We start from the raw sequence: 72,089 nt of genomic DNA, 5'->3' as shown, positions 1-72,089 counted from the left end.
CAATCATGTGCTTCGATGGGACATTGCATGCCCCTTTCTTCTGGTCCTAGTCCACCTCCTTGATAGTTCCATTTTTCAGTGATGAGCTTGTGTTGTTGGGGATACTTCTGGCTGAAGTGATCAAGGCGTGCTTGATTTCTTGGAGGTGCATCCTTATGTAGCCAATTGTTGATATCTGGAGTGAGCTCCTCATGAAGAGGGGTTTTTGAGGACACAAAGGTGGTTGGGCCAAACTGTTTGTATCAAGGAGGTGGAATCTCCTTAGCTTTATGATATGTTGGTCGTCTATGGGTATGTGGATCAAGTGGGATTGCTCCGACAGCAAATGCATCTGATAGACTATATTCTCCACATCCTTTGTTGTTGATCTTTACAGTAGATAGGGTGGAGGCAAGGATGGTTTTTGCGTCATTACAAGTGTGGGATGAGCTGGTGATGGCTGTGTCGATGTCTATTCTAGGGCAATGGTTTGTATATGAAGCTTCAACCGCATTGCAGTAAGCAAAGGGTTCTGGATCGGCATGGATGGTTACCTCAGTGCCTTGATGTGGAAATTTGATGCACTGATGGTAGGTGGATGGAACGGCCTTCATAGCATGAATCCATGGGCAACCGAGGAGGATGTTAAATGGTAGGTTTAGATCAACAACATGGCAAACTATCTCTTGAATGACTGGCCCAACCTTGATTGGTAGCAAAATAGTCCCTTCTGTGGTCCTTTCCAAGTTGTCATAAGCTTTGATGGTGATAACCTCACTGATCATATCTGCCTCAGTATACCCAGCTTTTTTTATGAATTTTAGGGTGCAAATGTTCAAGGCTGATCCATTATCTATCATTACTCTTTTCACGGCAAAATTGGATACCATGATGGCTATGCGAAGCGGAAGGGTGTGATCTAGCTCAACCGCGAGTATGTCGATGGGTTTGAAAGATAGGGCACATGAGGATGAAAGGTGTCCAACAAGATTACAAAAATTAGTAGCATTGATATCAGAAGGGACATGGGATTCTATGAGATCACTATCAAGGATGTCTTTGTACACAGGACTAGTGCAGAGAAGGTCTAAAATGGATATTTGGGCTGGCATGTTCCCAAGGTGTTCCAAGATATTGTACCAGCTTTTTGATGGAGCTGATGGTGTTGATGAAACTGGTGGGCCTGCGATGTTAAATCGTGCTCTTCGAGTGGTGACCGCACACTCATTGTTTGGTCCTCAGATATTGATAACATTGACAGAAGGCTCTTTCTCAGATATACAACCTATAAGGCTACCATAGTCTATATAGGATGAAGTGTGGTCATTATTCTTCCCATGCTGTTGGTTTGGCTGGCGGTTGTTGGTGTTGTTTTGGATAGGTGCTTTTCCAGGATTTTGGTTGTTGTGTGGAGGAAAAGCATTTTGATAAATCTGTAAGCCTGCATTGGGAGAGGTTTGGGCACCAACAGTGATTTCCTTCTGATCAATGAGGTCTTGCACATAGTCTTTCAGTTTCATGCATCTGAGGGTGGTGTGACCATTTACCCTATGGAACTTGCAATACTCATTGTCCTTGTACCATGCAGCTTTGGATTGGCTTGGATCAATTTGCTGGGTAGGAGGAAATTTGATGAGGTTTTCCTTAGCCAATTTCTCAAAAATAACATCCAATGGCTCACCAAGGGGTGTATAGTTTCTAGGTGCAGGTTGGAATCTGGGCTTTTGCCCTGCAGCTACATTGATGGCATTAGCTTGATTGTTAGACCCTTGAAAGTTGGGTCTTGTATTGTGGTTTTGATAGCTTTGGTTATTTCGTTGTTGGTAATTGGTAGCTTGTTGGTTGTTTGTTTGATATGGTGGGTTAGACTGGTTTTGAGAAGGACCAATGATATTCACATGTCTGGTGTCAGTAACCCCATCTGTTGCAACATGCTTGTTTTTGTTCCAATACCTAGACTTGTCATTGGAATGTGATTGATTTTGGTTGGCCTCTTTGTAAATCTTTACCACACCATCTTTGATGAGTCCTTGCTCAAGGATCATTCCTTTCTCTTTGATATCCTTATAGGTCTGCAAACAGTTCATGGTCATGTGGTGAGCCAAGCTGGGATGTGCATTATCAATAAACATTTTCACCACATGGCATTTTGGCAAGGTGCAGGATATGCGAGTGGTAAGGGTTTGCCATCTTTGCAGGTATTCGGCAAGGCTTTCTCCACCTTTTTGCTTGGTGTGGACAAGATCAACTATTGATAGCTCTATTTCAACAAGATGGGCATATTGGGCTACAAATGCCTCAGATAATTCAGCAAAGTTTTTAATTGTGCCATAGGGGATTCTATAAAACCATTCAAGAGCTGGTCCAGCCAAGCTTTTGGGAAAAAGGCGCAAGAGGAAGACATCATTGTATGCCACGTCCTGGCAATGCATGTAAAATTCTTTGATATGTGTGACAGGGTCTCCTTTTCCTCTGAATTTGTCAAATTTAGGTACCTCAAAGTGTTCGGGAAATGGTGTCGTGGTAATGGCTCTGTCAAATGGGTAAGGACACACATTCTCAAACTTGAATGTCTTTGGATCATTCCCTTCTTGGATGGCTTTCAGAGCTGTCTTCATTTGCTCCCACTCTGAATTGATAGGTGATGGTTGGGGTGCCCCTAATGTAGGAGTGCCTTGAGGTAGGTATGTGCTGGATGGGGCCACTGAATATGGATGGCTGTGAGGGATTTTCTGATAGGGATTGTACATTGTTTGGGAAGCTACATGGTGGATGACGGGTTGTTGAGGGGGAGGCGGCGCATATTGCTGCATGTGTTGCGAGGCTTGCTGTTGATATGGGATTTGAGGTTGGGATTGAGGAACATAAGCTGGCTGTGGGGTAAATGGATTGCTTTGTGGAGGTAAGGTATAAGATGGTTGTGAGGCTTGGGGAAAGGATCGGAGGGCTTGTGGGGTTTGACCAATATATGTGGGTTGTGCCCCCATTTGGGATGGCATCTGCAAATAATTGGTGGTTGGCTGGGGTGGTGGATTACCTCCTAGAAGTGGCATTGAAAAGTAGTTGGTAATTGGAGGTAATGGATTAGTTGGTGGTGGAGGTGGTGGGAATTGAAAGCTTGGGAATGGAACTGATGGGGTTTGATAGCTTTGTGGCTGGATTTGGAAGCTTTGTAGAGTGGTGGTGGGAGCTAGGGTCACTTGGGAGCTTGGTAGAAGATTGGCAGTAGCTTGTGGGTTTTGATAGCTTTGTGGAGTGAAGGTAGTAGCTTGTGGATTTGTGGCTGGTGGTATTGAGCTCCTGAGACCTAATGGAAATGATGGGATTGTGCTTTGGGCTGTGGTGAACAAGCTGGGGGTGATGAAAGGTTGATTACTTGGCCCCATGGGTGGCATCCCTGTTGTATATTGCTGAGGTTGGCCAAAGATGCTAGCACTAATTTGGGAGATGGGTGGATTTGCAAGGCTAGGTGTGGGAGCAGCAGCAATAGTGAAGGGGGTGAACGGTGAGATGTTTTGGGTAAAGGGGGTTTGGAGTGGAGAGGTATGAACCAAGGATGGAGTGGTGGTGGTTGGGTTGGCTTGTGGCATGGAGATTTCAACTTGGGTGGATGATGGTATGTTTGGGTCTGTTGGGTCATATGGATTGGCTGGAGGCTCTTCTTTTGGAATATATTGAGGATAATTTGGATCATAAGAGCCTATGGGTGGTGGTAGCTGCCCAAACAATGGGTGAGATGGATCTGATAATGGAGGGGGTCTTCCAAAGTCAAAGGTTCCTACATTGTCCCTTCGAAAATTAGCCATGATTGTCTCTTTGTTTTTGTCTATAATGGCGTTTACCAATACTGCATTTCCTGGTTGGTTCATGAAAGCTTCAATGTCAGTAGGTGATGGCATAGCTTGCTCTGGGCTGAAGGATGGCTGAGTGCTCAAGGGGGGTGAGGCTGTTCGATCCAAATGATAGGGCTCCATTGTTTCTTTCTTCTTGGCTAAGCGAGTGACGGGTGGCATGAAAAATGCTCCTAGGGATGAGATGCAATAATGCTGATGGATGCAAAAGGGGGAAGGCTTTTCTATGCAAATGATTTCCTAGGTTGAGGCAAAGCTATATGACAAAACCTAAGGAGGATCAGGTTGGGGATTCTAACTTCAAAGATATGTTGTCAAAGCACAAAAGGTCTGCTTTCCTATGTGCAAGCTTGGTGGTGATTGTGTCAACTTAAGGATAGACTGATGATCCTTTAGGAAGAACACAAGATTGACCACTTGCAAATCCCAACCTTTAGCTCAAGGTGATTAGCGATAACAAGTGACAAAGCTAGATTACTTTAGACAAAGCTCTGTCAAAGGGATAACCTTGGTGAGATTGGTGGATTTGGAAGATTTTAGGAATGGAAAACTTTTAGCAAGGTGACAACAATTTTGAAAGCTTAGATGTGCAGATTTTTGATTACTAGCTAGATGGTATGATTCTAAATGAGATGGATGAGCTAATAATGCTTAAGGGGATAAGCTAAGATGGCTGGCTTTTCTACAAAGATGACTCTAGAGTGAAGCTTATCCAAGAAGATGTGGAGAAACAAGGGTGTCTAATCATAGAAATCATGCCTAGTTGGTAAGGCATAAGCAGGATTAACTCCTGGATGTTGGCTAAATTTGATGGTGCGCTCTAACCAGGCCTCTTGAAGTGCTTCGTCGGTAGCTTTGTCCTCTACTTTGTGGAGTTTGGAAATTCGTGAGCTTGGTGTTATTTCTTTTCTCTTGGCTGAAAGTTCTTGGTATGCTAGAGATGGCTTGAGTTTGACCTTGTGAAACTTCTGTTTGGGTTTGGGTTGTTCTGACATAAATTCCTGAATTTGCTTGGCTTTGGGAAAAAACTCAGTTGTTTTGCTTCAACTTGTTCAACTTCCAAAATAGGCAATGACTACGCTAAGTGTGCCCTAAGCTAGGATTGACCAAGTTTGGAAAACATTCATTCAACAAGTAAAATAAAAACAAGCAATAGATAGGAACACCCAGATAGAAGTTTGTGGTTCTCAGAATGTGATACTTACGCCAAGGAGTGTGTATGTTCTACAAATGTTTTGATCAGTCACTCCAAACACATTAACATCCTAGATGGTTTTCTGCAAGGCTGACAATTGGTTTAGCTAGGGAGTCCTCGATATACGCAAGGTACGTGAGGCCCAAATCTGTAGATGAGACCAAAAGGATGTCACACAGCCGAGAGGAGTGGTAACCCACTTCTCCTCTTTCACTTCTCAAGGGTATAAAGTTCCTTGAGGCTTAGCCCGAATGACAAAATCTTGATCCCAAGAGAGGTGTCTTTTGATTCACCTCCCGATTCTTATACTCCGCCGGAGCACTGGAGTTGAGGTCGTCCAAGGGGTGATGAAATCCCCAAGCAGGCCTCCTAAAAAGAAACAAGGTTTTGGATCCTAATCTTATGCACCCAAGATGGCCTCGAAAGACGACAAGGGGAGAGAAGACTCGGATGACCTTGGGCTAAAAAAACACGCTTGTTCTTTTACCAACTGACTCTTATGTGTGCTAATCTAGACTTTGCAAGCACTCATGTTTAAGAGACAATGTTCAATTCTAACTTGAAGCGCCAACAAAAGTAAATCGATCGAAGAATGCAAACAATAAGAAGAGTTAAGGTCAACAAAAGCAAACTCGCACGCCCGGAGGCCCTCCACGTCAAGTATCGATTAATTTTCTTTAAGGCATTCAAGATTGAGTGTGAGTTTGTTTTAAGCCCAAAACAAATGTGTGTGAGATTCGATTTCAAGCGCGCGCCCGGAGGCTCTCCACGTCAGTTGTTGTTCAATTTTAGTGCCCAAACTTGAAGTGTGATCGATTTAATCTAGAGTTTTGGCCATTTAAGAATTTTGATAAAGTTAAAGAAAACGTTCAAAGACCAAGTGAGTGAGTTAGATTGTGGAACATTTAACACCTTTTTCAAGTAGACCCATCCCCATAAATGGCGCTGAGATTGCAACCAATGGTTAATATTTGATGGGTGATTAGAAAAGAGGTGAGTCCAAGGAACTACTCAAATTGATTTTTGTAAATTTGTATTTTAACTTAACAAAGTTTCTTAAATGTCCAAAAATCAAACTTTACCTAGATTGCATGTGAAAAAAAGATTTGTAATGGTTAATTGATCCTTGGCATTCAAGATTGGATTTTTTGTTTTAAGCATGCATTCCAAAGAAAGTTGATTTTAATCCATGACATTCAAGAGTGTGTTTTTGAGCAACATTCATTCAATGAAAAATGTGTTTAACCATTCAAGTTCATTTTTTTTTTTAGCACCATGCATTCAAAGACAAATGGTTAAACATTCAAGTTCATTTTTTAGCAACATGAAAACCTACAAGAAACATGGTTAGTGGTTCCATATGTGCTCCAACCTACAATGAGACAAAAAAAAAGCAATTTAGTTAGTTAGCCAAAATCCTCAAAAATGAGAGCTTAACTATGGGAAAAATTTTTTTAACTTTTTTTGTTGTTTTTTCTACGTGCAAAAATGCTTAAAATGGTCTAAATCCTATGGAACATAAGCAAGAAGAGAAGACAGTTTGTCAAAATATGAAGACGTTGAAATACAGAGACGCCAAAATACGAAGACGACAAAACAGATTTGCAGCACAGAACACAGGTGAGACGCCGATTTGCGCAGATGCGGATTTTCGCAGACATGGATTTTCGAAGATGTCGATTTGCGCAGACGCGGATTTTTGCAGACGTCAATTTTTGCAGATAGAACAGGTTGCAGACGCCAAAACTGTGCCAAAAAAGCTGAAAAATACGAATTTTTTTATAGATGGTATTTCTTCTTCCTAAGTGCGTTCTTTAACCTACAAAAACAAGTAAAACACCCTCACAACACACTCAAACAACAAAAAACATTAGATGGTTAGAAAAATGACATATAGATGAAAATAGATGATTAAATGACCCATAGTGGGGTCCCACCGGGCGTGCCAAAATGTAGAACCAGAATCAGTATGCAAAGAACATTAACAAATAAAGTAAACATTCACAAACCAAGAACTAAATTCACATATATGCTTAGACAAAGGAAGAAAACAAGAAGTGCAAACCTCACAAGAAAAAGCACTCCATGCTTTCTTAATTCTGTAGATGTGTCCTTTTGTTGTGGATGTATGCTCAAGATGCTCAAAAGCTGCTTCAATGGAGATGGGTAATGGCAAATTGGTAGCTTTGTGAGCTCTCAATTTGGCATTATAAGGGTATGGTTGATGGCTTTGGTTCTCAAAATAGCATGGTAACTTTAGCTCAAAGATTGTTGATGAAATGGCTTGGGAGGGGATTCAATTTATAGGCTAAGGGGTAGAGGGATGGAGGGCTTAGATGCAAGGATGGATGAAGGCTTAAGGAGGGCTAGGATGCACTCAAAGGAGAGCACATGGATTGTGCTTGTTTAGCACCAATGGGAAGGTGACACTTGTCACAAGGAGGATGAGTGTGAGAGGGTAGGGTAAAGGGTTGGTTAAAGTCATGATGAGTGGGGTTGAGTATGTAAGAGGGATGTAAGAGGAATGAGTGTGGAAGAGGGAAGAGTGTGTAAGATGGATGTAAGAGTCATGAGTGGGCTTGTAAGAGTCTTTATGTTTTGTAAGAGCAGTCATGACTTAGTGGTTGGGTTTTTTTGAGGGGAGACTTTGGTTTGGATTAGGAAAGTCTTAAACTTGTTTAAGGAATGTGACAACATTAGGGGGTGGATTAGGCTTGGGTTTAGGATTAGATTAGGGATGTTAGAGATATGCAAGTGGATGGCATTAATGAGGGTGGGTGAGTTAGTGGCTAAGCTTGGTTAGTATGGGTGGATGGGGTGGATTAGGCTAAATGGAGGATTAGAGATAGGTTAGGGGTTTTTGAATTTGAGGATTTCATTTATCAAATAGATTTATTTAATAAATGGGGATTTTTGGAATTTAGATAGAAGAATAGGATTTAATTGATAAATAATAGATTATTTGATTTATCAATTAGGACTATAGATGATTAATTAAATTAATCAACTAGGGGATGACAAAGGATTAATTAAATAGAAATTTAATTAATAATGCCCTTTTAGATAACTAAATAGGATTACCAAAATAGTGTAATCAAATTTAGGTGTCTACAATTATTAGACTCTATCTTTTCTTCATTTGACTCAGGAGGTACAACATATTTTCTTCTCTTCTTTTTCTCTTTAGGCCCTCCTTGCTCTGTGGTTTTTTTCTTCCCCTATTCCTTTGCCACTTGAGTTTTTGCCCTTGTATCTACCCTTGTAGTTGGCTTGGCTGGGCTTGACTTTGTTGCTTTCTTCTTCCCCTTGGGCTGTGCTGCTGGGTATTTTTGTGCTTTTCTCTTCTTTGGCTCAACCTTGGGTGCTTCCTACTCAGCACCTTCCCCTTCTTCTACATCCTCCCCCATTCCTTGGGTTAAAGTAAGTGTTTCCTATTCTTGTTCCTCTTCATCATCTTCTACTTCTTCACCTTCTTCTTCCTATTCTATTGTCCCCTCACCAAATTTGACCTTTAACTTCTTCACAAGTTTTTCTTTCTTCTTTAGTTTGGAGGTAGTTTTTAACTCCATATCCACTTTTGATATTACCACATCATAGGTTCCAAAATGTGGTGCACTCTTGTCCACTTCCTTAGCTATTAAGGTAGTTATAGCTATTGATGCCTCATCTATATTTATTTCATAGCCATCTAACTCTTGGTATGGCAGCTTGTATATAGGTGTAGTTAATATCTACAAGAAAGCATACATCATTTACATGTTTTCCTACTAATGAAACTAGTATTCTTAGCCTTTGCTTCATGGTTTTCTTGAAGTCTTCAAAATAGGTAGTCATGAGGGTCTCAAAATTAGCTCTCATCTATTCTATATGTTCATTAACTTGAGCTATGATAGACCTATTTGCTTTTCATACAACTTTACCAAAAGAAGGAAACTCTTTTTGTACATAGATTGAATATACAAATCAAAATAGCACCAAACTTGCATTGGGCTCCCTTGGTTCTTTTTATTTCTGCTAAATTCTCAATAATTTGTTGCTATTGCAATTTTGCAAAATCATAAGTATGATCCTTTTTCATCAATTTGTAACCCACATCCATTGCAATGCATGGCACACTATTAAGTCTACTATATTGGTAGAATTTGTGTGCAATAATTATAACAACAAAGTCAACAAGAGGCTCTTGGATGGTGTCTATTGTCATTCCTCTCTTGTTCCACTTGGCACCAATATTTTTCTCAATTGTCTCCTTAGAATCACTCCTAAGGGTCTTTGGCTGATCTAGGGTTGGGTAACCTATCAGTCTATGTACAATTCTCTTTGTGATTTTCACTAGACCATCCTCCAACCATAAGCTTCTATCATGTATTCTACTAAGCACTAGCCCGATCCATTTAGTTTTGAATACTGTGGGGAATTCTAGGGCACACGTCAAACCCTTCTTTTCAATAATTTGATACTCTTCTTCTAACACTCCATTTTCACACAATCTCTCATAAGCTTCCCTCATGTGCATGTCTCCTATGGCTCCAATCTTGCAATTGTAACATCTCCTAACATCTTGAACCATAACTACCTTAGGGAGTATGACAGATAGGGCTCTAGCTGGGTCATTCGTATACACCACTTCAGGGATTGGCTAGAAATTAGGTTGTTTCACTTCATTAGACACTAGATGGACCTCAAATGATTCCTTCTCCTATGTTTTCCTAGAGCTAGAAGCCATTTGTGTGATCTAAGGTTTGAATACAAAGAAAATGTGAAACTACATAACTTGACTCAAATTTAAATACCTCAAAATCGATAAAATCATCCTAAAATGCCTTTGAAATCTACTTAAACACTAAATTCTCTGCTTTGAAGTCATTCCACACTCCTTTTTTGTCTTTTCTCTTCATTTGCAATGAAGAAAAATGATTGAAAATATGATAATATACCTTATTTTCATAGCATTTAATGCTTAGTGCATTTACAGCTATCCACTCAGCTTCTTAAGGATTTTTGCATTACTCAACTTCCACTATCTTTTCATTACTCAGCTTCCACACGAGTATCCTTTACTTGGCTTCAACTAAAATTTCTCTTTACTCAGCTTCTTCTACAAACTCAAATCCAACTAATCATTTTGCTTCTACTATTTTTAACAGTCAACTCGACATGCACTAGGATTTTATTCAGCATTTGAAGGAAACTTTTTCTAACTCGGCAACACTAATGAAAACTTGAAGTTTTAACTTTGCATCTCTATTCATGTTGATCTATTCTTTTTAGTTTTTTCTTGTTTAGGAACTGATGTATGATAAAGCTTTGTAATTCAGTCCCTCATGCCTTCTTGTACTTAGTTTGATGGAGTGTGATCACTTGACCTTTAAGGTGAAGCGATCCCTTCATTTGATGTGCTATTTCCATCTTTCTTCTTCCATGTCTTATTCATTTCTCCTGTGATGTGTTCAACATCTATCTTCTCTTTAAATTTTTCGTTCATTGAGTTGGGTGTCTTTGACCTTGTTGGGCAATTCCTGTTGATATGACCAGTCTTCAAGCAACTGAAACATGTGGTTTGACTCAACCATCTGTTGTAATTCCCTCTAAAATGTGCTCTTATGCAATTTTTACGAATGTTTTCATATTCTTGATAGTAATGACAGCTACACCTAGTGTTGTAGTCCCAATTGTAGTGATGTCCATGGTTATTTCCTCTTGTTGGCTGATTAGGTGTCCACGTAGGCTTTGATCTGCACCAAAAATCTCTATGTCCATACTTCTTGCAATTGTAGTAGTGACCCTCAAATCTTGGTGTTTTGATAGTCCTAGTCTTGCAGCTATGTGCTTGATGTCCTTGCTTTTTACACTTATGATAGTGACTCACATTCTTATGTTTGTCATGCTGATGAGAATTCTTACTCTTGCATACATTAGAGGTATGCCCTTTTTTACCACAAAAATGACAAGTAGGTTTAGTTTTCTTACCTTTGTTACTCCTTTCTTCTACTATCTTGGATGACTCTCCTTGTTTAGTGCTAGTGTAATCAAGTCCTAGAGTATCATTGCTAGCCCTTGGTGATTTCAATAGCTACTCAAAGTACTTGATGGCCTCATTAGGTTTATTGAAGCTCTTGGAAATCTCCTTCTCTTTTTTCAAGTCATTTTGTAGTTGTTCATTTTGCATCTTCAGTGTAGAGATCTCAATGTCCTTGACATTTAGTTCATGATGTGCATTCATCATTAGACTTAGGATGTCTAGTTGCATGTTTGAAATTCGTGCAAGTTCAATTGATTTTTATTCCAGTCTATTGGCAAGGTTTCTTTTATCTTCTTCTAGCATAGCCTTATCTTAAATGGCTCTTTTCTTTTTTTTAGTCACCTCACAAAGCATCATGGCTTGTGACTCTTGTTCAAGCTCGAGTGTTCTAATTACTTCTACTTGAGCTTTATTTTTCTCCATCAGGTCTACTATTGCTACATTAAACTCTTTGGAATCTCCATTTGAAAATAGTTTTGAGGTGTCAATCTCCTTGTATTGTGTTTCATTCTTAGCTATGGCAATCTCTCTTCTTTTTAAGGATTTTCTTAGTTCCTCTCTAGCTTCTTCCAAAACATGTAAAGTAAGTTGTATATCAATTGCCTGATTCTCTATGATCTTCCCAAGTTTTTAGACTTCCATTTCTAGATCTTTTCTCCAAGTTGTAAGGCTCCTCCTTGTGAGAACTTGGCTCTAATCCCAATTGTTGGAATTTACAATTTGGAATAACTTCTGAGAAGGGGGGGGGGGGTGTGAATCAGAAGTAACTAACTTTAACCTTTTGAAAAATTTTTAACTGAAAACATTCATGTGTATCTAATTTATTTAATAAATATGAAAGTAAAAACATGCAGTAAAATAGATAACACAAGATTTGGTAACCCAAAAACCCTCCAAAATGAGAAGGTAAAATTGGGTTGGGGATGACACCCACAAAGTATCACTACAACAATATGTAACTATTTAAGGTTACAAAGTTTGATGACTTCCAATGGTTTTCCTTGTGAAAGGCCTATCCTATTAAAGACTTTACACCCTATTAAAAGTGACCTGGTTAAAGGATTTACAAACACTCACTTGGGATGTTACCTTGTTAAAGGGTTTATCACCTTGTTTAAAGGCTTACAACATGGCTATTAAACCAACCTACCATCATAGGATTTTCATTCCTAATACAATTGCAAGAGATTATTAGAGAGTCTTGACCTGATGACTTGCAATCCTTAATTGTTGATTTTAGATCCTTGTTCTGGCCTATTTGTTCTAATCCTTGCTTGATCTGATATGTCACTCTTCACAACTCTGATACTCTATTCTTCAATCAACTAATTCTACAATGTGATTCTGCTCTTTCTAAGTCTTTACACCCCTCTGCACTTCACTATAATTGACACATACACTTCTCATATTCACATACATAATGGGGTTTCATCCTCCCTTTAAAAGCTTCAAATAATTAGGGTTAGGTATGAATCTATGATCAATATTCATTCTTCATTTCCTGCTTAATTCTTGCACTTTTCCTATTGGTTGCATGCCTTCTCCATTTTTCTTATTGGTTGCATGCTGATTACATAGGTAATGCAAAAGATTTAATCTTATCTTCAAGATTGTTCAAGATTCATCTTGAGTCAATTTAAAAAGATGGTTTACATCTAAGTTTGTGAAGATACAAACTCATATGTTGATTCTGTGTTGCTCGACACTTACTAATTATTGATGCTCAAAACATATAGGAATTTTGTCTCACTCAACTATTATAGTAATTATGTTTTTCTTAGGATCTATACTCTACTTGGCACCTATAGTGACTTGACATTACTTATCACTTGACACTTGAACTTTTCTAGGCATCTAAAGTTCACTCAATTCCTAGAGTTCACTCGACACCTATTGAATTCTCTAGATTGACACACACTGTAGCTTGGCTTTTGTATTATACTCGACATCATCTTGAGAATTGGTTAAGTGTGTTGACACTCAATTGTCAAAACCAATCTAAGACCAACAACATAGCACTACAACAAGTTGCATTAACAACCAAGGTTGAGGTTGTTAAGAAGGTACTTGAGAATATATTCTCATTGTACACAAAGCTATGCAATCCTACACTTTCACCCAAGAAACTAGAAGTCACATTCTGAGGTTAGAGAGAAAAATCTCTGCATTAGGTGCAATCCTACCTACAAATCTAGCTCAGAGTGAGAAGCATTTTAGATTATTTCTTCAAACAAAAAGTTAGTCAATTTTCTTAATAGTAGATGAGGCTAATATTAGAGCCAAACTGACAAGCATTCAGGCTACCCTCACTCGACATATAGAGACAATGCACAAAGAGCTTGGCTATGCTGAAACACTATTGAAGAAAGACCCCAAATTTTCTACTTTAGATGGTCTAGTACACCTTGCTATTGAGCTTGCAATCCAAATTAAGTCATTGGATGTTGCATGTGATAACTAGGATGCAACTCTAAGGATAATAATGGATGTCCATAAATAATTTTTGGACAAACATGCCATAAGTGTATAACCCATTTGACATAAGTGTCAAAAATGGGGAGACATAAAAAGGGGGACACATAAGAAAGGGGGAGAAATAAGAAAGGGGGAGCATAGCCACCAAGGAGAATAAGAACAAAGGGAGAAATATACATTTTTGGGGAGGAAGCAGCAAATAGATACATATATCAGCTAAGAGAGAGCATATCAAATGAAAGAGTATTATTATCACAACACATTGAAGTCAAAGTATTTTAGTAGAGACATATTTACTTAGAAAGGAGCACAGATTTTGGATACAAAATAGACACATGAACTCAGGGGGAGTTATAAAATTTTTAGGAATACAAGTTAGTGCATATTTTTGAAATTTTGAATTCTTGTATATAAGCCAAGTCATGGATATGTTATGCTCAAGATATTAAGGATAATATTGTATATTCAAGTGTTTTTGACACTCATGTACTAGAGGGAGATTGTTGATCTTAGATTGGTTTTGAAAAGTGAATGTCAACACACTTAAGCCATTTACTTAGTTTATGTTGAACTAGTAATACATGTCAAGCACAACATGTAAATATTAGACCATGTCGAGTTGCAATGAGTGCCGAGTCACTCAAGTGCTGAGTAGATGGACCACACCGAGTGATTTAGGAGCTAAGTAAATAGTGGATCTCAAGTATTGCAGGTGTCGAGTCACAACATAAATAACAATGCATACCAAGCATCAAAGACTTCATATGTCAAGTGAAACAATTTTGACATATTTGTTTGCAATGGCACAAACAACTATGTAAACCTTTTTTGAGCTAACTTAAGATTATATTTTGATATTATGGAGATAAGGACGAATCTATATTTCGATTCCCTATGCAATTACATGAAACCAATCAGAAAAAGGGAAGGTTTAAGTGTTAAAATGGATGAATCTTAGTCATAGATTCATACCTAAACCTATGCCACCTAAGTCTTTTTAAGGAGGATGAAGCCCTAAAATCTTTATGATAGAGGACAGTGAATGTGGAAGGAATTGAAGGTGTGAACAAGATAGTTTGCATGGAGAGCATTCAAGGTGACTTAGAAGTTATGAAGAAAGAGTGAATTGCATAATCAGTTAGAGAAGAATAGAGGATAAAGAAAAGGATAAAACATTGAGACATCTGATCATGAAAGATCAATAAGATATTGTTTAGAGGTGATCTGTTGTCAGGCAAGCAAGTGCCAATTGTAGGATCTTTGTTGAGACATTTTAATAGGTGATTTTAGTTAAATCTCTCAATAGAGTAGTCCTAACAGGCTATATGAAATCCTTTAACAAGGTGATTACTTAGTTATAACTTGAAGTCCTCTAACTAGGCACACTTTTAATAGGTTGTTGAAATCCTCTAACAAGGTGAGACCTAATAGCCTTTGTAAGCCTTTATTAGGGAAGACCTTTCACAAGGTAGATCATGTTTCATAGTGAAAACATTGTAACCTTCATTAGATACACTTTATTGCTACAATAGTGAAGATTTGTGGGTGTCATCCCCACCTTAATTTTACCTTCTCACTTGGAAGGTTTCTAGGAAATATATCTGGTGTTATGTGTATGAATGCTTACATGGTTATATGATTTAGATGCATATGATTTACATGTTATTTCAGCTTACTTATTGAATGCATGTGATGAATTTATGGTGAAATTTTTATGGGTCCAAGTTTAAACTAATGATTCACTTCCTCTCTTAGAAGTTTACTCTTTTCTCCTTGTAATTCCAACACGTCTCATGTGCTCTATCATTGTTTGATGAAGAGGACTTGGAAACCAACTATCACTGTTCTCTTGCTATATCCCATGTCTTGCTTCAAGGTTGTGGAGTCTAGCAAGAGTAAAAGGAGGACTTGTAATATGGTGAGGAGCCCATACATCATAGTTCCTATAGTCATCATCATGATTGGGAGGCCAAAGATGTCCACTTCCAAATAGATCCACACCACTATGACTACCATCTTGCTATAGTCCAAACCATGAGCAAGGCTATTATATCCATCACAATCCACATTTAACTATGCACTTGAATGGTCATTACTACCATGAAGTCTAGTAGGAGAATGATGCTTTGTCTACTATAGTGATGATAGAGGTTTTGTATGAAATAGATGAACTTCATCTCTAGTTGGATTGACTTGTGAGGGAAGATGTGAGGTGTCTTCAAAGAATTCTTTAGGCTACAAATGATTAAAATCCATGCTAGTAGAAATAGAGGATGAAAATAGAGTAGGATTTAGAGCTAAAATAGAGGTAGGAGTAGAAACCATAGGCTGAGACTGTGAGTTTAATGAAGAATTATTCTCATTAAACATAGACATAGGATCAAAATCTTCAATAAATATTTCTTGTGGTGATGATTAAAGAGCCAAAAACTTTGTCTCATTAAAGACCACATCTCTACTCCATACAATCTTCTTTGCAATAGGATCCCATAATCAAAATCCAAACTGATATTCACGATAGCTCATGTAGATACACTACTATAATTTTGAATCTAGCTTTCTCCTTTTTTCTTTAGGAACATGAACACATTCTTGACACCCAAATACTCAAAAATGTGAGTAGCAAATCCTTCTACCCAACCATTCCTCTTTTAGAATTCCAAAGTCCAAATGAGATGAAGGACTTTGATTATTTAAGTACACTCCTATATTGTAGGCCTCTACCCAGAATTCTTTGCCTAAATTGGCATTAGATTGCATGCATCAAACTCTCTCAACTATAATTTGATTTAGTCTTTCCATTACCCCATTTTCTTGAGGGGTGAATGGAACAAATTTCACCCATCAAATAACTTGATTTGCAAAAAAGTTTTCAAACTTCGACGAATAAAATTCACCTCTATTATATAATTTTAAACATTTGATTTTGTGCCCACTTTGATTTTCAACAAGAGCTTTAAATTTTTTTAATTTTGAGATAACTTCAAACTTTCTAGACATCATATAGACCCTAACCTTTCTAGAAAAATCATCATGAAAGGAAGCAAAGAAATGTGTGCCTCCATGCGAGGTTATCTTTGTTAGATCAAAGACTTTTGAGTGCACTAAATCCAATGGTGTTGTCTTCTTGTCATGGCCATTCTTCAAAAAAAATGACATGTTTTTGTTTCCCATGAAGATAGTGCTCACAGAATTCTAAATCTGCTAATTGGAGACCTAAAAGTTAATCTTGATTAAGCATAACCTCTAGTCCCTTTTTACTCACATGGCCTAATATTTGATGCCAAAGTGTGGCATTTCTGTCCACAACAATCATTTTAGCTCCCACCTCATCACTAGTTTCCACAACATATAGGCTGCCAACTTCATCCCCTTTAGCAATAACCATGGAACCCTTGGTAATTTTCCACATGTCTATGAGAAGTGTAAGAAAACCTTGATCATCTAATGGACTAACAGAAATCAAATTTCTTTTCAACTTGGGAACATGCCTAATATCTTGAAGCAATAATTGAGCACCTCCTTCCATTGATAACAAAAAAACATTTTTCCTACAATTTCAAAATCCTTGTTATCACCCAAATAATCATTCCCAAATTTACCTTCCTTGTAGTTTGTGAAGGCTTCATTGCAAGAAGATGCATGAAATGAATCCCCAGAGTCAATTACCCATGAATTTGAAGTTGTATCACTTGTTGCAAGAACCAAAACACCATCACCCTGATCATGAATGATTTTTGCTCCACTTTTCAAAACATTTTCTTGAGCTCTTTTATATTTTCTATAGTCCTTTTTAACATGACCATCCTTTCCACAAAACCAATGAATGCTTTGTCTACCTCAAGACTATGATCTTCTACCTGATTGTGACCTTCAATTGTTGTTATTTCAACCTCTATGTTAATTTCTTCATCTATTATCCGTACTAACCATCATTAGTGCATTGTCAGGTGAAGACTCTTTATTAGTTCTCCTCATGTATTCATTAAGCAACATAGAAGCCACCTCATCATAAACTAGCTTGTTCTTGCTAGTAATAGAAGTGTTGACTGGTATTACCACACCATCCCAACAATCCAGTAAGGAACAAAATAAGATGACTACCTTACTTTTGGCATCTTGAGGCATACCAATGGAGTGTGCCTAACATAAAAGATTATTTAACTCATTTATGTGATTCAACATCATTGTTTTGTCCTTCATCTTCAACTTGTAAAGCTTCTTCATGATAAGAATTTTGTTTGTAGTAGATGTCATTTCATACATACCTTGAAGTAGAGGAATTATATTGATGAAATACAATAAGTTTACAAATAGATGCCATCAACATTTATAGATAAAAAATGATCAGTTGAAGAGACACAATATGAATGGAGGGAAAACACCCATGTGACTGTTGACCTTCAATATTCAACATGTCATTCCTAGGTTCTAAATCATTTGTCATTGTATTTGATTAGAGTAGACTTAATTCTTTGAACAATCTGTTTATTTGACATAGGTTTGGAATTATTTTCTAGTCGATGTTCTCAAGTTATTACCAAATTTCTATAGTTGTGGCTGAGCTTATTTGTGGCTTTCAAGGGTATCATTCTCATGAAAAATAAATTCATTCTATTATGGATAAATTAGCTAATTTATTAATATTTGACACTACATTTCTAAACATTCTTATGATTAAAACTAGGAAAAATAAATTTATTTTTGATAAACTCTATTGTTGATAAATTGGTTAATATATTAATATCTGATACTACATTTATTCTAAACATTTTTGTGATTAAAAATAGGAAAAATAAATTCATTTTTAATAAAATCTACCTTTGATAAATTGGTTAATATATTAATATTTGATACTACATTTATTCTAAACATTTGTATGATTAAAAATAGGAAAAATAAATTCATTTTTAATAAAATCTACCTTAGATAAATTGGTTAATATATTAATATGTGATACTACTATGATTAAAACTAAGATTTTTAATTTTTTTTTGATAAACTCTATCTTAGATAAATTGGTTAATTTATTAATATTTGGTACTACATTTCTTTTAAAACTTGTATGTTTTAAATGTTGATCTTAATTTTAATGTACATGAGGATAATTATATTTTAAATGTCAATTTCTAGCTAATGTTGTCTCCTAACTATGTTGTTTATACTTTCTCATGTTGTCTTGTCCTTTGTCATTTTTCATGATATTTCTTTTGATTTAATTAGTATTCCCACCCATGTCCTAACATATCCCTTTATCTTTCCTTGGTTGTTGAGCCTTGTCCCCTTAGGTTTTCATCCATAGTTAACATGTGAATCTCACATTTTCCTTTTGAATACATGCACTTTTCTAATAGAGAATCCACAAGAATCAGGCTTAAAATTTATTGAAGCTTGTTACTTATATTATAACTCCCAACTAAATGATCATAATGTTGAGATATAGGACTCACTTTCCTATGCATGCTAAATAGGAATCTTAGGCCTATTTCTCTTTTATCACATTGAGAAGGGAGTAATCCGCTTGGCTTAAGATAGTAGGCACAAATTAGATTCAATGTTACCTTGTAATGATTTGATAATTATATTTCAATTATGAAAGAGGAATGTAGAAGCAAAGTTAAATTATGATATAAAGTGAGGAATTTTTGTATACATAAATGAAAAAATTAAATATATAGACAATAATAGTAGATGTGAAGATAAAAGGCTAAGAGGAACTTGGTAGTGAAATTGGGTTAAAATCATAGGAATGATAGTGAGTGGTAAAGCTTTGTCCTAGTTTATTTGGATCGACAAAAAAGAGGATCTACAACTCTTTGCTTTCTCAAATTGAGTATGAATCTATGTCTTTGTAGGTTGATACTTGCACACAAGAAGAAATATAAGTGTTTTCCTACGTTGAATCTCAATTTTGGAATTAACCTTAAAATTAAAATAATTTGAAATGGAAATGAAAGCATATTGCTATGTAGAAAATGTTGAATCTAAAAATTGCATGCTCAGACCTTCTCATGTGTTCTTTATGTCGACATCCTCATGAAGATGTTCATGTTGAATTTTAGGGTTGACTTTATGAATAATTGGTTATGAATAACACCATGAATGTTATAAGTCTAAATGTTGCCCCTTTTCCTTACTGCCTTAGATGATGCTTGATCACTTTCCCTAGAAGTTCTCTTAAATTTGGATTTAATATCTTATGGATCAATTGAATTCTAGTTGGTGTCATATAAGGGGGATAATATTTCTTTTACACTAGTCTTGAGATTTTTTGGTTTGTAATTTCAAACCAAACCAACATGGGAAAAGTTTTTCCACTCCCACAAGCTAGCCATTAGACCATTTATATTTGGGTTGGGATTATCAAGACAATATTACCACATGCAACCATATTCTAGGTAAAGGTCAACCCACATCATCTTGACCTTCCATTTATGGTGGAGTAAATAATCTAATGTGAAAAATAAAGAGAAAATAAAATATTTATACAAGTAAGAGTAGAATCAAGAATTTTTTGGCATAGCGGGTTGATAATTATAAAGTGAGGCATAATTGAGTATAGAATTGTATGAGGACAAAATTTACAATGCTTTTAAACCCCCACTTTATCAAGAATGCTAACCTGCATTCATATTCATTGTAAAGGGAACATGGCATTAAAAGAGAGAAAAACTCAAGGGCCCCAAGTTACTTGGGATCATATCAATCTAATAACCAATCCAAAGGAGAAACACAAGTAGAATGAGAGAAATACATGATTACACTGACCTAGTGAGACTATTAGGTTGTTGTGAATCATGTAGGGAATTGGTACAACTGAGGATTAAATAGTATAAAAGTTGTCTTATGCTAGTCAACTCATCTTGAAAATGATCAATGCAAACCATAAGAAAATAAAGTGCATTATTTACAAGAAAATCTACCAACAAAATGTTAGAAATACAAAGAGAAAGTTCCATAAGTAACCTAAAGAAATTGACAACAAAAATTGATGTGCTATGTGATACACTACCCCTATATTAAAGTAATTGTGTATGCCTTACCTAGAGAAATAACTTTAAGTTAGCATAAATACATCCAAAAGATAAGTATGTTTCCAATTTGATGTTCCCTTAAGCAAAGACAATATCAAGGACATTAGAGCACAAGAGAAAAAAGACATCGCATAAGGGATCAACTAATAGGGGTTAGTATGTTCATTTGATAACTTTTGCATATTAAGTATAATTGGATTGGATTGACCACATCCTTCATAGGTAGTTGAAATTCAATCGTAATTGAATAAGAGAACACAATATGAACAAAAAGAGTATATTTGGGTCAACATGGTAGAGACCATAATGAGATGGATCTCAATGCTTTATATTTTTTGTCAATAGAAAAAATATAAACACATTTACAACAATAACACATGTTTAAAATAATATAAATACAACATAAGATGAATTGAGATACAAATAAAGGAATATCATGATAGTTTTGATACCTTTATTACCTTGTCCCAACAATGAAACAAGGGTCATCCAATGAGAGCTCAATATAAAACAAAGATATATCAAGAAGAACATCACTAGGGAAGCACATTATATAGAAGATAACACACAAAAGAGTCCACTATGCAAGTGAGGCTAGTTAAGATATCATTTTCTTCACAATCTTGTTTAACATCACTTAGGGATGATGAACTAGATTAAAGAGGATAATAAATAATAAAAATAAATGAGCTACTACAAGCTCCAAAAAAGGACCATGTTTCAACAATGAGTTGTGCATTACTTGTCAATAAGAGATGAGATTTCTGCTTTTTAAAATCTCAAAGAACACTCATGATTGTTTTCAATAACCTCATGTATATCATTATTTTAATTAAAAATAACATTATTCTCATCAACATTATTAGCATCAATATCTCTATCATGTATTTAATTATCTATATTAATCACAATAGGATCTTAGTTTGAATTTAGAATAATAAAATTTCTTAGACAATTTTAAGATTTTATTTCTCCTATGGGCTTGTGAAATATTGATCAAATCTGATTAAATCATCTTTTCATATATTAGGAGAGTAAATATTTTTGGAATCAAGTTCATGTTGGAATTTAAAAATGGGAAGATTTACTTCTGAGAGGGGGGGAGGTGAATCAAAAGTAACTAACTTTAACCTTTTCAAATTTCTTTAACTAAAACCATTCACATGCATCCAATCTATCCAATGAACATGAAAGTAAAGACATGCATGAAAATGGACAACACACAAATTTGGTAACCCAGAAACCCTCCAAAATGAGAAGGTAAAACTGGGGTGGGGATGACACCCACAAAATATCATTGTAACAATGTGTAATTGTTCAAGGCTACAATGTTTGACCACTTCCAATGGTTTTCCCTATGAAAGGCCTATCTTGTTAAAGATTTTACACTCTGTCAAAAGTGACTTGGTTAAATGATTTCACTACCCTGCTAAAAGTAGGCTTGGTTAAAGGACTTTTGTACATTCACTTAAAATGCCACCCTGTTAAAGGATATACAAATGGCTACTAGGCCAACCTAAGTCCATAGGATTTCCATACCTAATACAATTGCTAGAGAGTATTAGTAGACCTTTGACCTGATAGCTTTGCAATCTTCAATTGCTAATTTCAGATCCTTGTTCTTCTCTTGCTGATCTTATCCTTGCTTGATATGATATGCCACTCTATGAGATTATGATGCTCTATTCTTCAATAACTAGATTCTGCAATGTCATTCTATTCTTCACTAAGTCTCTTACCCCTCTGAATTTCACTATAGTTCACCCATACACTTCTCTCATCCACACATTCAATGGGGTTTCATCCTCCTTTTAAAGATTTCAAAGACTTAGGATTAGGTATGAATCTATGATCAATATTAAATCTTTATTTCCCACTCATTCCTTGAACTTTTCATATTTTTTTCCATGCCTTCTCCATTTTTCTTATTGCCTACATGTTGATTGCATAGGTAATATGAAAGATTTGTTCTTATCTTCAGGATCCTTTGATATTCATACCATGTTGGCTCCAAAAATGGTTTACATCTCATTTTGTCAAGGCACAAACTCAATGCTAATTTTGTGTTACTCGACACATACTAGTTGTTGATGCTCGACACATATAGAAAAGCTAGCTCACTCAGCTCCTATAACAATTCTATTTCACTTGACATCTATAATGACTCTATTTCACTTGGCATCTATGGTTTTCTCGGCACTTGAACTTTACTCAGCACCTGAAGATTGCTCGGCACCTAAAGTTCACTCGGCACCTATTGAATTCTCTAGCTCAACATACATTTTAGCTTGGCTTCTATATTATACTTGACATTGTCTTGAGAATTTGGTTAAGTGTGTTGACACTCAAATGTCAAAACCAATTTGAGACTAACAATCTCCCCTTTTGACACGAGTGGCAAAAACACTTAACTAAACATTATAAATCTGATCTATATGAGTATACTACATATTTTGTTTAGCATATGTACAAGACTTCAAAAACTTATTCAAAATTTTATATACCTCAAAATATTGTAAATCCCCCTAAGTAGTTGTGCCATTTCCATTCTTGTAACCAAAATTCTTGTGTTGAATATATCTGATACCTTTTGCCTTATCTTCCTTTATTGTATCTATGTAGCCTATTTTTGCTTGCAGTTTGAATGTGAATATCTCCCCCTTTTATTAGATGCAATAAATAATGAATGAATATTCTTATTCTGCCCCTTATTACTTCTCCTTATTTTTTCTCCCCCTTTATGACACTTATGTCAAAGGGTCCTAGGGATGAATAGAATACTTTGCAAAAAATGTTTTATTTACCTTCATAATAATTTTGAGAGAAGCATCCCAATTGTCTAAAGCTATCTCTAATGACTTGTGCTAGATGGCTATCTCTGCTATAAGATGAACAAGCCCTTCTAAAGTAGAAAGATTTGGGTCTTTCTTTAGTACATTCTTCATAAGCCTACTCCTTGTGAAGTACTTCCAAATGTGGAGTTATGGAGGATTGAATTTGCATCAGTTTGGCCTTAATGTTGGCCTTCTCTACTATCAACACAATTAATTCCTTCTATGTGTGAAGCGCTGTTGCAAAATGCTTCTCACTCTAATCTAGTTCTATTGGTAATTGTGTGTTAGAAATATTTACATTTCACTCCAAGCTCATTATTCTTTGGCTCATTTCTTGTGTGAAATAGGATGAATCACATAACTTATTGCACAATGAGAATACATTCTCAAGTACCTTTTTCACTTTTTCAATTTTCTTCGCCAATTTAACTTGTGAAAGTTTAATTTCACTTGATATCTTTTCATTTACTTTCATCTGAAATTTCTTTTCTAACCATTCCAATAATTTGACATTGGTTTCAAGGTCCTCATTCTATACCTAGTCCACAATACTAGATAATTTCTCAATTATGGGCTAAGTTTCGTTAGGTACTTGCAAGCTAAAGGCATCAAGAAATATGTCTTTGATCTCCACTAATGCTTGCTTTTGCCTATACTCATTTTTGAGTATCTCTTGCTTCTTTCTCCTTTCTAGTGCCTCTTGCACTTCATTTATCTATTGTAGGTTCATTGTCCTTGAGCAATAGCTTGGTATGACTATCTCTTCATCAAGTGCAGGATCTCCATAGTGAAGTACCCTTGCAACCTTGGTAGTGCTTGGGCCTGGTGCTGATATTTGCAATGGTATTGCATCAATACTCGACTTCTTCTGAGGAGTCCTTGAGTTAGGCAAGTTTACAAATGTTTGTATTGCCTCCTGCTCCTTAGGGATTTTCTCCACTTCTTTCTCCTCTCCTCTACTGCCTTGATCAATGATGACAACTTGAGGAGGTGCATCTTGGGTTTGTCCTATGGGAACATCTTGTCCTATTTGTTCCTTTGGTTGCTCCTTGGCAGTAGTTGTCACCATTGTTGTAGAATCAACCTTAGCAATTTTTTCATGTACCTCTTGCTCTTTGGGTTGATCTATTGTAGCTATGGGAGGTTGTGTAGATTGTTCTTGTGTGGTTTCCTTCTCCCTTATTATTTCTACTTCAACTTTCTATAGCTCATCAACACTCACTAATAGTGGGTTTGTGCAAAGTTGTGCTTGTAGTGTTGATTAGTGAAGGATCTTCTTGAGATCCTCTACAGTTAAAGGATTGATGTTCTGAGTTGAAGTGTCAAAAACATCATTTACAATGACTGTAACTATAGGTTTTGTATGTGGAGGACTTGGAAGTGGCATTTGGGTGTCTTGGACACTATGTTCAATTTTTTGCTCCTCTTCACCATGTGTCTCCACTATCTCTTTTTTTGTTTCTTTCTCTCCTTCATCCTTTTCTTGTTCTCTTTCTTCCTCTTTCTCATTGTCTTCCTCTTCTTCATCATTTCTACCCTCAAATGGGTCTTATTATCCTTCTTTTACTATTGTCAATCCATATATTAATTTCCATATCTGTGTGGATTTCTGGACAACATTTTCAATTTAATTTTCCAGAATACTAAAGACTTTGTATTTGGGTGCAAATTTGCTCTAATGTTTTTTGCCAGCCTTAGTTATTTGAACCTTGGTGAGGTCTAGCATTACATGAGCCAATGTAGACTATCTTATTTCTTTCTTCATCTTAAGGTAGTAATGCCTCTTATTTTCAACCAATGAACTTAGCTCCTTGGGCATTGAAGTATCTAGTTCAAGTGTGGTTGTCTTGAACTTAGCCATCATAGTGTAGATAGATTCTTCCGCTATGATTTGTTGTTCTTTTGACAAATTATTGAATTCTATGGTCTTTAGACTAGATAAATCTGCATTATCCCTTATATTATTGCAAATATTTTCTAATTTAGATGTGGTGGAGTGTCTCACCAATCTAAACTGTTCTTCATCAGACTCTATTCTCTCCTTGTCTGATTCTGGAGGTGCAACATACTTCCTCCTCTTTCTCTTCTTGATAGGTCTTGCTTGTTCTATTACTTTTTGTTTATCCTGCTCCTTTGCCCCTTGTGTAGTGGCCCTGGTGTCAACCATTTTTGTTGGCTTGGTTGGACTTGACTTTGCAAGTTTCTTTTCTTTCCTTTAAGCTGGGCAACTGGCTATTTCTGAGCTTTCCTTTTTTGTTCCTTGGCCTTTGGAGCTTCCTACTCAACACCTTCTTCTTCACCTATATCTTCTTCCATACCTTGGGTTAGGGCAAGTGGCCCTTGATCTTGCTTTTCTTCTTCACCCTCGACATCTTCTTCTTCTTCTTCTACTTCCTTTGTAGTGCCTTCCCCAAATTTTGCTTCAAGCTTCTTTACAAGCTTGTCTTTCTTCTTCAAAGTGGATGCAGTCTTCAACTCCATATCCACTTTGGATCTCACCACATCATATGTTCCAAAATGTGGTGCATTTTTGTCAATTTCCTCTGCAAGTAGTGCAATTATTGTTGCTGATGCTTCATCTATATTCATCTCATACCCAAGAGCTCAACCATCTCACTCTTGGTATGGCCAGTTGTATATATGTGTAATCAATAACTAAAAGAAAGAAAAGTTCATTTACATGTTTCTCCACCAAAGAAACTAGAATTTTGAGCCTCTGCTTCATTGATTTCTTAAAATCTTCAAAATAACTTGTCATCAAGGTCTCAAAATTAGCTCCCATATGCTCTATGTATTCATTTACTTGAGCTATGATAGACCTATCATTCTTCCATGCTACTTTACCAAAAGAAGGGAATTCATTCTATACATAAAAGAAAATGCATATCAGAATTGCACCAAATTTACGTTGTGCTCCTTTTGTTCTTCTGATTGCTGCCAAATTTTCATTGATTTGTTGTAATTGTAGCTTTTCAAGATCATATGTATGTCTTTACTAGTTTATATCCTACATCTACTGCTATACAGGGCACATTGTTGAGTTTGCTAGATTGATAAAATTTGTCTGCAATGACCCTTATTGCAAAGTCAACTAGAGGATCTTGGATTGTGTCAATTGTCATCCCTCTTTTATTCCATTTTGCACCTATATTCTTCTCAATTTCCTCCTTAAAGTCACTTTGAAGGGTCTTTGGCCGATCTAGGGTTGGGTATCTAGTCACTCTATGTACTATCCTCTTAGTGATTTTGATGGGGTCATCCTCTAGCCATAAACTACCATCATGCACTCGACTTAACACTAATCTAATCCATTCTATCTTAAATATTGTGGGGAAATCTAGGGCTCACATTAAATCCTTCCTTTCAATAATTTTGAACTCCTCTTTCAACACTCCATTGTCACACAATTTCTCATATGCCTCCCTTATTTCCATATGACCTATGGTTCCTATCTTACAATTGTAGCATTTCCTTATGTCTTGAACCATCAATTTTTTTTTTGTATAATGGAAAGGGCTCTAACGAGATTTTTTTTGTATGTAACCTTAGGAATTGGATGAAAATTGGGTTGCCTAACCTCCTTGGACACTAATTGAACTTCAAATGTTTCTTTCTCTTGAATTTTTCTTGAGCTAGATGCCATTTTTTTCAAACTAGGGTTTCAACACAAAGAAAACACAAAATTGTGTAGCTTGACACAGTCATAAATACCTTGAAATTGATGAGATCATGCTTGAAATATTGTTGGAATATTCTTATATGCTAGATTCTTCACTTTGTATTCACTCTAGGCTCTCTCTTGTCTTTTCTCTATGTTCGTAGTGAAGAAAATTGAATGAAAATATGATAATTTACCCTATTTTCATCGCATTTATTGCTCAGTACATTCACAACTATCCACTTGGCTACTGAAGGATTCTTCATTACTTGGCTTTCATTGCCTTTTCATCACTCGGCTTCCATAGGAGTATTACTCACTCAACTTCAACTGAGATTTCTTCTTCAATTGGCTTCCTCTACCAACTCAACTTCTACCAATCATTCAACTCTTATAGTCTTTGACAATCAACTCAGCTTGTACTAAATTTTTCTCAACATCTAAGGGCAACTCAACAATACTTATGAAATCTTGAATTTTCAACTTTGCATCTTTGTTCATGCCGATCTATTCTTTTCAGTACTTTCTTTTCTAGGAATTGATGTATGATAAAGCTTTGCAAATAAGTCCCTTATGCCTTCTCTTGCTTAGGTTGATGAAGTGTGACCACTTGACCTATTAGGTAAAGTGATCCCTTCATTTGATGTGCTAACCTCATCTTTCTTCTTCCATGTCTTATTCATTTCTCCTTTGACATGTTCAACATCTACCTTCTCTTTACCTTTATCATTCTTTGAGTTGGATGCCTTTGACTTTTTTGGGTAGTTCCTGCTAATATGGCTAGTCTTCAAGCAACTAAAATATGTGGTTTGGCTCAACCATCTGCTATAGTTTTCTCTAAAATGTGTCCTTATGTAGTTTTTAGGAATGTGTCCATATTCCTGATAGTAATGATAGCTATACTTGGTATTGTAGTCCCAATTGTAGTAATGACCATGATTACCTTCCCTTGTTACCTAATTTGATGTCCACAGGTTTTGATCTGCACTCAAAAGCTCTATGTCCATATATCTTGCAATTGTGATAGTGATCTTCAAATTTTGGTGTACTGATAGTCCTAGGCTTGTAGTTAAGTGCTTGATGTCCTTGCTTTTTGTACTTATGACAATAACTTGCATTCTTAGGTTTGTTATGTTGATGGGCATTCTTGCTCCTACATACATTAGAAGTATGTCCCTTTTTACCACAGAAATGACAAGTTTAGTGTTCTTACCTTTGTTACTCCTTTCTTTTGTAGTCTTGGATGATTCTTCTTGTTTAGTGCTAATGTAACCTAGTCTTGAAGTATCATTACTAGCCCTTGGTGATTTCAGTAGCTGCTAAAAGTATTTGATGGCCTCATTAGATTTTTTGAAGCTTTCTGCAATCTCCTTCTCTCTTTTTAGATCATTTTGTAGTTGTTTATTTTGCATCTTCAATGCAGAGATCTCAATGTCCTTGACATTTAGTTAATGATGTGCATTTATCATCTAACTCAGGGTGTCCAATTGCATGTTTGAGATTCTTGCAAGTTCAATTGATTTTTTTTTCTAGTCTATTGGCAAGGTTTCTCTTTTCTTCTTCTAGCATAGCCTTGTCTTCAATGGCTCTTTTCTTCTATTTAGTTGCTTCACAAAGCATCATGGCTTTTGATTCTTGTTCAAGCTTGAGTATTCTAATTTCTTCTACTTGAGCTCTATTCTTCTCCATCATGTCTGCTATTGCTGCATCAAACTCTTTAGAATCTCCATTTGAAAATATATTTGAGGTGTTAATCTCCTTGTACTATGTGTCATTCTTAGCTATGGCAATCTCTTTTCTTCTTTTTAAGGATTTTCTCAGTTCTCCTCTAGCTTCTTCCAAAGCATGTAAAGCAAGTTGTATATCAATTGCCTAATTCTTTATGATCTTCCCAAGTTTGTAGACTTCCATTTCCAGATCTTTTCTCCAAGTTTCCAGGCTCCTTCTTGTGAGAACTTAGATCTGACATCGATTATTGGAATTAGAAAATGGGAATATTTACTTCTAAGAGGAGGGGGGGGTGAATCAGAAGTAACTAACTTTAACCTTTTTAAATTTATTTAACTAAAACCACTCACATGCATCCAATCTATCCAATGAACATGAAAGTAAAGATATGCATGAAAATAGACAACACACAAATTTAGTAACCCATAAACCCTCCAAAATGAGAAGGTAAAACTGGGGTGGGGATGACACCCACAAAATATCATTGCAACAATGTGTAACTCTTCAATGTTACAATGTTTGACCACTTCCAATGGTCTGCGTTGTGAAAGGCTTGTCCTGTTAACGACTTTACACTCTATCAAAAGTGACTTGGTTAAAGGCTTTCACTATTCTGCTAAAAGTAGGCCTGGTTAAAGGGCTTCTCTACATTCACTTGGAATGCCACCCTATTAAAGGATTTACAAATGGCTACTAGGCCAACCTAAGTCCATAGGATTTCCATACCTAATACAATTGCTATAGAGTATTAGTAGACCTTTGACCTAATAACTTTGCAATCTTTAATTGCTGATTTTAGATCCTTGTTCTACTCTTGCTGATCTAATCCTTGCTTGATCTTATATGCCACTCTGTAAGGTTCTGATGCTATATTCTTCAATAACTGGTAATGCTATTCTATTTTTCACTAAGTCTCTTACCCCAATGAATTTTGCTATAGTTCACGCATACACTTCTCTCATCCACACATTCAATGATGTTTTTTCCTCCTTTTAAAGATTTCAAAGACTTAGGATTAGGTATGAATCTACGATGAATATTAAATCTTTATTTCCCACTCATTCCTTGCACTTTTCCTATTTGTTGCATACCTTCTCCATTTTTCTTATTGGCTACATGTTGATTGCATAGGTAATGTGAAAGATTTGTTCTTATCTTCAATATTATTCAAGATTCATACCATGTCAGCTCCAAAAATGTTTTACATCTGAGTTTTTCAAGGCACAAACTCATATGCTAATTCTATGTTACTCGACACATACTAGTTGTTGATGCTCGACACATTTAGAAAAACTGGCTCACTCAGCTCCTATAACAATTTTGTTTCACTCGACATCTATAGTGACTCTATTTCACTTGGCATCTATAGTTTTCTCAGAAATTGAACTTTACTTGGCACCTGAAGATTGCTCGGCAGTTGAAGTTCACTCAACACCTGTTGAATTCTCTGGCTCGGCGTACATTGTAGCTTGGCTTCTATATCATACTTGGCATTGTCTTGAGAATTTGGTTAAGTGTGTTGACACTCAAATGTCAAAACCAATCTAAGACTAACATTTCAAAGGCCTTGAAATGACATATTCAATGTTGGTATTTACCACTACTTAGTTTCTCTTGGTCTGGCTTGAAATTTGGGAAGGTCTAGTATCAATCAACATTGGCTTTGTTTTTTCCTTTTGAGAAGAAGGAATAGAAGTAGCCTCATGAGGTTGAGAGATGTAATATTCTTGACATATTTAATATGTTTGAGGTGAGAATAAGGCATATATAAGATGAATGAAAGGTGTAGAAATGAGTTTGAGTCTAGGATGAGGAGGCAAAATATTCTTAGATCCAGTAAACTACAAGTTGGCCTAGTTATTAAAAACTAAATTAAATCCCTCATATTAAATATATGTTGAGCCACAAGTCAGCTACAACACAAATTAAATACCCCTACATAAATGAAATGCCAAGGTTGGCTCATGGACAACTCAACACCAACATGAACCAAGACCAAGTTGAGTGTCAAAAAGACCAAGCCAAGCATTAGAAAATTCTCAATTATTGTCGAGCTTCCAGAGCATGCCAAGCTCCAAAGAGTATGTCAAACACTAGTATATGCCAAACTCCACAACTATAAGACAAAATCCCTCCAAACATACAGGATTGCAAGCAAGACCAAGATGCTCCTACATTAGATACCCTACATTTGAAAAGATGTCTCAGTAGCTGGAAGAACATCTCTTGGGATTCAACACATAAATCCCAAATTGGTTCTTCATATACATATCCTCCAGGTCTTCAACTTGTACACTCTTTCCCTGGTTCTTTTTCTTCTTCTTCTTCTTCTTCACATCCATCTTTGGTGTGCTACAAGTCTGCTTTTGACACTGATCTCCAACCTTCTCAAAATCTTCCAAGTCAACTTGGATACCAATACTTAGGTTCCTCCTTCCAAGCTCTTCATTTTGCAAAGGAATTAGGGAAAATGTCTTGCCACCTTTCTCAACAATAGACACATTCTTGACACAATCATGCTACCATGGTCTACCAAGCAACACATGACAACTTCTCATGTCCACAATATCACACAACACTTGATCCTTATGATACCAACAAGGCATTGCTCCCTTACTTCCAAAGCATACTCACCTTCTAATTAGTTGATCCTATAAGGAAAAGGATGTCTCACTCTCCTCAAACTAAGTTTTTGAACCATCTCTTCAACAACAAGGTTATCGGTACTACCACCATCCACAATCACATTGTAGACTTTACCACTAGACTTACAACAAGTCCTAAACAAACTGGTCCTATGACAAGAATCCAATGTCCTCTGACCAACTAGTACTCCCCAAGATAGTAAATTCTCTCCTTGCTTAGGTTGATTGTCTTGGACTGCAACCTCATTCACAACAACAACTTTCCTACCATGAGGACTTTCAAAAGATCTATACCCTTCTTGACCACATTTGAAACAATTACCTCTGAACCCACCTCCTCCTATCCTCCTTTTCTGATCAACAAGTTTTTTTTCACCTTTAGCACTCGCTTTAGCTTGTGTTGAGGTATCTTGCTTCTCCTTCCCTCTAGCATTAAGTTGAGCTTTCCTCTTCAACTTATCTTTCACATTTAGAACATACTAATAAGCATCCTTAACTAAAGAAATATTCACCATACCAACCTCATCCTAAATATTGAATGTCAAACCATTAATGGACCAAGCTACCTTTTCCTTTGACAATTTTTTATGACTAGACTAAATAGTCAACTTATAGAACTCCTTGGTATAATCTTCACAGTCATATCTTTGTACTTTAGATTTTACAACCTCTTAAACAACTCAAATTCATAATCAGTAGGAGTAAACTTAGCCTTGAATTTAGTCACCCTCAATCTCCATCCAGTGGTCTTCATTTTGCTTTCCTCCTCTCTATCTCTTTATAGTTCTTTCACCAAAGAGCAACATGTCCTTTTAGCTTAGTTTGTGCCCACCTCACTCTAAGCAGAACCTCAATATCCTCAAGCTCTATATATTCTTCCAATTCACCAATCCAATCAATCAAGTCTTTAAGAGTCGAAGTATCTGAGAAATTAGAAACCTCCATCTTATGTTTCAACTTCAACTGAGATCTAGACCTAACAAACTGGCCATCCTTAATTCCAACAGGTCTCTCCACATGATCAGTTATGTTCTCACAACTCTATTTGACAACTTCAAAGTCTTCAACAACTTTCTCATAACTGCCTTTAGTACCCACATGTCTAGGTACACTACCTAAAGTACTTAGAATTTTAGCAATCATGTCACTCTTCATCAATGCAATTTCATATCTGAATTCTGCTCTAATCTTCTTTGAGATCCTTTCCTCCACAACATCACTAAGATCATCAATTTCCCTAGGGTCCAATCTTCTTGGAGAAATCTTTCAAAATTTTTGAAAACCTTAAGCAATAGATCCACCAATCTAGAAGATCAATTAGCTCCACAAGATCAACCTTCTCCAACTCACAATCTTGGTGCAAACTGCCTCAACTTCGGTGATTTGTCCACATACTCAGGAAAATCTTCACTCTAATACCACCTGATGCAATACGATACAAGAGAATCCCTAAAGGAGATGTCCTAGCCCCCAACAAATAACCGCACAATAGAAACACAACAACAATGAAAGATCTAATACCAAATCACAACTCTTTATTCATGAATATAACTATTTACATGAAATATGGATGGTTTTAAGGCCTTCAAGGTTAGGTCCAAATACAACAACAATTACAATATCAGTTTTGCAAGATCCAACTTATAATCACAATTCCTAGCTAGTCTAGATCCACAACTAGATAAGAACACCAAGAAGAAACTATACTTGTACCATCGATTCCACCAAGCAATCCTCTGGTCCTCAAGCAACAACTACCGGCTCTTCAAAGTTCACATCTACCCTTCATCCTCTTCTCCAAGTTGTATCCCCTCAATGACGATGCATAAAGACTCTACAAGACCCCCTACTTATACCCAACTAAGCCCCAAGTCAGCCCAATTATTACAAACTAAATTAAATCCCTCATATTAAATATATGTTGAGCCACAAGTCAGCTATAACACAAATTTAATACCCCTATACATAAATTAAATGTCAAGTTTGGCTTACAGACAACTCGACACCAATAGGAACTGAGACAAGCTGAGTGTCAGAAAGACCAAGCCAAGAATCAACAAATTCTCAAGCATTGTTGAGCACCTAGAGCATGTCAAGCTCCATAAATTATGTCAAACACCAGTATTTATCAAACTCCACAACTTTAAGGCAAAATCCCTGCAAATATGCAGGATTGTAAGCAAGCGTAGGATACTCCTGCATCATATTCTTAGGTTGTAGATTTCTCATTAAGTTTGATACTTTTTTTGGCCTCCTCACACTTATAATTGGTTTCTTTTTCATATGGTTTATATGTTCACCAACATTGAAGAATGGGAAGGTAAAGGATAGGTGAAAATTTGTGAATCTCAGTTAGAGGTGCTACAAATTTGTTTCCTTTTATCATTGACACCCTCCATAATAATGGTATTAGAATAAAAAAAGGTCTTATATATGTTTTGTCATCCTAAAGGACTTTTTAGTATCATGATCAGATCAATGATGATATTGGAAAAAAGGATTTGACATCATACGATGCTGCAAAGGGTTTGGAAGAATAAATTAGTTTGATGAAAGGAAATTTCAACATACTATCATTAATCATCCAGATCATAATATATTAGAAGAATTAAAAAGTAGAGTATAATTAAAAGGTTTAAAGATTAGTGATAAAGGAACCACGCTCGATGTTGTATTTTCCACTTTTGTATCAACACATTTGAAGAATTGTTAGATGAATCCTTCATTTTTGTTTTGGAACTTTTGGAATGATTATATTTTTTATGCAGAATCCTCTGCACCATTTATCTTGAAGCCAGTATTGGAATATTGATTTAATCTTCTTCCTAATAATAACAATTTTTTAGATGAGGGATGGATAGTGAGGGTTTCTAGCTCAATAAACTTATTAAGAATTTCTTTTAAATATGTTTATTGAAGTACTATCAAAATAAGAGTTTTAAAAAATTGGATTTCTTATTCATGTTCTTGCATATCAAACCCATTCCATGATTACACACACACACACAGTAGAAGATCATGTGGGCTCTTGGGAAAATGAAAGATCAACCAATTTGGAAATGCTAGAATTTAACATTAATATGGCATTTACTCCTATGTAATTTCTATATTTTGTCCAAATAGATAATAAGAATCCACTATGAAGGGAATGTGAAAATATTTTATAATATCTAGTATATGAGCCATTTGAGTTACACCATAGATTTATAGTTGCATCTTCCTCGCCATGATTTTTATCGACTGTAATTTTTAATGCTCTAATCAAAAGCATGAATAATGATAAGATCTTTCAATAACAGATAATTAATTCAAGCCTTCAGATAACTTAAATCTCCTTCATAACACTCTGAATAGTTAATACTTTGTAGATTGATACTAATGTATGATTTAAGAGGTGCACTTCTATATTTCAAATTTATAAGTTTACAATATATAGCAAGGTTAACTAGTGAAGTTTATTTTTCTTCTAAAGCTCTTATTGTTTTATGGTATGTTGGAATATTTTATTGTTTTAGCTTTTTTTTTTTTTTTTTGTATTATGGAGGTAGGAAAAATCATACACTCCAAATATTTTAATTAGATTTTAATTTCTAGCAAGACTTTTTCTTCTTTATTTTTAGATACTCTTCAACTTTCATTTAGATGCTCTCTTATTAGGATGTTCAGATAACTTGTGTTTCAGGTCTAATCTTAGTTTCATTTTGATTATTATCTCTTATAATTTGGTATGAATAGTATCTTATATAACTTATAAATGAATACTACAATGAAGTTTCCCGAAAATAAAGATGATTAATCTGAAAAACTAGATAAATTGATTATTTGAGAAATAATTTCCTCAGCAAGACAAATTGTGATATTGCTATCAGGACTCAAATATAGTCCTTAACTTAGAATAATTCTATTCTAATCTCAAATCATTTTTATAAATAAAGGGGTGATACATTTTAAAGTGTACACAAGTTGTGCATATTTAAATCAACAATTCCTTATCCAATCAAAGTTACAATAATTTAGATCGATTAAGACTTAAGGTTAGTGTTTGCACTATTACCATAAGCTATAATTAACATAGTTGCAATTCAATAAGTTCCAAACAAGAAGAATAAGATATTAATCTTTAGTAACTAACAACTCTAATTAAGTATATTTATAGTTCAGAAACGTTTAGCCATCATCTGCCCTTCTTTTATGTGGCCTAAAAACATTTAGCCATCATCTGCCCTTCTTTTATGTGGCCTGTTCTCCCAGGGTTTCAGCTGCTATGTACTAGCTAGTTCTATTTATCACCACTCTCTTTATTTACTTTGTTTTCTTAGTTAGTTTGTGCCCTTTATTAATTCATTTCTCCTATTTATAAGATAGATAAGTATTGAATATTTTCACATTTATAGTTAAGAATTAAAGCTCTTTTTAATAAGTATGGAATTTTTCAATAAGATTCATAAAGGATAATTAACATCTTTCTTTTATTCAAATGAATAACTTTCAATTTTATGATAATATTAATACTAGATCTTAGCCAAGGCTTTAAAATTGTACAGATCTCATTGAAAAGAATTTGATATTTACTAAATTGGGTTAAAGGAAATTGGATTGTTCTTCAAGAAGAAATGGGTAAAGAAGTCAAAATATTTTTATTCAAAAGAAAAAACCAAGTTACTATTATTTGACCATAGGCCTTTTACCTATCAAAAAAATTAAAAATTAAATATTAATTTTCCACAATCGATAACTCAATCTACATCTGTCTATTTTTTTTTGTTTAACCTTATTCTTTATACAACTCTCCTCCTTGTTCAAACATCTTCCCACTCTTCTTGAGCCAACTCTTTATATATAATAACAATTTTATTTGAACTTCCTTCTAAGCAAGAAATTTTTTCAATCAATGTTTTGAATCACATTTCATGGCTCTGCAAAAATCTATTTTTCTTCTCTATGAACTTTCTATCACCACGATGAAGAATCATAAAGTATCTTTCTTGTTTATAATCTTTTTAACATCATGATATAAGATTACACAATATGATCCAAAACACAATTAAACAATTACGCATAATCTAAACAAAAAAATAACAATTACCATTGATCTTATTATAAACTCTTAATCTCATTAAGAAACATTTCAAAATCCATCACACCATTAAAAAAATAAATAAAAATAAAACACATCCAATCCATTACACATAAAATACAAAAACAATATATTGTCAATAAGGTCAATCACCCATTACAACAAATGGCATATTTACTTTTCTGAGGCTATTTCATGAACCTCAAAATACAGGAGGTCCACCATCCTTGAGTGAGGTGTTCAACAAATACACCCTCCTGTGAAACTATACAATATACGCTAGCATTGGGGATGCAATACATTGATGAACAACTATGAATTGTTCATAGTTTGTACCTGCAACTCCTTCAAGTTACAAGTAGTTGATGTTTCTTCAACATTAAAGTTAACCTTTGCTTTTTTACCTCTGATCTTTCTTGCAGCAGCATCATAAGCTCTTGCAGCATCTTCAGCAGTAGAGAATGTCCCAAGCCAAACTCTGACACCCTTACCAGGATCCCTTATCTCTGCAGCCCATTTTCCCCATGGCCTCTGCCTTATTCCTCTATACTTATTCTTCCTCTTCCTCCCTCCCACCTTATTCTCACTGGCTTCTTTCACACTTGGACTTGTCGCTGCAAAAACAAAAAGCACCCACATAAGAAAAAAACATTCACAATTCCTTGAAATATTACTTCAAATGAAATATTACATACTTGGCTGTACTGAAACTTCTTCCTTTTGGGGAGTCCCATAGTTTTCACTCAAATTAATATCATGGATGTTAGAAAATATGGCCCAAAACTCCTGTGCCTTCATTCCCCTGCTCGGAATAAACTCTGAGACAACAGATCCTCCACACATTTTATAAATCGCTTTGTATATTCACAAAATGAGTCTGATACCAAGATTGGTCTAGATGAATCTTAGGCTTCTCCACCACCTTCCTTTTAAAACCTCTGCCACTTGCCGAAACTATGAACGTCAAGAACTGTGGGTAGTTTTAGTTATTCTGCCCACAGAAACAAATGGCATGTTGAATATCTCATCAATAGTTTTCGATGTTGAATACCTGGACTTTTCCTTTATTGTTCTACAGTGGCCATCACGTCATCCGGTCCAGCCAGTTTTGAGTGTACACTTACAACATTAAATTACTGTTGTTTAAATACGGTTACCATGTGCATATTTTCGATGGGTTTTTTAACAGTTTTCAGAAAGGTGTATTTTATAATATGTATTAACAGTGTGTTATATGGTACACGGTTTTAAAATGGTACACGATTTACAAGTTGCCGTTGAATTCTTGTCTTTCGAATTTTTAAGAGTTACCAGGGCCACAATTTTGGGAAAACGACTACTTCAAATGTTCAACGCGCGTCGTCATCTTCCCAATAAGTTTGAATGACGTAATGGTGGACAGTGCATAGGAGATTGGGTGAATGAAACTTGTACATAAAAAGCTCAGTTTAGACTTCAAAATATTCAAACACCCCGTGAAGATATTTTCTTTGTGATATTATTATTGTGGAAATTTTCACAAAGGGAAAATGACAGAGTTATAAATATAGTTGGTATTCAAAAGTTAAAAGAGTGTAATATGATGATAAAACTTAAAGTCTTCTCAACCACGTTTGTAAGGAGGAGTAGGTAATTGTAAAGAATGTGATACTTATTCTAGGAGGAGTTGGCAATTGTGAAGAACATGGTACAAGTGGAATATGAGGGGTTGGAAACAACAACCAACATTTTTAAGGAAAGAGCTTGTTTTATGACATGGGGGGATAGTGGTGTGTGGCCAGTTTTCTCCAGCATACACAAATGGTGTGATGAGAATTAGAGCTCACACTATATTTTCAAATCCCATCTAAATGATTTCTATTTGCTAATCACAAGAAATGCAGGAGAGAAACAGTGGGTCTTTCGTGGTGGGAGGAATACAATTTTGTTTCTCTTTATAAAAGACTAGATGTCAAGCTTCAATCCAAAGCAAGTAGTTGTGGAGGAAGTGTCAATATGGGTGAGACTCTACAATCTCTCTCATGCTTACTAGAATGGGGAGCCATTAAGGATGATAGGTGATAAGTTGGGAAAGTTAGTGAAGTCTAATGAGGCTATATAAAGAACAAAGCATGTATGAAAGGATATGTATATTCCATGGAGACTACACTCTCCTCTTTCTCATGCCATAGAGAGTTGGTTGAGTGATGGAGTATGGTAGTAGACAATCAAGGTTGGGAAGATCTTTGAATAATGCCAAAAAAAAAGTGGAAAGTAGAGCCATAAGTTAGATGAATGTTAATTAGCAGGCCTAAAAGGCAAAAAGTTGGCACATAATGAACTAAAAGACACATTTCTTGTGATGTCAAAGGATCAAGATGAGGTTTTGTCTTCTAAGGGCACATAGCTAGGGAAGGATCGAGAGATATTGGAATCCGTATGTGAGAGAGTAGATCTACTAAGGATAGATGAGAAAGGCCTTAGTGAACTTCCTCAGATAGAGTTGGAGCATACATCTTTAGAAAAGATTGATATGCCTAATTAAAGGTTACATGAGAAATTTATAAGATAGGTGAGAAGACTGATATTCCTAATCTAGTTGGTTTTCATATGGTTTCCTTGGTTCCTTTTCAAGCTTTGGCAAGGGGTAGTTTAGGAGTCGGGAATAGAGTGCAAAGATTTAGAGGAAGGAGTAAGACTAGAGAATGTTATTGAAATTGGTGAGTGCAATATATTGATGAACAACTATGAATTGTTCATAGTTTGTACCTGCAACTTACTAGTAGAACTTGGGGTTTCTTGAACAAAGTTAACCTTTCCTTTTTTTTAAACTTTTGATCTTCCTCATAGTAGTATCATATGCTCTTGCAACCTCTTATGGAGTAGTGAATGTCCCAAGCCAAACTCTACTACCCTTGGGAGGATCCCTAATCTCAGTGACCCATTTACCCCATGGTTTCTACCGTATTCCTCTATACTTGTTTTTTCTCTTCCTCCCTTCCACCTTATTTTCACTCTCTTCTTTCACAGTTGAGCTTGAGCCTACAAAAATAACACCACTCAGACTAGAGAAAATAGGCAAAAAAAAGTACACAATTCTTTGAGATATTACAATAACACTTTTTTGTATTGGAACTTCTTTTTGGGGAGTCTCATACTTTTTTAGTGAAATTAAAATCATGGGTATTAGAAAAGATGGCCCACGACTCTTTTCCTTTCATCCCTCTACTAGGATTAAACTCTAAAATAAGTTCAATAGATCCTCCACACATTTTTCTTCAACTATTCATTTCACACACGATGTAGTTTGAAGATTTCTCAAGATTGCCTTTAATAATATTCTTCATCTCCATCTTTTTAAAACCTCAACAATGTGGCAAAAATGAGAGTATGAAAAATTGTGGGCATTTTTAGTTACGGAGCTCATAGAAAATGGTGGCATTGAAAAGGTGATCAATGCAACTGCTTTTTTATTTAACATTCAAAGTTCACAAATAAATCATGTGGTCCAAGTGTCTAGATTCAATGTATCTAAGTTGGAAGATGATTGAATGGCTATGGTTAAGTGGCAAAACATTGGAGAATATGATTAAGCAACAATGGTCTATATATTTAAGGGATAAACGAGGTGTTTATTGATGTTGATCAAAGCCATTTGTGAAGAGGAAGATAGAAGATGATACAAACTAGAATTGTATTGCAAGATCAAGCTAGTGAAGTGCAAATTTGATGTGTGTGAGTGGATCAACAAAAGATGAATAAATAGGAAAAAAGGATTAGCAAAAAGGAGATCTAAAATTTCAAAGGTAGTTGCATTATTTATTAAATCATCTCACTGTTACTCTCTAACAATTGTAGCAGAAATCTCTTAACCAAGTGGACTTAAAAATGTTACTTGTAAATCCTTTTTAAGGTGACATTTCATTAAATGTTTGTAAGTCTTTTAGATCAGGCTACTCAATTGAGAAGTGCTAAGGTCTAAATGGTATTTGGTGTAAATTGCCTAACAAGGTCACATTTAACAATGTGCATGTAACCTTTAATAGGGTTGGCTCCTAATTGAGCTTGATTTAGAAGAGTAAAAGTTTTGGGTTATTGGTCCCAAGTGTTTTTTCTCTTGACATGGTTAAAAATCATTGTGTCAAAAAGTGTGGACAATTGTGTTACATGTTATTTCATGTTTACTAATTATTGTTGCAACTCAGTGCATGAATTCTATAGTTAATAGTTAATTACTGTGATACTCAGTAAAAGCTAACAACTTATTGGTGACTGTTGAATTGGATATTATTGTGAATATTGGATCTAGTTATTGAGTTTTTATATTGGAAGTTTAAGTTGATAAGTTACTGAAAATTGGTAATAAGAGCCTAAGAATACCCAATTCACCCCCCTCCCCCTAATTATCTAATAATTTTCTCATTTATTTATTTTACAAATAAGAACAATATTATAGAGAAAAGAAAAATAAACAAATGTATTGATCCAATAAATAAAATAGCTCTACTTCATCTTAAATAAATTTATCTATAATATCTAAATTAATACATATTGATTTTGAAGATTATAATCTAAATTAACAAATTTAAGTTTTCATAATTTCATATTATTTTAAAAAAACTTGATAAATAATCTAATATTAGATTTGCAAAGTAATATTTCACTTCACATCTTGGTTTTTACAATACGATGTCTCATGTTCATACTATGTAAGGAATAGGAAGGAGAATTCAAACAAGTTTATATATATATATATAAAATTGTTAATAGTTATATCATTAATTTTCTATATCATCGTTTTTCCTTTTCTTTTCTAAATAAATTTTAATTTTCAATAATAAAAAACCATATTCATATGCATTATATAAAAATATAATTAGCCTACAAATTTCTAATAAATGATTAAAGGATACTTCATTTATTTGATCTAAGATGTTAGATGGGATGAGAAAACCAACATTGCAACAATCAATAGCTCATGCAACCATACACAACATCTATGCAAGGTTATGAGAAAAATGTAGTAGAAGTTGTTTCAAGTTGCATGCAATTTAATTATTGTTATTATTGTAAAATTTAAGACATGACTATATGAAGATCATGATCATAAATATATCTATAAATAGAGTTGGAGATACGAGTGCGCACACACGCGCGCACACACATACAGATTGAATTTTAAGATATGAAGGGAGATACAAAGAAAATATCCTATAAAAGTTACCATTTATCTTTTCAGATTTAATATGTTGTGATAACAACAAATATTAAAAATAATAGCTTCTTAAGTTTTCTTTGCACATTTTTACTGCTGCAACCTATAAGATGATATTATATAAATGCTTTATTTTTATTATATGTAGGATGTTACTATGATTACAATCCAAATATAGATTTATGAGTAGTGAGAAATTGAGCATAGGTTTCTTTTGTAATGGTTAAAGTTATGGTAGAGTTCAATTAAAACCAAACCAACTAACCCTTACTATGGTTATAAAATAAGATGAAAAATTCATACAAAGTTAATACTCAATGCATTTGTCAACTAGCCTAACTTATATTAATTAATAGATTTATTAAAATATTTATTTTATTAAATTTTATGAAAAGATGATGTTTAAGTTGTCCACTTATTTCCATGGGCTTTTAGACAATATGTGTTTGATAGGGTGGTATTGTCCTATTTTTTGGAAGGATCCAAAGTATTCAAAGCTTTTTGGAAGGATCGAGAACAGATTAACACACTTATATTCTTCAATAAAATAGGTTCCCATAGTAATAATATCTATGGAGAATGGTCCATGTGGTGGAAACTCGTTAATAAGGGGAGACTAGTAGCTCAAATTCAATGTTCTTAAGCCAAATCTTGGGCAACAAAGGGCATCAAAACTATGAAAGATGTCATAAAAAATGGGCATTTAATTGAATAGGAAGAGTTGAAATATAAAAAGGTTATCCCACCTATTCAATGGTCTTGTTGCTACTGATGGAGATATCCTATTATTGATGATGCATATGTTCCTTTTGTAGCTACTCCTTTGACAATTATATCTCTTGATAAAGATGAGATGAGGGGTTGAAAGGATCAACCATCTTACTAATAATGGATTAGTTCAAAGATAGGATGGATGGGCAGATAGTTCCAATAGCTTGGGTCTCAAGGTGAGTTGAGTGTTTAGTTAATGTTCCTCTACGTAAAACTTTTGAGTTACTATGTCTTTCATCTATATGTTTTGATTAAGTAAAAATAGGTTTTGGTAGGGCCTGAAACCTTTTACAAAGAGTAAAGAATAAAAGAATTAAAAATTCCAAATGAATTTATGCATCAGTACCTAGAGTAGTAGTTTGTAGAACCAAAAAATACTCAACAAAAGGGAAAACAATAGAGACAACAAAAAAATTGAAGAAAGACAACAAAAGAACAACTAGAAAGTTTTCAGTAGGTCCACTGCCTAATTAGCTAGAATGTTCATTTTAACTGTAGAAGCCCTTATCTCATCAAGCTCTTTATCTTCCATAGCCTCAGATTTCTTTGAATTTTCCTTAGTACATTTACTAGGTCCTTCATCATCCTTCAACTCCTTATTGCCATTGTCCTTTCTCCCCTATTCCAACTTCTCCAAAAGAATCTTGATATTTTCAACAGTGGCCTTTAAAATTGAGCAACTTTGTTCAAGAATCTTTTTTAGTGTGTTCTCAATACCCATGACTCTACTACCTAACTTATCAACCCTATTCTATAGATCTTTCACCATTTTATCTTTGTTTCTAATTGTCTCCTCTAGGGGTGGAACTCTTTTCATCATGTTTATAAAATCTTCAATAGACCCAATAAGATTAGTAATTCTATCTAGGTGCTAGCCCAAAGTTCTCTCCCCCTATTGATTTTACTGAGATTCTCAAATTCCCTCTAGATATCCTTCATTTGATCCTTAATCAAATCAAAATCCCTCCTCATTAGACCTAGGTCTTTGAACACACTAGTCACATTCCCATGATCTTTAATATCAAAAGTTTGTCTTAGATTTTCCTCCCCTAGGTTCACATTAACATTTCTTAGTGTTATCTTCCAGGTTCAAATTGACATCCCCTTTGGGTATCTACTTCTTACCCTTAATGCACATAGCCCCCATATGGGATAGAGGTTTTGCATCCAATTTCTCCCCCTTACTCTTCTTACCTTATTTCTCCACAACCTCCTCATAAATACCCAAATCAGTATCATAATCCACCTCATTATTGTTCCTTTTCTTTCTTTTAGAAGATGAGCCATAGTGGGTAGAAATATTCCTCTTATTCTCCATCAGCTAAAACTCCTCCTCATCTATATCATCCTCATAGACATCTTCAAACTAACTCCCTTCCATATCATGACCCTCAAGATTCTTCCTACTCATACGAGGCCTTTCCAATTTCTTCATTTTCAAAAAATTCATGATTAAAGACATAAGCCCTTCATGATAGGCATGGTCCCCATCTAGGTCATTTTGTAAACTCAGAATGGTTTTATCTAGAGATTGCATGAGGTAAAAAGGAAAATTAATCCTAACCCCATGCCTAAAATGGCTCACTACCATGAAATGGTGATCATAAATTTTGTAATAGCGCCCATCCAAGGTAATGTACTCAATAAAAACAAACAAAAAAAATCTCTAAGGTCTAGAAATACTTTTAGGGCTAAAGTAAGAGTTATTGATTTTAACCAACCTTTTTCTTTCTTGGTCTGTCTCTATAAAAACATCAACAACTCTATTTGAAACTTTTCTATCCTTGAAGAAATTGATCCCCTCCATTTCCAATCCTGTAGCTTTAGTGATAACCTCCTCAGTGACATCCATGCATTGATTCCCTACAAGAACACTTTCATTCTTCTAGGTTTTGAGAAATTGTCTAGTGATCAAGGGATTACTACCCTTAAGCTTTTCTAGGTAGCCCATAATCTTGCCCCTTTCTAGAATGCTCCATACATAAGGTTTTTGTTTCCACTCCAAGTAATTACTGGGCTCGCATCTCTTCTTCATGCCACCCATATCTCTATTACTATTGAAATTATCTATCTTCTTTGAGAAAGCAAGGAGATTCATAGTCTTGGCCTTGAAGAAATAGCTCTCTCTTATGTTCTCCAGAAGCACCAACAACTTGTGTGAAAAAAAGTAAATGATCAAATCATAATTTTACCCCAACCATAAATACCTTTTCCAACTCACCTCATTGTAAAATTAATCATTTTAAAAATTTGTTTGTTTGTTGCCTATTTGATTGTACTCCATTAGAGATGATCCTTCAAAATGGATGTCACTACCATTATGCCATACTATCTTCATGTGACTTTTAAAAGCCATGTTAACAACCCAATCAACCACCATATTAGCTTCTCTATAGTTATGGGTAATAACACATTCCTCAAAAGAATTAATCAGATTTATGGATTTGAAAATTGAAATTATGAATAGTCCTTGAAGGGGTAGTGACCTTATTAAGATAATTGATGATGTTTAAAAAGTCCCCTTCAAGCCATATTTTCTCAAGATTACTACTCTTAGCAAGCAAGAGACCATGTAAATCAACACTAGTCTCCACTATATGATTAGTTTGATTACCTATATGGATCGCCATAGCCGACTAGTACATTAGGCCCCCATTTTTGACCAAAGACCTATTTGGGTTGTTAAATTCATTTAAAAAAAAAATGGGCCTGATATCGTCAAAATTTTGACTATGGTTAAATTGATAGTTGAAATTTTGACCTTCCAAACATATGATGTGATAATAAAAAAGGGCAAGGTGGTGTTCATTTTTTTTTTGCACGCATGACTGCAGTAGGTGGGAGTTTGGTGTAGGGTCAACAGGAGAGGAGAAAGGACATAAGAATCAACCACCCTGTAGTTTATGGCCACCAAGATCATCTATTCTGAATGCATTTGTTTTTCTTTTGGGGCTTTGAAACCACCATCTATGTATGGTGCTTGTCGATAAAATCTTTTAGTATCTTATACCATGTCATTAGAGTCGCCTCTTCTTTGGAGACGGCCTTTGAAGTTAACATTACCATTCTCATGAGCAACACTAGATATTGGGTATGTTCTCTTCTTCTTTCTCTATAAACACTTTTTTATTAGGGAAGCACTAGTTTTGTCTCTAGATTGGCAGAATGTTGTCCATTGTCTCAAGTTGTAGCTTTTTGTGAACAAAAGGGCCTGGAAGATCAAAAAAATCCATGGACAAATCTTCCACAGGTATTATTAGCCCATATTGGTATTTTATTAGCCTTTTTTACTTTTTATGTGATGTCACTAATTAGTACAAGAAAATAATACATTTTGGGGGGTCTTCATTTTCACTCTGCAATTGGGATTTCCCATTGAAAAATAGGCTTGAATTTCAACCAAAAAAGAGATAATGTCAAAAGCTTTAATTAGACTAAATTGGGAATCATCTATTAATGTGATCATCTTTTCAAGCGTTGAATTTTATGGACCATGGCGCCTGTTTTGGGGATTGTAGACTCATTTGAACATAAAAGTTTTCACAATATCTCAATGAATATTCATTGAGTAGGGCAGACAAAGGAGATATTTGTTGAGTATATTCGTTGAGATGTCTCAATGAATATCTCCTTTTCCTGCCCTATCTCAATGAATATCTCCTTTTCCAAAGGCTTTGATTGGTTGTCTCTGTAGGTTTTTTGAACCTTAAAAAAATCTGTCAAGAAAGCCTCAAAGGCTGCCTTCCTATGTAGCCATGCACTTACAAAGTTCAATGGTAAGTTTTGTTACATATTTCTATAAATCTTCTTCAATACCTGGATTTTTAAACTTTCTTCCACCTGGTGCTTTAATCTTCTAACCTCCTTGATATGTTTTCCCAACCACTCTCTGTTCTTCCCTTTTCATCATTTTTAATAAAAATTCAAGAGATTTAATAAATAGGCAGATTTCTAATGTTTAAGAGACACGTAGAACATTCGAACTGTCTCTTTTTATTTGAAGCTAATGTGATCATCAAATTCTTTTCTTAATCATCTCAATGAAGAAACATGCTTCAGATTTTGTTTTTTCTGTTTTGTTTTCCAATAAACTTTTCCCATAGTGAATCTAGTCATAACTTACCTTTGTGGGAATCTCTTTTGCTTGATTTTCCCAGTGAAGAGTGTTTTTCGTTTCTGTATAAGCTAAATTATTTGGACTGATATTTGCAATAATGGCAGTTTGGCAAATTCCACCTAATGAATCCTACAATCATGTAACACCTATCATGGTCAGTCGACCCTTAAAAGATCCTGTCAAGATAGTTTTTTTCTCTTTTATATTCAAACATTTTCAATTGTTATGTAGATATATGCTGTACAATTTCCTTATAATAGCTTACATCATATTCCTTATAATGTCATTCTAAAAGCTTACGAGTGAGAAAAGTAGAAATCAGGAAAAATCTTAAGGATAATAATTTTCACACCTTGAGAAGTTGAGTTAGTTTTGAATCTCTGTAAGGTATGTGTCTTTTCCTTTCTACTAGAGAATTTATGCAGCTGCTAAGGGCCAAGAGTGATTTTTTTATGTTGGCTCCTTCCATACATCTGACTGTCCTTTGATTTGTGGCCGCAGCCCTCTCAGACCTTGTGAAATCTACCAGAGATAGTGTACCCTTACAAGTTTCAGTGTTTGATCCCTCATCCACTTTCCATTCCACCATAACCTGCAACAATAATAATTTTTTTTAAAAACAATTTAGACACATTTGTTGTATGATTTGTATTCTCTATTGGGTATCCAAATTTAACAGAAAAGTGTTCAAAAATCACGCCTCTTTGGTTGAATGAGCCCTGCATTGTGTGATTCCTAGTAATGATACATTGCTCTGAAAGAACGAAAGTTCATTTAGGTCAATAAAAGAAACCCCAAATGCTCACACAAAGAGCTTGAGATTGGACTAAAGAAAACCTGTTTATCCTCTCTCAGAACAAGAGGCCTGCCAAGGGAGAGGAGATCCTTCACAGATTCATTGTAAATCTCAATATATGAAAGCACAACCACTAGTTCTTGGTAACACTTTTGCTGCCCAATCTTTGTAAAGATATCTTTTATCGACATGGCCACCACACCTGGGGTCTCAATGGTTCCCAACATTGTATGAGTTTTGCCTGCCCGTCTAGCTCCATAACAAAACACACATGCATTTTTTCCATGGAGAACAGCATCAACAAGCTCTCCAGTGCTGCACAAATTCATTCCAATCAATTACACAACATTCTATAGAATTCAGTACAACTACAAACAATATTAAAATGGAAGCTATTCTTAATTTTTCTTTTTTAGACAGCCTGCATGTTTGCATATTGTATTATACACAATAGAAATTGAGTAATATCTAATTGAATTGCTTTTCTCAAATGCTTCATACTTAGTGATTGAAAATTTTTTGTCACAAAACAAGAGTAGTTCACAAGAAATATCAGATATATTAGCGACAATTAAATACAAACACTTAACCATCGACACAGTAGGCTAGTCGGAATCTATTATTCACTTCTAGTGTAAGTATCACAGATATTTCTGACATGTAAATCAATTCAACATAGAAAACCGGCAATAAACTTCTAATATACGGTGCTCAATAAGCTCTTAGAAATTCTCTAGGGCGGGAGAGTAGAAATTAAGAGAGAGGGCCAAGAAAATTTAGTTTGTATTATTTCCTGGAGAAAATGAAGACTATTTTATGCATGGTTCGAATGCATGTATTATTTCAAGAGTGCCTCTCTCTGTCCTTGTACATATAGTCAATGAATAAAGAAGAAGAATTTGAAATTTGAAGCACATTTTCCATAATTTATAATCAGTCGGCCAGCATCTTTGACAAACAGCATAAAGTTAGCTGATAGAAAACGTCTCTCAAAGATTTCCGGGCCTTCCAAGGTCTGACAATAGGATTTTGCTTGCAGTTCGGACAATACAATGTTCCTGTCTATAATTGTTTTTCAATTTACAGTTAGCAGTGAACGTTAAAAGGTCTGCGGATTTTGCTGGCCGTAATTGTTTTCCATCTTGAAGAGTATCCGCCATTCATCGCACAATTGATTTCTCAGTGAAGAGCATTATAAGTGATTGAATATATAAATATAAAATTACATTTAAATCTAGTTTTGGAAGTAATATCCAACTATAAGATACATTTCATTGTCTCCATATTGAATTTTATAAATGCTTAAATACTAGCTTTTGCAGTGAAAGTAGGTGCATTGGTTACGCTGGTTTGTTTATTGGCTTTTGAGATGCATTATATGTGGTTGATGTGAACTGTCTTAGGGAAGCCTTATATGACTGCAAATTATGCAATGGTTACGTGGACTATTGATGTAGATTGTGTCAAGAGTTTTTTAAATTTAATTACACAATTATTGAGATCTAATATTTTTCTTACTGCCTTACATTATTTTATTATATTACTATGAAAATATTGCTAGATTATTGTAAACATTATCTTTTGACCAAACTCACCGTCATCATTCCCTTGAGCTTTCTCACCTGTAGTGTCCCTCCCGCTTCATCCTCTGCAAATCTCATTCCTTTTGGAGACCTTTGTCTTCTTGGTAGCCTGGTTGAATTTAATCTTTCAATTTCTCCAGTGATCTTTCTTGCTTCCTTAAATCTTCTCCTTTTCTTTCTAGCCTCAAATCTCGTTCACTGTAATGAGGCCTGAAATAATCCTGAATGTCAGAAGCTACTTGCATTAACTCTACAACACTGAGTTGAAAACTTAAAATTCTACTTGTGATCTTTCGATGGGGTATCATATTATTCCCTTTCACTTCAAGTAAACCTTTAAATGCATGATTTACATTTCTTACCCAAATTTTGGTCTGAGACGGAGTCCTTGCAATATCAAACCTACACCTTCAACTTGATCTTTACATGTATGTAAAATTTGCAAAGTATTTGGTAATGAAAATGTTTTAGATGTGTTGAAAAGCTCCACATCTATTTGGACAAGGTGAAAAAGTCCCTAGGAAATTTATGTATCGCAAGCCTTTTGATACATACCCAATTTACAAGTCAAGAATAACAATCAAGGAGTGATGTACAAATGTGACTTTCTTATCTTACTCTTCCTTGGATTTGAGTGATTATTAATCCTTGACAACAAGTTTCTCACATAAGAAGCTCCTGATGATAGTTTACACTATAATCAATTTGCAATTATTAAGGTTTGAGTACTAGTCCCACTGTCTGGAACATTTGGAACTTTTAATTATTTTCCTCCCACTAAATGTTCCAGGAAGACCTATCAAAGAAAGATAGGCTCAGGTTTGGTCTTTCTAAGTTATTAGAGCTATTCTTTTTCTTTACATGGGGTGTCGCTCCAATCTAGTCTAGTGAACCATCGACCAATGTGAGCTATGGTGAGACTAGTCCCCCCACAGCTGAGATGAGCCATCCGTAAGATTTCTCACCTCTTATATCCAGGAGAGATTTGTACCTGAGACCATGGGGAACTACCCAAAACCTCAAGCCAACTCATCTACCTGTGCAGGGTCAGCACAACAAACTATTATGCATATGTAATTGAATATTACTGTTTGACTTTGTAGGCTGCTGCTTTCACTAAGGGACTCAAGTGCCCTATGAGAATGGTGGACTTTGGTAGAAGGTTGTGCCATGGAAAACAACGGATAATTTAAACTTTAATAATCTATTTAATAACTGTTTTGAGCAAAATTCTTGATGATATGTTTGGTTACAATACCAAACCACCTTGAAAACTAAGGAATCGATACATATTTTTATTGAACTAAAATTATAAAGAAGGAAGTTTAGAAAAAATAGGAACTAAATGGGATAGAGGAGAAATGGAATTGTCTTATATTAGGAAAATGAATGTAAGATGTTTAGCAAATATTCTAGGATATAAAATGTATTGTAGTTCAAGATACATATCAATGATAGTAGGAGTCATATAAACTACATATAAGATAGTTATAGACAAAGGAAAGTTTTGATGTGTGCAAGATCATAAGGCAACAACTACTTGAAAATGTGAGGATAATCAAACATGAAAAGATCCAGCCATTTAGATTTGGATAACTAATTATGTATATATACTTTCATATCTTACATAAATTCCCTCATATGTCAAATTCATCTTGGGTGTCTGATAAATGCATTATGGAACTTATCACTGATTAGTACAACATGTAGAATAAGGCTATGTTTATAGAAGGTAACTTTGGAATGATTAAAGGTTTTCATATTAATATGAAACAAAGACATAGAATTCCAAGGGCAATTATAGAGAAGTATGTAGAGAAAATTATCTTTATTGTGGAAATAGATCAATTATACCTACATGAAAGTAGTTGACCCATGGAATATCTTCCTACATCCTATGGGTTATGAAGTGACACAAGAGATGCTAGAAGGTTATTCTAAGGTGATGCTAGAGTCACCTAGGGACACTACTTGTGAGAGATGAGGTACCTACCAAGAGAAGTATAGTATGGTGAGAGAACAATTATATAGTTGTACTAGGAAAAGGAAAGTGGAAAACATGGTAGAAAAGATAGTCATACAAGGAGATACAAGAAAAGAAGAGTGGAAAGAAGTTAAGAAAATGACACAGTATAACTATTCCATGGCAGATTGAGTTGTTGCATTTCTGGGTGTGAGAATAGGAATGTATCAATGGAATCTCTGAGCTTATTACCTCAGAGATCCAAAACCCCCAATCCTCTAAGGCCACTCAAACTTGTAGGCAAGGTCCCTGTTAAGAAATTTGACCTTTGCTAAGGTTTTCTGAGAATTTAGTTTTTATTTTGAGCTATGATTATTCAATATTATTGTCAACAAAAACATTTTCATTATATTGTTAAAAGGAATCTACTCAAATCTGTAGGGATTCTTTCATGGTTTCAGATTCTCTCATTTATTTACTTTGAGCTATGATTGTTCAATTCTATTATTAATAAAAACTTTTTAATCATAATGCCTGAGGAAATCTACTCAAATCTAAAGTTCTTTCCTAGTTTCAGATTCTCTCTTTTACTTACTTTGAACTATGATTGTTCAATGCTATCATCAACCCAATAGAAACATTTTCATCATAATGTTCAAGCAAATCAGCTCAAATCTATAGAGGTTCCTTCTTAGTTTTACATTCTCTATCTTATTTACTTTGATCTATGATTGTTCAATGAGCTCTTGTCAACAAAAACAATTTCATCATAATGTTCAAGTAAATCTATTTAGATAGCCTACCATAAATAAATCATATAGGTAATCCTTGCTCATGTCCATTTCAATAAAGCATTGCATTAGAGTTGAAATGTTGGTCACCTCTATAAAACTTGAATAGATTGCACCACATGCATGGTATTTTTTGATTGCCCTTAACCCTAAGAAAATATCAGCAAATAGAAGCATATGTCAATTTTAAAATTAATTCAAAATGAAATCTTTTCTAAGGACATTCAAAACCCAAACTGCCCTTTTTTGCTAAAAAGATATTTAAATGTAGTCATTGAGAGTATTAATTGATCCAAGGGAATCAACTTTCTAAGAAGCTAAACTAACTCAAATAGTTAAATAAATACCACTTGAAGCTTAGTAACTTAAAATCATTTATATAGAAGTAGGGAACTAAAAGAGAGCCCGTGCAGGGTTAATCAACAAGATTCTTGAGATAGGTATAAAGCATCAACCGAAGTCACATTTGTCAACATCAAGCAAACTTGTTCCTTAGTTTCACATTATTTAGAGTTGGTATAATTAATTTATTTTACTTATCAGATAATTAATTTTAGCATGAATTCATCTTATTCATTCCCAATCCTTACATTTAAGAATAGGTAAAAACTCGAGCATCTCAAGAATACACTCTTATCTCCTTGTTTTATAATTGATAAAGTATTCCAAATGTCTTTAACTGGTAGGCATTTTAATTAGGTTTTAATCTTCCCCAATGTATTTTAAAAACACCATTCCCAATCCTTGAGATGCACTCCTAAGCAATTGTATGGTAATTCTATGTACTAACATGTATAGCAAATAAATATTGGAAATGACATTTGGTTGAACTGTAAGGAAATTGGATAGAAATTTCTTGTGTAGAATAAATAACCAAGTCTAAAAGACTATTGGGATCCCTACCTCTCTCCCTCTCAATTTCAAATTGAAATAGATGTTTAAGTTAGCTATGTGTATCAGACAATATTTGTATTCTTGCAAGAGATAATTTCAGACAAGGGTTTTGTGGATGACTTTGTTCGTGAATTCTATCAAAAAATTCACATGCCTTGTCTATGCTTCCATTTTTCAAACATGTCTACCATGGCAATTGTGACTACAATATCCAAAAAAAATTCTTTATGCTTTAATGCATGCCCATAGCTTATTCCAAAGATCTTGTTTTGGCATAGGCATCAATAATGTTGGCAAAGGTTGTGTGATTTAGCTTTATACTTGCCAACTACATTTGCTTGAATATAAAAACACATGTTATATATGTGTTTAAACATATATAGACACACGATTTTCTTGGAAAATTGAGCAGCTTTCTTTCTTAGTTTCAATGGTGTGTGCTCTTTCCTTGCCTCTTGGTCTATGGATTGCAGAACTTTGAGCTCAATGGGCAACCCATGGCAATCCCAACTAGACACATAGTGCACCTTATACCCTTCAACCAACATATACATGTTGATAAAATCTTTCGGTATCTTGTTCAAGGCATGCCCAATATGAAAATATCCATTGGCATAAGGGGGACCATTGTGAAGAGTAAAAATATCCCTCATGTTCTTGTTTGCAACCCTATTTAATCTCTATTTCTCATCCCACAAATTTTGTATTTCTAGTTCACGTGCTATTGAATTGGCTCTGAGGGTGAAGCTTGTCTGAGGTAAGTCAACCATATGCTTGTTCCTTCATACTTTCATATAGCTTCTATGTTGATTTATGCTGACTGGAAATGACTCAACATATGACCATCCATTAATTTGACAACACTTGATATTGAACTCATTGTTTTATGTCTTTGCAATGCTAAGGAGAATAATAAATTGTTGTTCCTTCTTTTCTTTTGTCTACCACTATTAATCACTAGTGCAAGTTAATCTCATATATGTGTGTGTGTGTGTGTGTGTGTGTGTGTGTGTGTGTGTGTGTGTGTGTGTGTATACGCGCGCACACACACACACACGCACACACACACACACACACATATATATATATGGAAATATACATTTAAACATATATATCTACATAAATATAATTGTAAATACATACATACATACATACATACATACATACATATATACATATATATATATACATATATATATATATATATATATATATATATATATATATATATATATATATATATATATATATATATATATATATATATATATATATATATATATATATATATATATAAACTATCTCCAATAATTATATATACTTGTATATGTATATATATGCAGATTTGAATCATTCATATGCTCTCCTCTATATATGTATATTTCTATTCGTGACCAAAGCTAGAAGTGTAAGGTGCTAAATAGTTTTATGGATTCCTATTTTGATAATAGGTGACTTGTCAGATATTTTTTTTAGTGGGGTAAGGCCTATTAACCCCTTACCCCCCTTCTTTTCATTACCATGGAATATTGTTTTTTTATTGTAGGTTATTCAAGGATTGCAACATTTACCTCCAATGTCCACCATTTCTTTAACCAGACTGAGATCTCCTCAAAATTTTGTCTCTCCAATTTCCTCCAAAATTAATATTTTAAACCCTCTTAGTTGTTGTTATTTGTAATCCCCAATATGTTGGGAAGGGAATTTTGCTAAGACAGATTTTGATCCAACATTGTATTTGTTTTTGGAGATTCTTCTATCAGAAATCCTCCCCTTGTATAAAAGGAGGTATGCCTTCTTAAAGACCCTTATAAAGGGTATCTGTAATGTATACAGGACTTCGGTCCCTATCTATACTAGGGGTTTTCTTTGCCCTATTATTTTCCCCCCAGTGCCTATAGTTGAATAGGGAAATTTTTTTGTAAAATCTTCTGATAATATGATATAAAGTCTTGATTAGTATTGCGTATTAATGAATTTTATTTCATATTAATGAATGTTACGTGATTGGATTGATTTAATGTTATAGTTCATAAATGGATGAATGAAATGAATGATGCATGTAATTAGATGTTAATGGGGAATTTAGGTTGATGTTAGGGCGACGAGGGTGAGGCCAGATGAGCTTCCACCTTCACGTGGTTGGCCTTGTTAAATAGAGAATATTAAAGTATTCTCGAAACGAAGTGAAGTTCAAACTAACATACCTTATTTCCTTTATTATTAATGTTTTTTTAGTTGTTCTCTTAATTTTGTGTGAAATAGAAATTACCATCTTCATCTCCAATTGGCTCTGAGGGTGAAGCTTGTTTGAAGTAAGTCAACCATATGCTAAACTTGACACATCTTTTAGTTCCAATAAGTTATTGTTTCCTACTTGGGTTCTATCTAAAATTTGCTAAATCTTTAGGCTCTCATGCATATTTATAGAGGACATTGTGAACAAGGATGGTTTGGATAAGTACTATTTCTTATTCATAATGGACGATTGAAAGGTTTATGAAAGTGGAATGATGCTTTTCTCTTTGGTTTGGAGCATGTTAAATAACTAACGTCATTCAATTGACATTGCAGGGCATATGGTAGAGGAAAGTAAGACAATCCTTTGTGTGGTGTCCCTAGATTTGAAAATGTATGCATGAAGCTTTTACAATATGTCATTATTTTTAGTCAATTATAGTTTTTCAACTTAGATAATAAATGATGATTTTTCAATATTGAATTGATTTACATCTTTTGAATTACTTTATTGTAGGGTCATGATATTCTTATTGCTACCATGCTAAATGGTGGTGCTATTATGGACAATGCATTTCTTTTGATTGCAAGTAATGAGAGTTGTCCTCAGCCACAAACTTCAGAGCACCTTGCTACTATGGAAATAATGCATCTTCAGCATATTATTATTCTACAAAATAAAATTGACCCGATCTAGGAGAGTGTAGCAAACAACCAACACGAGGCAATTTAGAAATTTATTCAGGTAAGTTGAAATTCATTCTGTACATTTTAAATATATTTAATCTCAATGCTAAATGCATTGATGATTGTTACTAATTCTCATATTAGCATTTGTTTTTCCTTGTGACTCTAAGGTGTTGTAAATGTTTTGGTTCTATTAGGGTACCACTATTTTTTGCAGCAAATAGATGCATTGCTATGGTTCAAGAGATCAACTAACTATCATGGATGTTATTTGGTTCTCAGCCGATAGCATCCAAAACAACTTGCCTGAATCCCTCAATAGAGGTAAACCATTTTTTCTCTCTCTAAATATTGTAGGCTTTCTTATCCTCCAATCATAAGGATATTTATGTTTGTACCCTTCTTTCATGATAAGACATGAGTGTTCATCTAAGCTCTTGACAATAGCCACATTTTCATCACCCAAGACATCCAAACCAGCAAACTCCCCACTTTCTTTAGTAAACTTGCCATTGTCATCTATAGGAAATGATATTGGAAAATTATATTTCATGCCAGTCAAAAAATCTTCTTCACCATGGCCTGGGGTAGTATGAACCAGCCCTATTCTAGATTTCGTCATTATGTAATCTCCATCCACAACAACAGGGCATTTCCTATTTTCTAAGGGATGGATGTAACTGCGATTTTCAAAAATTGAACCACAAAATGTTCCCAACACATCAAGCTCAAGTAAGCCCCACTTCAATTGTAGAGTACTAACTAAATTTTTTGCAACAACAATATGTTGGCTGCTTTCAAAAATAGGCTTTTTAACATCTTCTGTAGTAGTATCTACATATGATTTTGTGCTTACCTAGACCATTGCATAAAGAAGCTAACCATTGACTGCAACAACAACATTTGTGTAATATCCCCAACCAAATAGAATTTAATAATCTGCTGATTATTACACCATCTACAATTGATAATTATCCAAGTCTATTGCCAATACAGGAATGGTCTCATCAATATTTTTGGTACCAATATCTCATATTTAAAAAGAGTTAATTATTATCCAAAGAGCTTGTCTCTATTGGCTAATGACTCAATGGCAAGACAATAGCTCTAAACCTTTGACAACAACATTTGATAAGACTATGGAAAGATACAAAGTCTCAGAAACGACAACATCAACATTACAAGAACATTCAAATAGTGACAATAAATGCCTTAGGACCAATGTCATTATACATTACATGATAATATCATTACCAAACACTTGCTATGGATGCATGCAAGTATCTTTGAGATTAAGGTTGTCCAAATCGATAATAATCATAAGAGTTATGTTATTGTGTTACTCCCTCAGCCAATTCTCATTATTGGTTTGTCTTAAAACATAATAAATGACAACCCACTGCTAACTAAGGGTGACAACTTTTCATTGTGTCCCTTCATCATTTACAAATATCCAAGTCGATTGGCTATGAGAGGGGGGTATGAGAATTGATTTTATAATAAAAGATTCTCTTATGGATTCCACTAACTAAGCATTTATGTTGCTATTGCAACTTTATATATTAAAGTGCAGGCATTAATACAACAAATCAGAGGTGGCACCATATTTAGAGCATATTCATTTTTGCATATCTGAGATGACTCCAAATCAACAGATTGCATAATTCATATTAAAGAATATTAGAGATCACTCTGTCATTCAATTATCCTAACACAAAAACATATATTACATTACCTAGCAAAGACAGTTTGCAAGGTACGTGCATATTCCATAATTGTTAAGTCAGAGACAATCACATATAATTATTCAAACTGCTAGGGTCTATTGCAGTCATAGCCTTGTTAGATTCATTATATTCCATTATGGCATTGAAATTATAGTTGTAAATATATATATTCTATTCCCATCTCCATTACATAATTCATTGTCATTACATTTCTCATTATACACTTGTTGCATTAATTGCATATTACACCAACACTTGCATATTAATTCATTAGTTCATTTTATCCATATTAGTATTTGGAATTAATAGTCATATATACCTTCATTATTCAGCATTCATAAATCAATAGAATTAGCTATAATATTGCAATAGCTCACGTAGTGTCCAAGAAACATAAAAAGAGGACATTACAATTTTTAGGAATTGTCCATAGGGTTGTAGTCTAGATAGCCAAACCAAACTGGGTAGAAGTCCTTTGAGAAAATCAGGACCTGTGTTTGATACATTAACCACTTTGAAAATAACATAAACACTTCTTGATATGTTTCCCTCTGGATACTCCAACTCAGCCTTAGCCAAAGTTATGCTAGATGAGGACTCTAATGAATTAATTTTTGGCCTCTATAAATGTGGCCCCCCAAAACAAATTGCCCAAACAATTCAATCTGTACAGCTTCATATATACTTTGGAGCAAGTGTCAAATAGGGGGACTAGGCAGATGGTGCACCTTATACCCTTCAAGTAGCTTATATTTGTTGATAAAATATTTCAGTATCTTGTTCAACGCATGCCCAATATGCAAATTTCCATTGGCATAAGAGGAACCATCATGAAGAGTAAAAAGATCCCCCGTGTTATTGTTTACAACCCTATTTAATATCTATTTCTCATCCCACATCTTCTATGTTTCTAGTTCATGTGCTATTGAATTGGCTCTGAGGGTGAAGCTTGTCTGAGGTAAGTCAACTGCTTGTACTCATTTTCATCTTTAGTTTTTCCTTGAGATGTTTTATGTGCTATTGCCATGACAAAAACCTTCTCTCCAAATGAAAGAGTTGAGCAAGACCTATCAGAAACTAAAATAAGAAATAGGTATTTTTTTTGCAGCAAATAGATATGCATTGCCAAATTGCTTGAAACTAGGGATGGATGTAGAGTTGTGTTTAAGAAAAACCCGCAAAGAAGAAAGTGCAAGGGTATTAGAAGCAACCAACAACCTATTTCCTCATAGGACTGCACATGTAATAGTTAAAGAGGATGAAATGCTACCCCTAATTGGACATTAAAAAATTTCCCAGTCCATAGCCCTTAAATAAACAATGTTGACCAATTTGAGATTAGAAACCTTATTCAACACACTTTCGCTTATTTTTTGCACTTCAGCTTCTACATCAGCACTCACATAGGGGATAGAAGCCCACAACAAAGATGAAGACTACCGGTCTGTGGTGCAAGTTAATCATTGATGAAGTAGACAATGAAGAAGTGCCCTCTCCACAACCCTTACAACCACAATGTCAACCTCATGGAGATTAGAAACCTTATATTAATTGGTGGTTTTGACCCCAAAAATTTTAGTTGCATTTGCATCACTCACATAGTTGATGGTGCCCTATGCATAAATGTCCATTTTGTCCATGCTATATCAAGCAATTGTTTCTTATCCAAACCATTTAATTTGCAACCTTTTAAATCTCTACAAAGGTAAAGTTGGAGTAGGAGAATTTTTCTTCTCAAAGGTGTCCTCTGATTGTAAAGCATCCATTCCATTATCTATTGAACTAGATATGTCTTGTTTGTTGAACAGATAATGGAATGGATGCTTTACAATCAGAGGATACCTTTGAAAAGAAATTTTTTTCTACTCCAACTTTATCTTTGTAGAGATTTAAAAGGTTGCAAATTAAATGGCTTGGATAAGAAGCAATTTCTTGATACATCATTAAAAAAAAATTTGACCAAACATTGGTCAAAATTTCCACCAACTAAAAAAAATTTTGACCAACCATTGGTGGAAATTTCCACCAATGCTAAAAAGTTTCAACCAAACATTGGTGGAAATTTTGACCAATGCTTGTTAGTTTTCTACCAAGCATTGGTCAAAATTTCCACCAATTAAAAAAATTTCAACGAATGGATTGGTCAAAATTTTGACCAATTAAAAAAAATTTGACGAATGGATTGGTTGAAATTTTGACCAACATTGACAAATCAAGACCACTAAAAATTATTTTTTTTGACAAATGTATTGGTCAAAATTTTGACCAACCTATAGGTTGGTCGAAATTTCAAAGAGAAAAACTTTGACAAACATCTTGGTCAAAATTTTGACCAAAATTGGTCAAAATTAGAGTTCAAATTTATTGGTGGCCTCATTACTATAATCATTTTCATCTCTAATAATGATCCTGCATCCTGTAATCCCTAGGTTACCCTTTGAAGTGCCATCAAAATTGATTTTATACCACCCATTAGGAGGTCAATCCCATCTAGCATTACTTATAAGGTTGTTCTCTTTGTGGAGATGATGAATTCCATCCATCTTCCAGTTCTTAATGATAGTAGTCTCCCAATCACCTTGAGGCTCTTGATCTTTACCACTCATCCTAATATTCTTAGTCACTGCCCTCCTGATCTTGTGAAATATTTGGTTGGAATTTGACTTCTTACCTCTAAAGACCCTATCATTTGTTTCTTTCCAAACCCCCCAAAACAAGTGAGGTAGGAGAAAGTTTCAAATATTGATAATCATAATATTGTGAGAAGGAGTCTTCCAAGATGTAAAAAAATCTTGGATATTGTTAGGAAAAACCCACTCATTACACAAGATGTTGGAAATATTCAAGACTATGCTAGGTTACTAAGAGGGGAAGGGTGAATCAAAAACCTTAAAATCTTTACCAAATTATGATCTGAATTGAAATAATCCAATAACCATTAAATCATTAAATCAGATCTAACTGTATGCATGAGAAACTGAAAACATAAACATTCATGGCACATGGACACAATAACTTGGTGACCTAGAAACCTTCCAAATAGAAAGTAAAACTGGGGTGGGGATGATACCCATAAAACTTCAATAATGCAACATAAAGTTGGCCTATTAAGGCTTACAATAATCACTTTTGATGATCTTCCTAGTTAGGAGAAATTAGGACTACTAGGTCTACCTTGTTAGAGGTTTTACAAACATACAATGAAGTATGCACTCGGTAAAGAGATTTAACAAAAGATTGTTAAGTCTGTTAGAATGAAATAGTAGATCTCTAACTTACAACTAATTTTTTGATAGAGATTCTTTGAAGTACTAATCACCTTTATGTGATAGATATGACTCTGCTGCTGCTTTGCTGATATGGCCTTACAATATACTTTGTTGCTAATTCACATTCACATGCTTCTTACATATTCTTCACTCTCACTTCTTTTTCATGCATTAATTCATCTATCTATTCATTCACATACTTGGTTATGATACAACACACACACACACACACACACACACACACACACACACACACACACACACACACACACACACACACACACACACACACACACACACACACACACACATCCAATTTACAAAACTACAAAGTCAACCAATATACAAGTTAACACCAACATTACAAAGTCAGCTCAAATGAAGACACTCGAGTTCTGAAGACTGACTTGGTGAAGTTATGATACATGACATCCACTATCATTACTCAACATCATCATGTATTCGGTAAAAGTAGAAGCTCGGTCCATACTAATCATTTCAAAGTAGTCTCAAACTCTGTCTACACTGGTGACTCAGTAGATACTATGTAACTTGGTAGAAATTGAATTACTTGTTTACCATGACTACACTTGATGAACACTGATCATCATATAGTTCAGTTAACACTGGCTTCACTTCACATGAACTATTGGCTCAGTTTGAACTATGAAGCTTGGTAACCACTGAACTGCTCGAGTTGAATAGGTGGACTTTACACTACCTAATTCTACACAGTTTTAACTATTGCACTTCACTCTAATTGGATTCACTTGGTAACTACTAGAATGCTCGGTAGGAACTATAAAGCTTGGTGGCTACTGAATTACATGGAAAACAATATAGACTATTCAATGAGCTCGGTAGCCATATAAAATCTAAATAAGTGTCAACTTGACTTAATGTCAATAATCTCCCCCTTTGGCATTAGTGACAAAAACACTTATCAGCCAAAAACTTATATACATCACAGTGTGATACTGGCTCGGTACTATTTTTGAGACTTTTCAAAAAAATTCTTTGTAAGTATATACAATATACTTTTCTTTCATTTGCACAATTCTCCCCCACACAATATACATACTATTTATCATATATACATATTATTTCTCATATATGCATATTGTTTCTCCAACTTTTTGACAATAATGCCAAAGATTTATTCAAAACTCATTACATAGAGATACCAATATAAGAAAGAAACTCCTAATGTACCTTAAGTATGAGTGCTAAAGTCGTATCCCAATTCTATTGCAAAACTTTGCATGTACGTAGAGAAACTTGGACTTCTATAGAGAGTTCTATCATGTGATCTGCAATTAGGAAGTTGTTGTCATGGATCAATGTTTTTGAATAAACAATGTGTTTCTACATTATGTCCATGATGGGAAGGATCATATTCTAAATATCTATCAGTGAAGGCTAGATCCTTGCTTCTTCTCTCAACAACTCTGCCTGCATATCTAACAAGAATCTAATTTTCATATGATGCACAGAGCTTGATCTAGGGTCAAGTTGCAACTGTTGTGCAATAGCCTTCAAATCTTCATCAATATTTGTCAATTTTCTCTTTATTTCCTTTGTGAACTTGATAACATTACATAATTTTCCAAAAAGTGATGTTACATTTGTGCAAGAGTTTTCAAGATTGGTCAAAATTGAGGAAAGCTCCACTTGTTGAATGATAATTTGTTGAGAAATGTGCTCAAGTACTTTGTTATCAAATTTTTTCTCTGCTTTCTCAATCAATTTGTCTTGACCACTAGAGTCCTCATTAAACTTTTTGACTGCTTCTTCCAATTGAAATAAAATGTGTTAAGAAGTATCAACTTCAACGCCTATTACCTCAGTCAAAATATTCTTAGCACTTTCTATGATTTTATATTCTCTATCTCTTTCCTCTCTCAATTTCTTCTATTTGGCTTTCTTTTGGAGGAGCTAACTAGCTATTTGCATTTGATTTTTAGTGACATTATCAAAATCTCACTTTGGAATCTCAATCTCCTCATCTAGTTCAATATCCTCCTCTATCTCCTTTCCACTCAAAAGTCTTGTACTTGGTTGAGCCTTAGGTTCAACTACCTTTGTACATAATGCCTTAGAATCCAAAATGGAAACAATAGTAGAGATAGTAGGACTAGCTATAAAAATTGATATAGTACCAATAGATGAAATAATGGCTAGAATGCTTACTGAATCCAAAATTGATATACTTATAGAAGTATCCAAAGCTATAGAAAACAAAACTGTAGAATCCAAAATTGTAGAACTTGAAATTGTACTTATTGCTAAAGAACACAAAATTGTAGAACATGCTATACTCACTGGTGATGAACCTGACTCAAGAACTAAAGAAGAGGGAGGCTACAACTTGGTAGATCAAGTGGTAGACACTTCCATTAGTGATGTGCTAAGTTGTGAGGGAGCAAAGAGTGATTGGACATTTGATGTATCTATTGTGGTCACAATCAAACTTGTTGAAGCTATCTCCAAACTTGATGTAGCCGCCAATTTGCTTGGAGAATGAGGAAGTGATGCAATGACTTTGGCTGCTATCTTCATAGGTTCAGTCTCCTCATCATCTTCTTTGTCTTCCTCAGTAGCTTCTTCCTCTTTATCTTCTTCAACTTCTTCATTGTCAAATTGTATTATTTAAAAGTATGTTCTTTCTTCCTCATCATCACTATCATCATCCTTGACTTCTACTGAAAAGTCACCCTATTTATGCAAGTGATAAATATTCTTCCACATACCTATAGCATTCTTGACTACATTCTCTATATCTTTTAACAAAATTAAAGAAGTATTGAATCTAAGAGTCATCTTGTCTTAAATTTTCTTCATAGACTCTTTTACCTCAGCATCAGTAATTCTTAGTAACAACTACCTTAGGGTTTTTATATAGAATTCTTTTTCTATTTGCATAGCTAAGTCCCATTTTGGCTTCAATCTCTCTAATAATTTATTAGAAATCTACGAGGCTATCTAATCAGGGGAATACTTCCATTTACCCATCTTGGTTAGCACCAATTCTTCAATCTATTTCTTTTCAGCCTCTATCCTAGTCTCATACTTTAGTGATTTGAAGTTAGTTATGCCTACACCTTCTTCCAATTGTTTCAATTTTTCCTAGAAGGTGGGAGGAGGCTTGCTAAACACAACTTTACTACCTTTCTTTCTAGATCTCCTGGTAAACACTGTAGTGGATGGCTTGGGTGGCTTGGTGATGATCACCTTGCCTTTCTTCTTCACTGGCTCTTCTTCTTTTTCTAACTCTTCTTCATCCTCTACTTCATGATCATCTTCTCCCTTACCCTCAGTCAACATAAGAGGTGTGTTGGTTTTGAGTTTTGCTATTCTCCTCTTGCCTTTGTTAATCGCATGTGGAAGCTTGATTTCAAGCTCTATTCTTGCCTTGGCCTCATCATATGTTCCAAAGTGTGGTGCCTTTGGATCAATAGGTTCATTTATCAAGGCTTCAATTATGTCTTTTGCTTCATCAATGTTCACCTCATAGGGAAGAGGTTTAACCCATACAACTCTTGGTTTTACTAACTGAGTGTAGACTTTGTCATTGTCTACCATGAAACAAACATCATCTTTGTAATCTTCAACTAATTTCCTGGGAATTTTGAATCTATTATTCATTTTCTCCTTGAAGACATAAAAGTAGTTATCCATTATGTTGACAAAATTCTCACCCATTTCTACAATATATTCATTAATATGATAGGAAAATGGCACATCCTTTCTCCATACGACTGTACCTTTTGAAGGGAAAAAATTTTGAAGATAGAAAAATAGACATGTTAACAATGAACTAAATTTACAAGGATTGTTCTTGGATGTCCTTATATTTTCCATGTTTTTGTTAAACTGTTTTAACAACAAGTCTGCAAGATCATATGAAAGATTTTTCTTCATGACCTTGAATGCCAAGTCTACTGCTTCACATGACACACTATTTAGATGACTAGAACTATAGATCTTGTGTGCCATCACATTTATGCCAAATTTTAGTTTTGCATCTATTACACTACTAATCTTCATACCTCTAGCATCGCACTTGGCTAGGGTTTTCTTCTTTAACTCTACCCGACCTAGGGTTTTAGTATATTTGGCTTTGGAGAGCATGGGAAGGCCAATGATACAATGAATCATCTTCTTAGTGATCAAAATTGGTTTCTCAAGCCATAACTAACCATTGTGAACTCAGCTTAGGATGTATCTAACCCATTTAATTGTGAAACTTTGGGGCAGGTGGGGAATCTGGGTTAAACCCTCATCTTCCAAATGTTTATGTTCGAGTTTAAGAAAACCATTCAAACACAATTTACCAAGGGAATAATCCATCTCTAGGGTTCTAATTTCTTAAATTGCACACTTAAAATAAGTTTGGATATCATTAATGAGTAGTACCTTAGGAGGGATCTATGATTGAGCTCCATTTGGATCAAGGGTTTTCGCAATTGCTAGTACAAGTTTGAAATCTGGTGGTTTCCATTTGACTCCTTGAACCAAAATTTCTAACCCTTTCTTTGCCTTGCTACTACTGCTTGATGCTACCATGGCTACTCGGTAGGTGATGGAAAACTTTGAAAATTTTTATTGCAAATTCTGTTCAAAATCACTTGATTGAAATACACTTAAAATTTTTGATGAAAAATGAATTTGATCTCCTGTCTTTTTAATAATACTTCTCCATTAATGCTTAGTACAAAAGTACCTATGATGACATCATTACGCGCAACAAGCTGTCATCCACTATCTATTTGGATCACTCAGTGAATGCTTCGTAATTCAGTAACCAAACATGTGTGACTAGTTACTCCTAACCTTGCTCAATAGAGTCCATGACCCAACCTTACTCGATAGAAAAAGTAACTCAATGATAACTAATCTTCTGTGATCCCTTTGTATCTTTAATACTAATCTGGATCTTTGCTTCCTTTCAATTTTGGAACTGTTTAGATGTGATCATGATAACGCAGTTCCAGTTCTTGCTTAAGAACTTAGTTGGAAATGGTGGAGTCACTCACTTCTTAAGTGACATGACCATCATTTCTTGGACTTGCTTCTTCAATGGATTTAGGAATCCATTGCTACCTCATTTGCTTTCTAATGTTGTCTACTTTAACTTTCTTTTTATGTTCAATTCTACTTGTATTCATACAATTCTTGGCTAGATGACCAAGTTCTGTAGAAGCAAAACATCTTATGGTGGTATCTCTCTTTCTTTTGTGATGTTTAACATAGTTCATGCCAATGTGTCCATACTCTCCATAGTAATGACATCTACACCAGGTGTTATAGTCCCAACCAAATATTGCTTTCACAATTTTCTGTGTTGGATTGAATGACTTGGTTTTGCAGTTTGATTCCTTGTGACCTTGTTTCTTGCATTTGTGACACTTGCCTTCAAATTTTGGTTTCTCTTTACATGCATTAGCCTTGTGACCATACTGATTGCAATTGTAACATTTACCATTGAATTTTGCTTTACCATTACTCCAACATTTGTTTGATGTATGACCTATCTTACCATAGTGATTGCAAGTAGGTCTTTGATTCCTTTGAGCACCTTGTTTAGAGGTTTCAACTTCTTCTTTGTATCCAATTCCTACTTTACCTTTTTATCTGTAGAGATTCTACTCATTCAGTTGATTCAATTGATTCATGTCTGCTTGGGATTTCATCATTCTCTCATTGATTTTCTTTTTAGTGTTTAGGTCATTTTTCAATCTTTCACTAATTTTCTTTTCAGATCTTAGCTCACTTCTTATTCTTTCATTGATTTATCTTTCTAAATTTAGATAATTCCTTAATCTGTCATTGATCTATCTTTGACTCATGATTTATTTATTTGCATTGGAGATTTGATCTATAAGATCTTCATGTTGAAGGGATTTGGTTCTGGATCTCATTATTTCTTCCATCCATTTCTTCTTTCATCTTGTTCCTTTGTTCCAAGATTTCACATAGCCTTATTGACTGGATTTCTTGTTCTCTTTTGAGCTTTCTTATTTCTTCTTGTAGGGAACCGTTCTTCTCTAAGAGTTCTTTGATTGCATCATTTGCTTCATCTGAACTTCTTGAAGGAAAAGGTTTTCAATCTTTTCTTCAATGTACTAGTGATCATTCATTTAATTCACAAGTTCCTTCCTTCTTTTCAGAGATTGGGAAAGTTTCTCGTTAGCTTTCTTGAGTTGTGTAATGGCCATTTCTAGATCTAGCTTTTCATTGTCAATTTCCTTATCAAGTCTAAATATCTCCATTTTCCTTGATCTTTGCTTGAGCTACCACAAATGCTTTGATACCAGTTGTTGGAAATATTCAAGACTATGCTAGGTTACTGAGAGGGGAGGGGTGAATCAGTAACCTTAAAATATTTACCAAATTCTGATCTAAATTGCAATAATCTAATAACCATCAAATCATTAAATTAGATCTAACTGTATGCATGAGAAACTGAAAACATAAACATTCATGGCACATGAACACAATAACTTGGTGACCTAGAAACCTTCCAAATAGAAAGTAAAACTGGGGTGGGGATGATACCCACAAAACTTCAATATTGCAGCATAAAGTTGGCCTATTAAGGTTTACAATAATCACTTCTGATGATTTTCCCTATTGCAAGAAATTAGGACTGCTAGGTCCACCTTGTTAGATGTTTTACAAACATACAATGAAGTATGCACTCGATAAAGAGATTTAACAAAAGACTATTAAGTCTACCTTGTTAGAGGATTTAGACTAGTTCACCTATTAGACTGAAATAGTAGATCTCAAACTTATAATTGATTTGCTGATAGAGATTCTTTGAAGTATTGATCACCTTTATGTGATAGATACGACTCTGTTTCTCCTTTTTTGATATGGCCTTACAATATACTTTGCTACTGATTGACATTCAGATGCTTCTTACATATTCTTCACTCTCACTTCTTTTTCATGCATTCAGTCATCTATCTATTCATTCACATAATTGAATATGATATAATACATTACAGACACACACACACACACACACACACACACACACACACACACACACACACAAACACATCAATCCAATTTACAAAACTACAAAGTCAGCCAATATAAAAGTTAACACCAATATTACAAAGTCAGCTCAAATGAAGACACTTGGGGGTTTTGAAGACTGACTTGGTGAAGTTTAGATACATGGCATCCACTATCATTACTCTACATTGTCATGCATTCAGTAGAAGTAGAAGTTCAGTCCATACTAATCATCTCAGAGTAGTCTCAAACTTGGTCTACACTAGTGACTCGGTAGATACTGTGTAACTTGTTAGAAACTAAATTACTCATTTACCATGATTGCACTCATTAAACACTAATCATCATATAGCTTGGTTAACATTGACTTCACTTCACATGAACTACTGGCTCAGTTTGAACTCCAAAGCATGGTAACCACTAAACTGCTCGGGTTCAATTGCTAGACTTCACACTGCATGATTTTGCATAGTTTAAACTATTGCACTTCACACTAACTAAATTCACTTGGTAACCACTAGAATGCTCAGTAGGAACTATAAAGCTTGGTGGCTACTGAATTACATGGAAAACACTGTAGACTATTCAATGAGCTCGGTAGACATACATAATCTGAATAAGTGTTGTCACTAATAACAAACTTGACTTAATGTCAACATAAGAGTCTAAGAAACTTATCCCATAACTTTATAACATACCAAAAATGTAAAGTCATATGATCAACAGATTCCTCTTCCTCCTTGAAAAGGTAGAATCTATTAACAAGGCATAAACCTTTATTCTTTAAATTGTTCGTGGTGAGAATTTTACCCTACAACAAAATCTGAAAAAAAGATGTTAACTTTAGGGGTCATGCCCTTGAACCAGGCTTTCCCCCAACAAGGTTCACGGTAATATTAAATTTTTTGAACATATAGAGAGGAAATTGAGAACAATCCATTAGGATTAAGATTCCAAATGAGAGAATCCTCCTCTTCAATTAAAAAGATAGCACTCAACATTATGTTTAAATCCTTGAGAGATAAATCCACCTTAGAAAAGTCCACCCATTTACCATCTTCCCAATAATCAACAACATAAGTACCAAAAGCCATCTTGCACTGCATTATATAGCCATTCCAATGTAGATCAGAACTACAAGGGTGATCCAACACCCATATATCATCCCATAATTGGATAGTCTCACCATTGCCCACTTTCCATTTCACCCCCTTATTAAACATCTATTATTTTTTTTGAGCACTTTTCCAAATAATGGATCCACCTTGAGCATTGTCATTGCTAAGAAAATGGTGAAAACTCCCATTATCCATATTATATTTGTTATTCCAAATATTCTTCCATTCTCGATCATCATTAAAATATCTCCAAATAAGTTTAGTCAGCAAATATTCATTCATATTACTAATTCTTCTCAGCTTTAAACCCCATTTTCTAATAAGCTTACAAACCTTCTCCTAGGTTATGAGAGCCAATATTTTCCTTTTTTCCATGCCTTTCCATAGGATTTTTTTTTGGATTCTCTCAATAATATTAGCATATTTCCAAGGAATCTTAAACACACTAAGAGCAAATAGAGGGATGTTCAGAATAGTAGTTTTTAACACAGTAGTCTTACCAGTCTGGCTAAGGAGAGATCCTTTCCACATCGCAAGATTGTTATAAATTTTATCTATCAAGGATCTCCAAAAAGAATTAGGGCGATCAAGGCAAAGGGGCAGACCAAGATAAGACCTCAAGAGACTACCAACCTCATAATCCATAATTCTCTTGATCTTTTCTTTCCTATTCTCATTAAAATTTATGAAGTATATAGAGCTTTTAAATCATTTCATAAATTGACCAGTAGCATCCCCATACTTATTAAGAGCCTTCCTAATATTTCTAGCATTTTTCATTGTAGCTTCTCCAATCACAATAGAATCATCAAAAAATTTATCATGAGAACAAATTTGATCCTTAGATGAGGGTCTAAGAATGACAAAGTCACCTTTTTGAACCATTTTATCAATGAATCTATTGAAGCATTCTGCCATTAAGACAAATAGAATAGGAGATGAAGGGTCACCTTATCTTAAACCAAGAGAGGCTCAAAAGAAAGGAGTCAGGGACCATTGACCAACACCAAGAAAGTGGTAGAAGAGACCAAAATATGAATGAAATCCAAGAATCTATCATTGAAACCAGAAGCTTGTAGGCCTAATATTAGAAAGTCCTCATCCACCTTATCATAGGGTTTAGATAAGTCTAATTTTAGTAGGAACCCTTTGTTTTTAGATTTTGTTAAAGAGTGAATTACCTCATGAAAAAAAATAATAGGATCCAAGATTTTTCTACCTAGCACAAAGCCATTCTATTGTCTTGAGATCAAATAAGGGAGGAGAACCAAAATCCTTAAAGTAAGAACTTTAGCAATAATCTTATAAAAAGAGTTACAAAGACTAATAGGTCCAAACTGATCCAAACTATTAGCCCCTTTCTTTTTGGGTATCAAAAAAATGAAAGTGCCATTAAACTCTTTCAGAAGTTTCCTAGAACCAAAGAAATCCTTGACACCATTAATAACATCCTCTTGAATATGCTAGTAGGTATGAAAGAAAAGAAAGAGAAAACCATCTAGGCCTGACACTTTGTCCCCCTCCAAAGAAAAGACAACCTTTCAAATTTCTTCATGGAAGGAATAGTAGTAAAGCCTCTATTCTAGGCATCATTCAAGATATTAGGAATATAGTCCAAGAAATCTTTCTACAATACACTTTTGGGTATCATAAAATTCCATCTCAAACTAGTGATGGGATTTTCACATCTAGCACCTGAAATTTCTCTCTCAATAATGCTCATGCCATAGATCCCTTTATCATTAAAATATCTCCAAATAAGTTTAGTTAGCAAATATTCATTCATATTACTAATTCTTCTCAGCTCCAAACCCCCTTTTCTAATAAGCTTGCAAACCTTCTCCCAGGTTATGAGAGCTAATCTTTTCTTTTTTTCCATGTCTTTCCATAGGAATTTTTTTTGGATTCTCTCAATAATATTAGCATATTTCCTAGGAATCTTAAACACATTGAGAGCATATGGAGGGATGTTCAGAATAGTAGTTTTCAACACAATAATCTTACCAACCTGGCTAAGGGCAGATCCTTTCCACACCACAAGATTGTTATTAATTTTATCTATCAAGGATCTCCTAAAGGAATGAAGGGGATCAAGGAAAAGAGGCGGACCAAGATAAGACCTCGGGAGACTACCAACCTCATAGTCCATAATTTTCTTGATTGTTTCTTTCCTATTATCATTAACATTTATGAAGTATATAGAGCTGTTAAACCATTTCATTAGCTGACCAGTAGCATCCCCATACTTATCAAGAGCCTTCCTAACATTTCTAGCATTTTTCACCATAGCTTCTCCCATCACAATAAAATCATTAACGAATTGCTCATGAGAACATATTTGATCCTTAGATGAGGGTCTAAGAATGAAAAAGTCACCTTTTTGAACCATTTTATCAATGAATCTACCAAAGCATTCTGCCATTAAGACAAATAGAATAGGAGATAAAGGGTCACCTTTTCTTAAACTAGGAGAGGCTCAAAAGAAAGGAGTCAGGGACCCATTAACCAACACTAAGAAAGTGGTAGAAGAGACCAAAATATGAATGAGATCCAAGAATCTATCATTGAAACCAAAAGCTTGTAGGCCTAATATCAGAAAGTCCTAGTCCGCCCTATCATAGGGTTTAGATAAGTCTAATTTCAGTAGGAACCCTTCTTTTTTAGATTTTGTTAAAAAGTGAATTACCTCATGAACAAAAATAATAGAATCTAGGATTTGTCTACCTGGCACAAAGCCATTCTATTGTCTTGAGATCAAAGAAGGGAGGAGAGACAAAATCCTTAAAGTAAAAACTTTAGAGATAATCTTATAAAAAGAGTTACAAAGCCTAATAGGTTGAAACTGAACCAAACTATTAGCCCCTTTCTTTTTGGGTATTAGAACAATGAAAGTGCCATTCAACTCTTTTAGAAGTTTCCTAGAACCAAAGAAATCCTTGACACCATTAATAACATCCTCCTGAATATGCTAGTAGGTATGAAAGAAAAGAAGAGAAAATCGTATGGGCTCAATGCTTTGTCCCCCTCAAAAGAAAAATACAACCTTTTGAATTTCTTCCATGGAAGGAATAGCAGTAACGGCTCTATTTTGGGCTTCATTTAGGATATTAGGAATATAGTCCAAGAAATCTTTCTACTTATACGTATCTTGAGATGAATATATTTTATCAATAACTCACTGAAATACTTGGTAGCTTCATCTCTAAAGTCTTCTTCTTCCTTAGTAATAACCTCAACTACCTTTCATCTAGAAATTTTTTAAAACATTCTATATTTCATAGTAGTCATGTAAACGTACTTTTTATTTCTATCCCCTTCTTTCCAAAAAATCTTTCTCAAGCATTGCCTCCAAAAGGTCTCTTCTTTAGTGATGATGTCATGTAAGTCCACCTGTTTCACATCCTCCTCCTCCTCCTT

The 72,089-nt window shown here is 34.7% G+C and overlaps 1 protein-coding gene and 2 pseudogenes across 1 annotated transcript; all 3 read right to left on the bottom strand.

Moving 5' to 3' along the window:
• Window positions 1-36,604: 36,604 nt before the first annotated feature.
• On the bottom strand, window positions 36,605-37,398 carry LOC149571688 (ethylene-responsive transcription factor ERF071-like). Its single transcript, XM_089809655.1, has 2 exons — window positions 37,194-37,398; window positions 36,605-37,112 (listed from the first exon to the last, which is right to left on the bottom strand). Exons 1-2 carry the CDS (start codon window positions 37,339-37,341, stop codon window positions 36,811-36,813), a joined length of 450 nt encoding a protein of 149 aa, XP_089665781.1. The 5' UTR covers window positions 37,342-37,398; the 3' UTR covers window positions 36,605-36,810.
• An 18,412-nt stretch (window positions 37,399-55,810) lies between these two features.
• On the bottom strand, window positions 55,811-57,939 carry LOC149571687 (isoleucine--tRNA ligase, chloroplastic/mitochondrial pseudogene; annotated as a pseudogene).
• Window positions 57,940-57,957: 18 nt separating this feature from the next.
• Window positions 57,958-58,533, bottom strand: LOC149571686 (isoleucine--tRNA ligase, chloroplastic/mitochondrial-like; annotated as a pseudogene).
• Between the last annotated feature and the right edge of the window lie 13,556 nt (window positions 58,534-72,089).

This window comes from Cupressus sempervirens, chromosome 2 (genome assembly GCF_028749045.1).
Source record: "Cupressus sempervirens isolate cs-2001-9-10 chromosome 2, ASM2874904v1, whole genome shotgun sequence".
In the NCBI taxonomy this organism is placed as follows: domain Eukaryota; kingdom Viridiplantae; phylum Streptophyta; class Pinopsida; order Cupressales; family Cupressaceae; genus Cupressus; species Cupressus sempervirens.
The sequence above is the reverse complement of the archived record's forward strand: the minus strand, read 5'-3'. Positions and strand labels throughout refer to the sequence as shown.

Coding starts and splice junctions, on each gene's coding strand:
- LOC149571688 (XM_089809655.1), bottom strand. CDS start 37,341: ATGTGTGGAGGATCTGTTGTCTCAGAGTTTATTCCGAGCAGGGGAATG. Junction 37,113..37,193: donor AGAAGTTTCAGTACAGCCAA/GTATGTAATATT, acceptor TTGTTTTTGCAG/CGACAAGTCCAAGTGTGAAA.